At 45.6% G+C, this 71,053-nt stretch overlaps 1 protein-coding gene across 7 annotated transcripts; it reads left to right on the top strand.

The window, feature by feature from the left end:
* The first annotated feature begins 4,979 nt into the window (after positions 1-4,979).
* On the top strand, positions 4,980-34,947 carry P4HA2 (prolyl 4-hydroxylase subunit alpha 2). Of its 7 annotated transcripts, XM_068408457.1 has the most exons (17): positions 4,980-5,024; positions 6,275-6,378; positions 13,748-13,847; positions 15,541-15,637; positions 17,162-17,313; positions 18,840-18,977; positions 20,213-20,452; positions 22,141-22,352; positions 23,130-23,306; positions 27,277-27,347; positions 27,582-27,681; positions 28,853-28,906; positions 31,111-31,170; positions 31,239-31,304; positions 33,421-33,489; positions 33,940-34,036; positions 34,509-34,947. In XM_068408457.1, the coding sequence occupies exons 3-17, from the start codon at positions 13,766-13,768 to the stop codon at positions 34,577-34,579; spliced, it is 1,686 nt and encodes a 561-aa protein (XP_068264558.1). In that variant the 5' UTR covers positions 4,980-5,024; positions 6,275-6,378; positions 13,748-13,765; the 3' UTR covers positions 34,580-34,947. The 7 variants fall into 7 exon arrangements, with proteins under 7 accessions (XP_068264558.1, XP_068264556.1, XP_068264551.1 ...); XM_068408455.1 differs by lacking the exon at positions 31,239-31,304; XM_068408450.1 differs by lacking the exon at positions 31,111-31,170.
* The last annotated feature ends 36,106 nt before the right edge of the window (positions 34,948-71,053 follow it).

Here is a 71,053-nt window from a genome sequence, read left to right on the forward strand (position 1 = left end):
GGACAGAAAGGTTTCATACTGATCTGACTTCAGCCTGGTTCAATATGTGTTTTTTTAAGGTCTGGCTTTTCATCCACAAATTAGTAGCCTAAATAAAACACTGATTGAGATATTTTTTTTTCCCCCATGGTTTTGTAATGCATTTTACCCACATTTCTTAACTACATCTTTCGCTAAACCTAAAAGGAATAACGTGACCGGCTGGCCTTTCCTATTTCTGGATTTGATTTATGCTGCAGTCTGCGAAAGAATGACTCACAGAGCCTGCTCTACGTTGGCTGCTCACTCTTGTACAAAATCTGTGTTAAAATCCAGGGCATGCAGGGCGGAAGGTCTGCAAGCGCAGCGCGGGATGACCCGAGGCCTCTTCCACGCTCCCTCTTGGACTTTCTCTATTCTGTGTCAAAATGTGCTTCTCCTCCACAAACCTCTTATGTTAAACATGTTGCTAAACCTCTTGCAGGTTGCTTTCTGAGCTTCAGCTGGGTGGTCTGGCTGCCTTACTTCAAAGCCTTTGCTTCTTTCAGTTGCTAACAGTGAAAGTCACTGCTATGGGCTGAAGGTAGAGGTCAGACAGGCAACGCTCAGCTGCGTGCCTGCCAGCCACCCAGGTCCGTTCCGCATCGCTTACACCCCAGGGTGTGGTGACACAGGGAGACGGGAATGTGGCTTTCTGCCACAGCTGGGGCTGGGGCTGAACCTTGTTGCAGCTACCAGCATCTTCCCTCGGGCTCCGACGACTTGCAGTATTTCCCCCTTAGTTCAAACAGGGACCGTGGGGTGATTCATCGCTCCTGCTAATAAGAGCTTACTCATTTGCTGAGGAGGGGGACAAACTTTGATTAGAAAGCATAAAACGTGGGTATGATTTCAGAAATGTTTCGTCCTGGGCGGTGCCTCCTATGCATGTAAACGATCAGGGCTGCAGTCGCTCGGTGCTTTCGCAGAGCTGCCCGACTTAAGTGCCCACGGACAGATTTAGGAGCAGAACATCAGAACATCATTTATAAAAGCTGCCTCACTCCCTGCAACCCCTCCAATGCTTAGCGAGGGCTACGATTTGCATCCCTGCACCCCCTGGTTCTTTTTGGCATCGCTGGACAATTTGGAAAATCTAATTAAAATACGGGTAGTGTCGTTTTAAATAAGAAGGGGAGAATGTGTCTTTTCCCTTCCCTATAGTCAGACACCTCTAATTCTGTATGGGTGCACTGAGGCAGTTTGAAATAAGCTGGTCAGGCAGCTACTAGTTATTTCTATGTTTGCAGAAGTTTAAATGACCTTGTGAACGTGCAGCTGGGCACGGTTCAGAGCGCTGCCAGACCCGCCTCGGCTGTACCACAATTATGTTAAAGAGGAACACGAGCCGTCGTATTCCTCCCCGAGTTCATCTTCCCGACGCTCCCGGCGAATCCAGCTTCAGTTTCCCAAACCTGGCACAGAGACAGCTGGAGCTCCCGCTCTGTAGGACAGACCTTTTCCATCTGCATGCTGTGTGTTTATCTCACGTTAACTCTCATCTAGCTTATCTGCAGCAGAATTTAACGCATAAATCCCATCCTTTCGTTTCTCTTGGTTGCACTTTGGTGTCCTCAAGGGGTGCGATCTTGAATAACACTGGCTGCTGCGTGCAGCCTCCCCACTCTGCTCCGCTCGGCTCTGCACCAGCGTCAGGGTGGCTCCAGACCTCGCAGGACTGAGCTCCCAAGCGGGTGTAAGTGCAAAGGGCCTTTTGCCCCTCGCAGGAGGACCCTGGCGCAGGCCTGACTGCTCGGGAAACGTTCAGAGCAGGAGTTTGTTTGCAGCCAAGGTCTCTGAGTTGTGTCAGAGGACAAAACTTGTCATAGTTGACACCGCAGTGTTTCACAGCGGGGTTTGTTTAGCATGTGCAGTGCAGCCCCATATGGAGACACCTGAGCTGGGCCTGAGCTGGCTGCTGGACAAATTTACTCGCAATCCAGGGAGCAGATGCCAAGTGGAGGAGCAGCATGAGTGCGTGGAGCGGTGGGCTGCGTGGGCTGCGGCACTGATCGATGGGTGTGCAGTAACCTGGAGTAGATTTCAGTTGCTGCTGTGCACAGTGTATCATTCGAAGAGGATCTTGTACCCAAGTCTGTTCATAGTGAGGTGATGTGTCCAGCCTCATAGCCTTGTTCCCGTGTTTGGCCAACCTTGCATCTCAGTCACGCCTTTTCCTGGTGATGGACCATGTTTCTCTAAAGCTCAGGGGTTCTGATTCAGGACAAATGCTCAGGAATTTGGTACCAGCAAATGCTCTGTGATTTTGCTGTTAGCTGGGTACCAGACAGTGACTAACACCAGGGCTGAGCCCACTGGTGCAGCCAGCGCAGGAGACTCAGCCGAGTCCTGCACCCACCCTCTCCCTCACTTCAGAAGTCCCCCTAATTCTGCCCCTCATTGACAACGGAGTTTGTATTTCCTTTGGTGCGCCAAATCCTCAGCTTGTAAGATCCATCTGCACACACACTAAAGGAAGGATAATAATTAGATGATACTTCAGCAGACACCACTTCTGTAGCGTAGCACGATCTTCTAGATATGGTGGATGTAAAGACCCTGGTCAGACTTTTGGCTGAATCTTTGACCAGCACAGGGAGGATGTTGGCATGCCTTGGTTTTTGGCTTCCATTCTTGCTCTTCTATGATCTGGTGTGGTTATTTTTTTATTCATAAAAAATGAAGGAAGAGCAACAGACACACAGCTAAATTTAGAATTTATTCATGTACAAGATCTTTTTACACATGTACTTTTTAGCTACGGTTTCAGGGAGAAACCTGAGCTGCACTGAGGTCAGAAAGAGTTCTGTTATCCAGACATATCCCTGCCTCCTTCTTTCTGACTCAGTGCGTTGTTTTATGGGAAATACTATACTGCACTATGTAAGTACTCTCAGATAGTTTTAATATTTCCTCTGCTAAGGTCTCAGACAAAAGCCTTGTAATATGAGAGACGAGGGGGCATCCAAGAATACTTTGTGCATTTGGCAGCCAAGCTCTCTGCAAAGGGATTTTGACTCCACTTTTCAGGAAGGTAAGGGCTTGAAACACTCACAGGATGCTTGATTCTCCTGATTTTAAACCAGATGTCCATGTCATAGCTCTCCAGGTGCCAGCTGGGGTCGTGCTGAAGGGACATCAACCTGGACTGGTAGAATTAGATGTTAAAAAACCACCTCCAGCCATTGCCCTCTGCTCTCCCTGGACCGTGGCTTAGTGAGCAGCATCTCCTTGTTCTTGTCTTCTACCAGAAGTCTCTCACCCTTGTTCCAGGGGCAGAAGCAAAGGGACTGTTTTTAGCCTGAGACATGTTCCTGGTCCCAGCCAGCGCCACTCTGCAAGGCCAGCAGCTTCATATAAAAGAATTTCAAAGCCAATATAGCTAAAGCAAAACTGGTACTTTATAAGGATAACACTTAATAAGTATTTAGAAACATTAAGTAGTCAAGGCTCTTTGTGCTAATACTACATCGTGTGGTCTGTACGTAGAGCCAAAAGGAGTGTACAGCTGGTTATTCACATGAGCAAAGACAGATTCATGTGTTCTTGTATTCCCTCTACAAACACACTTTTAGTCCTTTCCACTAAAATAGAGAAAAAAATTCTCTGTAAGAGCAAAAAATCTATCATAAAAACAGGTTAAAAAAGGAGCGTCAGAACTGAGTAAGAACTGGCTCTGAATCACATCGTCTCTGAAGACTAACACTGTTTTTACAGTGTCTAAAATGTACTAAGATCTTCAGTGCCATCACAGAGTTACAGATTGGTTATTTCATTGACAGTAATGCAATCTTTTCTAAATATACGATGGAAATTGACTTCGCCCAAATAAATGTTAATGCACAAAGGGTCTGCACGTGCAACATTTGGAGCTCTGTTAGGACGTTCTGGTGACAGGACATCTGGACCCTCTTATTATGGTTTATATTAGCAGTTGCCAAAAGCTTCAGTGAAATTGCACTCTTATGTTAGATATTTATTTCCCTATTTTCCACTTTCTTTATGGATTCTGGTATGGTGAGTCATCTCCCCAAACCTTGCTTTTTTCAGTTACATTTCACTAGATCCCTGTTCAGCAAATGGACTTGTGATGGTGGAGTAAAAGCTTCAGTGAGTGAAAGCAAGAGGTTGCTTGGTGTCTTGTGTGGTCTGATTCGATTTCTGATTCTATTTAATATTGAAAAGATGTTATTTTTGGCTAAGGTAACTGTTACAATGATTGGTAATGACGAAGGTCACTCTGAATTGGTGTGAATACTAGTTTGTATGGGGGAAAGAAAGCAAATTTGATGTTCCTGGTGAGCTGGGGAAATCATCTTCTCTGGCTTTGTTTCAGCTCTGTCCATGCCTCAGTCGCTGAGCCCGTCCTCGCCCAAAGGTGTGCCGTGACCCCACGAGCCGCAGCGGGAGCTCGGGCCGCCCATGCCAACATGGAGACCGGCCGTTCCTTCCTCAACCTGCCCCACCCTGCCTGTACGTTCCAGTCACGTTCCAGTACAGTGATCTTCTTCTCTATTTCCCTTTTAAACATAATTTTCCTTCTCCTTATGGGGCTACCAGCTGCCTAAGGCAGAAGGAGATGTCGGGCGCTGGAGATACCCCAGCTCAGGCTGGCCTGGCGGCCGTGCGGGCAGTGCCGGAGCCGCAGGCACAGCGAGCCCGCAGGGCAGGCTTTCAGAGCAGGGCAGGCAGCTCTACAGCCAGCAGCGTTCACGGGTGGTGTTTAATTTCTCTGCGGAATCCGCTTTTAACCGGGGAACACCACGGTTCCACGCCAGGCCTGGCCTGAGGGCCGCGCCTCGGGGGGGCTGAGGTGATCCCGGGCGGGGCCGAGGGGCTGTGAGTGCTGCGCCGCTACTCGCGGCATTACGGCGGGAGGGGCGGGGCCGGGGGCGGGGCTTCAAACGTGGCGGCGGCTCAATAGGAGCGGGGCCGGGGCGGGGCCGGTGGCGGCGCGGCTGGAAGGGCCGGGGCGGTTCTAGAAGCGCGGCGAGCCGGACTGCGGGGTGAGCTGGGTGGGGGGCTGCAGGGTGAGCCGGGTAGGGGCTCGGGCAGAGAGGGCAGGGGGGCGGTGGCGCGGCCGCAGGTGGAGCCGGCCCCCGGGGCTGCGGGGCGGCAGCGGCGGCTCACGGCGGGCGGACCAGCCGCGCCCGGTGCCGCAGCCCCCCGGGACGCGCGGCAGCCCCTCCTGGCAGCCCGCCCGCGGGGCTCCCCGGGGCCGCTGTGAGGAGTGCGGGGAGGGCGGCGAGGAGTGGGGGTCAGGCCCGGTGCGCGGTCGGGCAGCCGGGTCGGGGGTGACTGGGGAGGGGGATCCGGCTCTGAAGTGCCGCCGTTACCGGCTCGGCTGGCCCCGGAGGGCGCGTTCCGTCGCGTCGGAGCAGCACCGGCAGCTCAGCGGCCCGTTACCGGGTCTGGCGGCGGGGTCAGCCCTGCCTGCCTGCTGCTGGCCTCGCCGGGGGCTCGCAGCGGGGCTGGCGGGGAGAAAGCCGAACATGCCGTTTCAAAAGATCGTTGGGTTTTGTAAACATGTTGGGAGTATCGTCATCCCCCAAGACGTGGAAGGGCCGATTCCCCTTTTCCTGCAGTGTGGGTTTAGGTATGACTGATCCTACCCCAGGACTTAGGTTATAGTGTGTCAGCTGCATTAACTGCATGTATGTGCGCCTCCAGCCTGCTATGGCTTTGAGACAGAGCAAACAGTGTCTTAAGCTTCATAAAGGTGTTCAAAACCTGCTTATTCTACTCCTGTCTCATTTTGTTTTAACCTGAGATTTGTTTTCCAAAAAATTCTTGTCCTTATTTTTGTCGAAGCACTTGGATGTGCGGCCGAGCTGTGGATAAGCCAGGAGAGCACAGACAGTGGTGTGTGACGGGTACGATGCAGTAACCGAAGCGTTGGTGGAAAAGGGTTGTGCAGATGCAGCGGAGGGCAGGCTGGTGTGGGAGCTGAAGGCACTACCTACAGGGTTACCACAGCTTGGATGGGGTGCGAGAGCTTGCTGTGTCCTGGTAATGCAAAACATCCTTTTGACCAGACAGGAATAATTTTATTTCGGGCAGCAAAGAATGTCCTTATAACCTGGAAGCAAGAAGGAAAGAGAATATATAAATAAAGACTATGTTTGGAGCTGTCTGACTTTGTGATGTTTGGTGTTCCTAGCCAGTAATCACCCCCGGTCCTCAGCAGTAAGTACTGAAGGTCGGCTTTCCCAGGAGACATTTTTGTAACAAAACCTCTTGGCCCTTAACTTTATAGGTGCTCTGTGAGGGTGACGCTAAGCTGGAAGGCCACCACAGCCATCTTCACCAGGGTAATACTTCAATTTTCTGGCATTAAGAACCTAGGAAATAATCCCGCAGGTATGTTGCAAATATATATAGCAACCAATAACTGCCACTCGTGTTTTACAGGCAGAACGTTATTCTACAGTTATAAATTGGCATTGCTATGACACTAACAGGCAAGAATTTTGCTTCTTGCTTATGCCATAATTTCTTGAGATTAATTTTTTTAATGTAACTAATCATCCTCTGGGAAGCAGTGCAGGAAGTACGAGCCCTGAGTATGATTATGTATTTCAAAGACAGTAACAGCAGAGGGAGCATGATTTACCATTTGGTATAAGAAGTTTTTTCAGTCTAGGTTTAAGTCAGGAATCCAGTCTGTTTGTAATTTCCATGCTGTGCATATTGGCAAGCTTCCAAAGGAGCAAGCTGTAAACATAGATATTTTTCCTATGACTAGTTCTGATTTTTGTGTATGGCTTTCTATATGTCTGAGAGATGAGAATGCCGAGTGTGGTAGGGGGCATGTTCTAGGGTGATCTTAGAATAGAGTCAACCCCAGCACCTCTGAGATAATGTCTGATTTTAATTAAATTGCTGATATTAATTGAAACAAACAGTTCACTGAGAGCAGACCTTTTTATATAAAAACCTCTTCTTTCTGAACAGGAAGATTCTTTTAATGTTCTATGAGCATATGGAAGGTTATGTTAAGTATCATGATATACTAAAATTATGGGCTTTGCACAGCAAAATGCAGTTTACATTTTAATGCTGAAAAAATAAGCTCTAGTGGAAAAAGAGCATGCAATCTTGCTGTCTTCACTAACAGTGTGGGATCTGGTTCTAGTCTGCCTCATATGGTATGAGCTTGCAGACACTGCAGAGTAAGACGCGAGCAGATTTGCTGTGCCTTAGACTAGCATGAATTTTCCTGCCTGCTGGAGTGCAGAAGAAATATTCTTTGCTATGGTTTTAAAAAAACCTGTTGGGAGCTAATCAAGATGTTTATAGTTTCTAAGGTGGTGATTATAACGAAGGATAACACAAGCCGTTCTGCATTAGAAGAAATGCGTGCAGCTTTGCACGAGCATACTGTATCCTTGTTAGTGCGTGCAACTGAACAGCTTTTCCTCCTTTTCTTTTGGCTTGCGTTGAAAAATACAAGGCACTCGTGTTGTATTTGCTAGGCAATTATTGTTTTCAGATGCACATTAAGCCCTTTGGCAAGAAAGGTAGTGGTGTTGGCGTAAGCTGTTTTGAGCGGTAAATCCAATGTGTGCTGGAGGAAGGAGCTGAGAAGCAGTTATCTGATGGTGAAGAGAGAAAACTCGCTTGCAGGGAGGCACCTGATGTTGAAACGGAGAAGAGGAGGCTCAGAGGTGACCTTAGTCCAGTCTACAACTACCTGAAGGGAGGTTGTAGCGCAGTGGGAGTCGGCCTCTTCTCCCAGGCAACCAGCTACAGGACAAGAGGACACAGCCTCAAGCTTCGCCAGGGGAGGTTCAGGTTGGACATGAGGAAGCATTTCTTCTCAGCCAGGGTCATTAGGCATTGGAAGGGGCTGCCCAGGGAGGTGGTGGAGTCACCATCTCTGGAGGGGTTTAAGAAAAGCCTGGACATGGCACTTAGTGCCCTGGTCTAGTTGCCATGGTGGTGTCAGGGCAATAGTTGGACTCGATGATCCCAGAGGGCTCTTCCAACCTCGTTGATTCTGTGGAGCAATGCCTTTCGTGTCCCCCTGGGTATGATGGAGAGCTAACTGCTTGTATAACTGCATGCTGCACTGGCAGTGTTGTGAATACTGACAGGAGGTTTGAGATGCGGCAGTGCGGTCTGGGTGGGGGGCTGGTGGGCATTGAAATTCAGAGTTCTTTGGGTCAGAGAGTGGTTGAATGGAGCATCTGAGTTCATGTGGATAGTGAGTTTTGGCCCTGAATTACTTGTTTGTCTTCAGCCAATGGTAAAGGTTTGCTTTCTTAGGATAAAATTAATGTGTTTCCTTAGTATTTAATGATTTTAAAATAGTTTTATAGCTGCCATCATGTGCCAGGCATCTCCTGGCTAATGTGTCAGGCTGATTTGCAAGACTTGAAATACTGCTGCAAGCTGGATGTTTTTTTATGGCTGCTTTTATTATAGAGGTATTGAGAGAAGCTCTTCCTTGGCAACACCCTGAAAATCTGTTTACAATTCAGCCCATCTTTTGGCTCTAAGTATGTCAGCAATCTCACAGTTTTCTGTTTGTACTATTTTCCACTTAAATATAATTAGCCTTAACTACAGCCATTGATACTGAGAGCAAGTTGTTGCCTATGTTTGAAGCTCCGTTGTTTGTGGAGGGGAAAGGGGATGAAGCCAGCTGCGCAGTCAGTTCAGTACTTGTTGCTGTGTCTGCAAGCAATAAGACAAGTGGGTGGAAGGCACTGGCATTTGGAGAAACCCCAAACAAACCTGTCTCATCCCAGAGTCCAACCTCAAATTGCTGTTTGAGGATGGACCGTTCTTCAGAGCCTGGCGTGTGGGCCTCGACTGTATATGCACCAAGAACCCATCTGTGGCCTGAGGTGGCTTTGAAGTAGTGATTTGCTTGTTAGATTTCACCATGATACTTTAAATTTAGATACAATGTGGAAGTTGCTATTTTAGCAGTGATTTTTCCAGGTGTCTTTAGTAGCATAGGCAAGCAAAGAAGAGGAGATAGGCTGTGACCCTTGTGTCATCACTTGTAAGTTGTGGCATTGTGATGGTTCAGAAAAACGGTATATTAATCAGATTTTGACAGTATCTAGTTACGATACTTTGTCTCACAAACTTTATTCCCCTGTAGCAAAGTGTGGGTATAGTCTGTAAGAACAGAACCAAACCAGGGAATAGTCATCTGTCCTAATTGCTTGGAAGAAACCATTGCTGTATGCTCTGGGGAAAAAACAAACAAAAAAACAAACCAAAAACCTGGAAAAAATAGAAAGCTATATCTGTTAGGAGTAATTAAAATTTGTCATGAAGGAAACATGTTGTAGAGAATGTCTGATGACTTAAGGTACTGACAGGGCAGTGGTTTCTGCTGTGATCTGTGCTCAATATTGCTAATGTTCTGAAGCAGTGAGTTGGCAGTCTGCTGGCCAGTGATGGTACGCAGGTTTTTAACTGTAATTTCGTATGCATCAATGAAGTATTGCACAGTTAGTGCTTTCTCCTCACTTTTGAGCTATTATACCTGTTTTAGCTGTTATCCAACTGCATCACTGTCGTGAATGTGAGCTACCTTGGAGTGGCTGTGAGGAAACGTCATCTGAGGTCTGTGGATTGGAGACTGAAATTTAGACTTAGCAAGAAATGCATTCACAGGGGCTGAAATTAACCCTGTGAAACTTTTTCCCCCCACTCCAGCGTTTGGGAAGAGAGGTGACCTTGCTGGTAGCAGTTTGGAGCAGCTAAATCATGCCCCAGTTGTATACCTTCCCTGGAGAAGCCTGATGGCAAAGGGGGAGCTATCCCATCTGAGTAGTGGAGTCAAAAAATACTGTGTTTTTTTTTCTGGAGTTCATGTGATCAAAGTGAGAGTTCACAATACAGCAGGAGTCGCATTCTGTCCTGATTTGCCATAATAAGCAAGGATAAGGAGTGTGACTTTTATTCCTTCAATTGCATGGACTGGTCTTGTGTTGGTTCCACTTTAATTCTTCTGCGTAAGAAGTCTGTACAAATTTGGAGCCTGGCTGAAGGACTCGCTTTTGTTAGTCCCTGCTTTTAGGCTGTCAGGCAATTGTAGGGTTTCTTCTGACTTGTGTCAGCGTATGTGGGTAGATTTGCCACCTCCTGTCTAAAGGAAGGCTCTGTGAGGATAGTGTTCTGTGGCATACAAAGGAGACTGCAGCCTATCAGTTTGATCGGCAGTGGGAGCCCTAAAGGGACTGGGTGAGTAATAGGTATTTTCCTCTTCTGACCTGAAAAAAGTCCTCCCTTTGGCTTGTGTGGGAGCTAGCTTGAATCCCCCATGACTGGATAGGAAATTCAGAGTGGGTGAGAAACTGGTAACCCTGGTAGATATGCAAGTAACTTTTCTTTTATAAGTCAGGTCCATGTTTTTATATCTTCTTAATTAAGGATTTTTAGAAAGCTTATTTAATGAAGAATTTGCTCTAACTTGTGGAGAAAAATTCCGTCCTGGTCTATTTTGTCTAAAAGAACCCTTTTTTCCTTCTGCCAGTGCTCTCTGGAGTCTGACAGCACTCTTTCCAGTGGGAGCAATGATTCATTGAGGTCTTGGGCTCCTAAAGAAGAGTGTGTACAATATCCATTTGGTTGGCTGGCTGGGCACGTTTAAGGGAAGGAAAGGAGCAAAGCATTACGTGTCTGTTACTGTATGTGGAGAAGTTTAGCTCTGTTGGTGCTGCTGGACCAGCTTCTTGCTCTGGTGAGAACAGTCCCTCAGGTAAGGTGGTTGTGTAAGTGCTCAGCTGTGAGGAATGCATGGCCTTGGGATCTCTGTGCTGGCAGGGCTTGGTGCAGCCTGCCTAGCCAGGGCAGGACGCTTGTCCTGGGCTGTCTCTCAGCCCCAGCTCAGGGCAGCCAGGGCAGGACGCTTGTCCTGGGCTGTCTCTCAGCCCCAGCTCAGGGCAGCCAGGGCAGGACGCTTGTCCTGGGCTGTCTCTCAGCCCCAGCTCAGGGCAGCCAGGGCAGGACGCTTGTCCTGGGCTGTCTCTCATCCTCAGCTCAGGGTAACTGAACTGCCCGCTCGGTTCCTGCATGGCCGGGCTCTTGTAGCCCAAGGCTGGGCTGAGCCCAGTGGCTCTGCTCAAGCCTTCTCAGTCTGTCACAGAGGCATGTTGTTATTCTCACTTAAATAAAAGGAGATCCTAAATTCACCTGTCCAGCATGTCTTCATCATTTGAAGATGCTGTTTAAAAAAAGCTGGGAACGTAGGCAGTATTTGTCCTACACAGACTTCTTATGTGGCTTTTCTGTGCAACTAAGTTCTTCCATTCTCTGTTTGAATGAAACTCATAAACATTTGTCTCAATTTAGTTATTGAGGTAGGAGGTGCTAATGTCCCTTCTGCCTCTCTGACCCTCTTTGTTAGCAGATGGTTTAGCTGTGGTGGGGTGGGCATGTATACGTGTGTGTTTGCACACATGCTCGTGCTGTCCAAGAATGTGGTTATAACATTATGTTCAGCCTCCTGTAATTCATTAGTGGTGCTGGTTTTCTGAGTAACAGCTGTGAAAAGAGTGTGTACAAACAATTTGGAAACCCTGCAGCCAGGTGTCCTGCTTGTTCAAGCAAGAGCTGATTTCTGTGTTTACTGAGGTTTCTGTTTATTGACTCAAGTAAATCTGAGTAGGATGGCAAAGCTGTTAAAGATCTGCTATAAAGACAAGCTGCTAGCTGTAGTAAGTGTGCTTCTTGGCAGATATCCTCAGCCATGAGCGAACATGATTGGGAGGTGCAGGGCGGAGAGCTTAGAGTTGTGTTGTTTTAACTGGAAAATTCCCTTGTAATTGTTTTGCCAGGCTTTGTGCAGGGCGTCCAAAAAGCCACTCCATGAAACGACGACAGACTATGCAGATGGACAGTTATGGCTTAATATATCCAAATTAATGTACTTCCCAAGTGCTCTTGACTTGCTGTGCTTTCTGCTACATCACTTATTGTGGCTTTTAGCGTTGGCAGACCTCTGCGTGGTACTATTCATTCAGCTGTACTCACTTCTCAGATTACCCATGTACTGGTTGTGAACTAACTTAAACAAGCAGTTTGGGAATATGCGGTTTGCAGGGGGGTGAGAAAAAGAAGAGGGGAAAGGAGAAGACTTGTTATGATGCTGTGAGACATTTTCCTGCTTGCTCATGCTTGCAAACTGTTGTGGCAAATGTTTCTGATTCCTCACGTGGTCTTTTAAAGCAATCAGAAGAGTAATTTAAAAACAATCATCTTGCCATGTGATAATGCATAGCAGAGGACAGAGCTATTTCTAATGTCCTTAGTGATGGCAGTTACCATTGATGGTGTGTTTGCTGTTTGTGTCCATGGCACTGATAAGTTCAACTGAGGGTGAGGGCTTTATCTGCTGAGGGCTTGAAAAATCCAGAAGAAAAGGGGTGATACCCACCTTCACCTCCTGGCTCATGTTCTGCAGGCAGATATGTGGAGCCCAAGGCAAGAACGAGCTAGAGTTGTTCCAGAATTATCTTATTTTAATACCTTCCCATTTGCTGCATTGGTTGAAACTTTAGGGTGTTCCATGTATTTTCCCTTCTCTCATCCATCCCTTTCTTATCAGATTTAAGTGATTCCATTTGGCCCCAAATAGCTGCATGTTGTTTAATGTATTTGGAGTAAGAGTGGGTTGCAAGTGGTCACTTCCAGCTACCGGTTTACCCAGTTACAATGGGTAGGAATAAAGAATAATTGCTTCTTGGATTAAGGTGAGCAGTTATCTTCCTTTTGATGCTGAGTGCCTGGGTGTTAGGGGAGCTCAGTGTCTGCTGAGCAGCAGCGAGGGCTGGCTGGGGGGGCTGTTCCTGCTCGGCGAACAGCAGCTCCAGAGTGAGCCGTGGGCTGATCCAAGCACAGTGCAGGCTCCTCATAAATTCCCTGGAAGAGGCAGTCCTGGCCATCAGATCTGCCAGGAGAATTACAGCTCCCAGGAGGCTCGTCTGTACAGACCTTGCATCCCTTATTTCACTTGTCTGCCTGTCTGCTCAGACTGGCTTTCCCTTCCATGCCCTTGGTGGGCTGTGCACTTAAAAATGTAATAGTCTGCTTTCAGCCCCCATCTGGAGGGGCTGCGTTTCTAAGCTGTCACAGCCTTTGAAATACAGAATTCATAAGGGCTGTGCCCAAAGGCCAATACGCTGGGATGATGCATCCTGAATAAGCAGAGCTGGAAATTTCACTTTCAACTTTTCCAACCATCACTGCCACTTCCACGCTACAAAATGCTGGATTTCTCTGTTTGGCTTTCTCACTATTTGTCTTTCTAGACAGTTTTTATATAACTGAGTTTCATAGCATGCTACAAGTCTGACCATTTAATTTAGACTTTTATTATTATTGGAATATAATACAACTTTGCATACTCTCCTATTTACTACTATAATTATGCACGGTGTGGAAGGCACCGAGCTGCTCTTGCAGATCCTGTTCTCGCTGTCTCTGAGGACAAATCTGTTGCTTCCATTACTCATGTCATATGGGCCTTGCATGGACTGCAGTGTCTCCCATGTAAATCCCAAAGAGTTTACCAGATAGCACTTGAGCTCCTGTGGTTAAACATGACTTTTTTTCCAAGCTTTACTGATTAGAGTTCAGCCTTTCAAGGATGTAAATCATTTTCATGAGGGTGAAGTGACTGAAGATGAAGATTAATTAATGCCTTGGGTTTTTTCTCACAAATAAGTTAATCACTCTTACTCATTTTTGTTTTAATTTGTTACAGGTTTGAGCTATCTGGAAGATGAAGCCCTGCCTGCAGTTGGTGTCCTTTACCTGGATCTTCCTGATCTGGCACACAGAAGCAGAGTTCTTCACCTCCATAGGTATGGAAAGGATCAATGCATGATGTTGTGATGTAGTTAATGTGATTGCCAAAACTGTTCAAGTTTACAGCTGAAGCATATGGCTTTCTTCATATGGCCCTATCAAACACTGCCTGCATTAGGCAAAGCTGCTCTTCTGCATCCTTGATTAGTGACTTAGCACATTGTGACCAATGTGATACAAGTTTCTATGGGGACTGTCAGTAAAATAAGACAGTGTCTGTGTTTTACTAAGAATTGTGCACCTGTTGTTGTCTTAAACACAGCACAAACCTTATGCTAAAAAACTTAGTCCTGAATTTATGATTTATGAAAAGAATTTAAGTGATAAATATGTGAAATTTTCTTTCACAGAACCTGAAATCTCCTGTCTTCTCAAAAAGCTGGTTAGATGTCGGAAGGAAAAATTAATATCCCCCTTACCTTATGTGTGTTTTGTAAGACCTGAGTAAATCCTGAAGGATTCACATTGTTATAAATCCTGAAAATGGATTGATTTTTATGACAGTTTAGTTCTTGTGTTCTAATAGCTGTGATACAACCATGTGTGGTTGTCGTGGAGCCTAAAAATAAGCACAAACTGACTTTCCTGCTGTGACTTGGTCTAATGTTTTCCTGTGGAACAGTGTGGGGAATTTACCCAGTAAGGATAACAGAGATTAACTACACCTGGCTGTTCTCCAGAACATGCTTTGAGCTCAGTGGGGCTTTGTTTCTAATGGTACAACTCAAAACTCCTGGTGGTTTAATTTGCACCGCTGTGTGGAACTGCTCAGGCAGGGCAGAGTGGTGTTCACTACCAGCCTCCAGCATGTGCTCCCGTGCTCTGGAGTTGCCTAAACAGTGTTTTAACTACATGTGTATTATTTGGTTGTCTTTTTTTCCCTAAGTTAAGTAGCTTTTTGTAGATCCTCGTGAAGGATCACCTTTTCTTCACACTTCCCTGTTCCTGAACCTTTCCTAACTCTAAAAACAGCACAGCCTGCTGACTTCCATCTGCTTAATCATGCCTCATTAAGGGTTACTTTGGAATGCTGAAACTAAAGCTGTGGCTGCATTTATAAATCTCATCTGATCTTTCAGTGTTTGGTCTTTGCTTTTCAAAGTTTGTTGTAGCAATTAGGATTGACATGCTAGCGATTTCCACTAATGCTAATCAAGAGTGTGTGTGTCAGTCTACAAATATTAGTCTGAAATTCCTCTGTACTTAATGTTAGGTTGTGTTTCCACAGTTACCCATATTGAAAAGCTGTAATTTCAAGTGATGCCAATGGTCAGACTAATAATTTATTAGTGTGACCTAATCTGTATCCATATGTAGAACCAGATGCTTTGGCAACTATTCGGATCTCTCGTTGCTTTGACTCAATAGCTGTATTAATGTCAAACCTTTTGACTGTCTTGCATACAATTGTACTACTAAAAGTAATTCAGTGGCAATGGAAGGGTCACAGCAAAGCTGTGACAAGAGCCATTGAAGTTGGGATTTTAAAAGCCCCTTGAAGCATTTGAATGCCAGACCTGTATGTATACCAGCTTTTGTGGTTTACAGGCATTGAAGGGCAGACCCTGAATTTGTCTGCTCTTTGTGGTGGTTTTAGCAGCCCTAGAGCATGTAAGGTCTGTCTCCTGTCCTGTTGGAAGTTGTTACTTTTTTAGGTCTGATTAACATCTGCTCATACTCTGTTTTTAGGTCAAATGACAGACCTGATTTATGCGGAGAAAGACTTGGTGCAGTCTTTAAAGGAATATATCCGAGCAGAAGAGAACAAGCTTGCTCAGATTAAAAGGTAGGGAGAGAGATTTGTGTAATGAAGGGTGTCAGAATGGCTCATCTGTGTTCACTTACACCACACCTTTCTGTCACCACTATTTGCTGCTGGATCTTGTTAGCATTTCCTCAGTAGATAATCACAGTGAGACCATAGGTACTAACTTGGTTGTAACTTATTCCCATAAACCTGCAGAGAAGGGGCCCTGCTTCAGACATCATTTAGTTCTTGTTCTCTTCAGACACCAACCTGGCTACAGCACATCTCGGACATATCCTGATTGCTTAGATCACTTGGAAGGCTCTTGCTGACAACTAATGTTTTCTGTGTCGCTTAGGAAGACTGTTAATACTTATTTAGCTGAAAGTAATATCATATAGGGCGTGACACTAGAATAGTCTGAATGAGGTCGAGGTTCAGAAGAGCTGAGTGCCTGTAAATGGAGCCATGCTTTCCAAAGAATTTCTAAACTCCAGGCTGGATGTGAGAGTTTGATCTCCCTTTGGGAGTGTAGGGTGGGAACAGGGCCATGGAGTAGTGAAATGATATGAATTCCTTGTCACTTATATACACAAATGTTCATTTCTTGAAAAGCTGCCCTTGTGAGGAAAAGCAATCTCCTCTTCAAGTACTGCTAACCAGAATGTCAGTTCAATCTGTGTATAAACTGATCTCTTTTTGAAAAGTCTTTTCACAGACTGACATAGGCAAGTGCTTTTTTTTTTAATGTGTTACATTTTCAGTTGAGTCATATTTTGGTGTATTTGTAAGCAAGAGTATTCTCCCACTGTGTCAATATTTGAGCCCTCATGCCCTGCTAGTGTGAGGCATGTGCTTTGTAACAGAGGTGCTGAATTATATAATTTGAATAGGGCAACACACCTGAGTATTTTGTCTGTTAGTTCCAGAGATATGTTCATGATTCAAAAGCATGTTGTGATGTGCATAAAGAGGCTAGAACTTGACAGTATTTACTACTTTGCAAAATAAATATTAGAAGTATTGAAAGTGTAAATTAAAAAGGGAATGCAGGTGAGACTGGTTTTAATGTATGTTGTGAATCTGATATCCCTGCACAGAATATCTGGAAAACCCATCTTTTGTTCTGTTGCAACATCGTAGTATAGAGAAGCCAGGTAGTGTGACAATATTTACCTGTGCTTATGTGAAGTTGTTTGTAACCATAGCTCATTCATGGCTTACTGAGTTGGAGGTTGCAGGCTCAGAGAGGATTTCTTATGTTATTAGCTGTTAGCTTATCTCAGCAGAGTGTTTTCTTCCTATTGAATACTGGAGAGAGGAACCTGTAGTAAGGTTTGAAGTAGTAAGCAGGGAAACACATTCCTTTTAAAAGAAAAAGACTATTGTAATTGAAAAAATCAGTTGTACTTCACTTTATCCTTGTGAAGTTGAAAACTTAAAAGCTGGTTATGATGGCGAAAGCAGCAATAAATTCATTCTAGCTGTGTAATTAGGATGACTTAAGAAGGAAGACATGCATTCATAAATTGTTCTGACTGAGGTGTACACTTCTCGTTCCAGCTGGGCTGAAAAGATGGATGTACTGACTAGCAAATCAACCTCTGATCCAGAAGGGTACCTGGCACATCCTGTAAACGCATACAAGCTGGTGAAGCGTTTAAATACTGACTGGCTGGAATTGGAAAACCTAGTTCTGCAGGATACAACAGATGGTAAGGAGGTACAGGGGAGAAGACAGCAGGAGGTAGCTGCTTATCCTCCTCGTATTCTGGAAAGCTGCAAACTCAGCTGTGGTTTAAGGATTATTGCCAAGTTTGTTTGAGACTTAAACTAATAACTGGCTTCATTTTTGCTGGTTACCCCCGTGAGTGACACTTGCCACTGAAATACATCTCTGTCAAGACCCAAAGAAACTGTTGTCTGTCTTTGGCCTGTTACACTTGGTTTGGCTTGTGCTGCTTGGGGCAAAGGGGAGAACAGGATGTCCTAAAGTTGTCAGCTGTGTTGGCAACTATTGGTTTACGTTTAGTCTTCAGCTTTATGGTCCTTCATATGAAAACTTACTCATCAGCTTTCCCAGTCTGCTGCTTCTCTTGGTGGTCATCGTTTTTTGACCATGTTGATCAATAGATAAGATTTAAGAATAAAAATGAGCCCCATTCTGAATTGGTGAAGGAATTCATATCAGCCACAGCATTAACAGTTGGCAGATGTTGTAGTTAGTCTGTTGATAACAGGGTAATATACGATTGCTATCTGTAAACCTATCCTTCTAAATCAAATGTGTCCAGCACTAATCTTTGCTTTTGCATCATGTTGTCAAAGTGTCTGCCTGAATTTTCTCCCACAGCTTGCTTTTTTTTTTTAAATGCAGGTTTATTTTTACTGGAGAAGCAGCTCTGTTTTTCAGGCAGAACGCTTCATGTTTTCTCTTTCTACTCTGCATATGCTAAAGTTTAGGTGCTTGCAAGTTTTTTCCAGCCAAGATTTTTATTGCCTTTTGGAATAGTCATCCTAGATGGAAATAAAATACTCAGTTCTATTGAGTACATATGTCATTAATTATTTTTCTAAAGGCTTCCTTTTCCAGTTCTGCTTGCTGCATGACTGGAAATGGCTGGGTTGTGTTCCTTCAATTGATTGCCCCCACTTCTGCCCAACCAACCTTCTGTACACCCTTGATATATTTATGTAGTGCATTTGATTTTATTTCTAAATGTCATTTGTTTTTACTTGTCAGGCTTAAAAACTTAGAGTAAGATCCTACCCCTGCTTAGGGGATCCTGGATCGGGGTCTCTGTCCCTTGAGCTGAGATTTGAAAAGCTCTTATGGCTTTACACGTTGGAGTACAGAGTCTGGAATCACTGTCCAGTGCTGTGATCTGCAGTTGTCTCTGTGTGTTGCAAGAGAGCTGATGAAAACTATAAAGTTTTCATGCTGGAAGGAGACGTTACAGGAGAATGAAGATCATTAGATGGGCATTGTACTTTAGTGATTGTGTGGCACACAGAAATGGAGGGTTTTAGTTATTTATCTTTCCTCTCTTGCTTCTGAGCTGTATTTCTTCAGATGGGGCAGAAAACAATGTTTTTAACTTGAGAGCCTAATAAGAGGCTTTAAACCTGGATTATTTGAATCTCAATTCCAAATCAAAGCAGATGTTTCCTCTTCTGTGTTAACCTGGTGCTGATATTTATTCAAACTCTGGAAGTAACACCTTTCCCTTTTACTGCAAAGGCTTTATTGCAAATCTTACAATTCAGCGTCAGTTTTTTCCGACTGAAGAAGATGAGACTGGAGCTGCGAAGGCTCTGATGCGCCTGCAGGACACATACAGACTGGATCCTGAAACTCTCTCTCGAGGAAACTTGCCAGGTAAGTGCACAAAGGTCTCCTCTGCTTCAAAAGGAAGGAAGTGGTAACATCCTCAAACTCTCTCCAAAAGTCCTTTTTCAGCAGTGAGGAAGGACCACGGTGCTGAGATGTTTGAGGATGCATCTAACTTCAGAACAACTTGGGTTGTTCCCACCCAAGCCAAGGAGCCATGTTCTGCAGCGACCAGCTCAAGTAGCATTTTTAATTAGTATTACTTTAAAAGGAAATGCTGATTTTTATAATAGCTGTACCAAAACAACACGGGATGGCATACTTTCTTGTGCTGGTTACTGTGTAAGCAACTACCATGGGTACTTCTTGTCCCAAATAACTCATGAACCAAGGGAAGGAGCTGCTCCACAATTCATTGCTCTGATGGCTCTTACAAAGCTTGGCTCTGTTCTTGTTTGCAGTGATCTTCCAGCGAGGCTTTGGTTGAATAACTTTGCTCCTGTTCTTCATCTATGAAATGGGGATTAACAGTTTTTACCACAGAGGGATGTTTTGGAAAGTACATAGATATATTGGGATGCATCAGTGTTTTGGCAGCTGAATCCTGATAAATGTCTGTTGCTGCTGCTTATGAGAGACTTACTGAAACAGGTTACGGTTGCTAGCAACACACTGTTTACAAACTGAATAGGCTTCATTAGAGTGTGGTAGATGAGTTGACAAAACAGTTTCATTTATTATATGTAAGTTATTAACAATGAACTTCATTTTAAGTCTTATCTGTGCATCTGCTGAGCTGGAGCAACCGGAAATCAGTGCACAGTTACAGTCAAATGGATACCCAGTTTGTCTAAATAACCATCAGCTTGCTTGTGCACAAATATACACCTCCAGTAAAGAGCAAACAAGCTAGCTCTGCATATAGTCAGGCTTCTCTGATCATCTAATAGTGATTTGTAGGTTCAGTAAAATCTGTTAAGCTGTTAGTCTGCTCTGCCTTTGTCTGCAACAGAAAACACAGTACCTCAACACTGTAATTTCTGTGTTAAACTTCTCTTGGTTTCCAAAGGAATTAATGCCACAGAATTAGGATAGAATTTAATCTTGAATTCTGAAGGTGATCAGTTTAGTATAGAACCTAAAATATTGTCAAAGCTTTGTCTTTTAGAAGTCTTTTTGGATTATAAAAGTGTGTATTTACAGCTATTCCTCAACATGCCCCATGTATTTGAAAGCAAAGATGCTTCTGTGTGGATTGCTTAAAGCTTTCTGTTTGTTTTTAGGAACAAAATATAGATCTTCTTTGACAGTAAGTGACTGCTTTGGTATGGGGAAGACTGCTTACAACGATGGAGACTACTATCACACGGTACTCTGGATGGAACAAGCCTTAAAACAACACGACGAGGGGGAGGATACAACAGTCAGCAAAGTGGAGATCCTCGATTATCTCAGCTATGCTGTTTTCCAGTTTGGGGATTTACACAGAGCCATGGAGCTTACCAGACGTCTGATATCCCTTGGTAAGAACAAAAGATCTGCTATTCTAGCATGGGGGAGTGTTGCCAGCAACAGAGCCAAGAACAGTCATGGCCCATACATATTGGTGAGCTGACTGGAAGGAGAGCGTGCCAGATGACTTAAAATAAATGTAGGTCCTGGAAAAAAAACTACTTATACATGAAGTATCTTTAACAAGCTCTATTAGGGTCCATGCTGTTATTACCCAAAGACCAAATGTGTGTCTGACTGCAGTACCTGTGTGCTTTGCTTCAGTGTACTGAGATGATGTGTTTGGTGATGGTTAAAGCCTGGGTTATCTCAAGTGGAGATCAAGACAACCATGGACTTAAGTAGTGTGCTCTATCTTCTGTAGAGTCCTACTAACTTCACATATTCCTCTCTATTCCTCAATGTAGGCACTCTTTGATGCCAGAAGAATAATTTGTCCTAGATCTTAAAGTATTTATTTCTGAATATTCAGAACAAATTGAGTTTCTTAAAACCTCCTTGTATCTGTGGTCTGTTCCTAGCTTTCTCTTGAGAAAGCAAATAAGCATTGCTTCTTATCCAACTTTGCCTACTTCCCGCGTTGGAAAGGTTTATCCTGTCCAGTTAGAATTAACATCTACTGTGTTATGTATTTGTATGGTTTTTTAATCAGCTGTTGTTCTTAGTTTAGATGTTAGCTGCATCCTGAGTGTGGGTGAAGCCTTTCTGTTGAAAAACATGTATCAGTCTAATTTCTGCAGACATTGGAATTTGTAGATTAAAATTTACAACAATATGAATAAGTATTGAATCTAGCTCCCTCTGCAGCAGGGTTTAGCACTGATAGCAGAATGCAAATCCTTATCAGCACCAAACAGTGGAACAGACTTGGCAGTCCCTTTTGGGAGCAGCAGCTTCCTCTGCTCTGGGCTCAGCTTCCTTATCTGGCCACTATTAGCCTATGCTCTCAGGACTGGTTACTTTAGTGGCCTTCTGGATTAGTTCCATAAGATAAACACAATAAGCTTGGGAGGGCCAGAAGGGAAAGAAACTGTTCTAGGTGCTAGTATCCAGAAACACAGGTGAACAGGGAGTTATTCCTTAGTGATTTATTGATGATATTGATTCATACCAACATCATTAATAAATCACTGATGATAGATCCAATGATGCTAATGATCCAGGATACCTCCCATATAAACCTGCTACAAACATCTAGAGATGGATGCTGTAGGTGGGCTGTTAAGTGGTAACGCATACCTCTCCTCCAAATCCAGGAAGCTCAGGTCTTTGGGACTGAAGCCTGTGGCTGAGACTCCACTGCAGTCCTTGGTTAAAGCATGCTTGTGCAGTGTGGATGAGAAGCATGGTGGAGAGGAGGGGTGCAACAAGTAGACTAGCTTGATCCGTGCTGATGAGCTCTATGATCTGCTTATCTTGGGTAGAACTGGGCAGAAAAGTTGAGAGAAAAGGAGGGATGTGAAGACCAAAAACTCCTATTCTTTTTTCGTGGAATACAAGTTTTGTGATAGGTCCTTCCAGAAAAGATTCTTCTGCAGACTATGCCTACCTTCCTTCTGCAGTCTGGAGCCAATGCCTTTGCCTGATGGTGCTTTAAGAAGGGGAGAATTGTTGCATTCTCAATACAAAGACTTGTTTGTATTAACAGTTCCTGAGATTGCATAAATCACTGGTTCTGTCTGTTCTTCTCCCAATGAAGACAGTACTCACGAGAGAGCAGGCAGTAATCTGAGGTACTTTGAGAAGTTGCTGGAGAAGGAGAGAGAGGAGAAGGAGAAAGAGAAGTCAATAAACAAGACCATGACGACGACAGAACCAGTGGTGCAAAGTGGTGCCTATGAGAGGCCTCTTGACTACTTGCCGGAGCGTGATATCTATGAGGCCCTTTGCAGAGGTGAAGGGGTAAAAATGGTAAGAGAAAGGCGAGAATTTCCTGACTGTGCTGCCTTTGCATAAGTGATCAGGCTTGGTGGGACATGTTAAGTTTTTCTTTCTGTGAAGCTGTTTTTAAGAAAAAATTTAATGTAGTTCTGTCCAGGCTGAGACTTGTGTCTTATATCTTGGCCTCTTTAGCTGTTAATCCTGAATAGAAAACCAGCTCTCAACTGTACCTCTTAAAAGTTGTAGAAAATCAATCTCCTTGGTCTGTCTACTCCGCCACTTCAAATGCTGGCTGTACAGAGATACTAGGAGATGTTTTCCACCGAGAGCTGGTTATGCCTTGCCACGCTTACACTATTCCTTCCCTTTTGCATCTTAAAGACATGTCCTTCTGGGGTGACTATTTTGACCAACCAGTCTCCAGTACCTCTCAACAAACATGGCTTTAATTCTCAGTACTGGAGAAGGAATCAATTTATTCCATCTGCATAGTTTTAATTAAAAGAACCAGACATTTTTTTTATAGCTTGCTGTTGGTGTATTTATTTGCTTAACCTGTAACCTATTATGATTTAATTCTCATGAAGGTTAGTGTTTCAGATGTTGCTCAGTGGTATCTTGAGTGGCATATGTTGGTTTTTATTTGCAGTAAAGTGCAGAGTCACTCATGCTTACCTCTTAAATTTGCTAGTTAGCTGATGGCTTTTACAGTGTTTGTAGAATGAAGCTAGGTTTTTTTTTTGTCTTGCCTGTTTTAAGTTCATGAAAAGTGGTTGAGCAAACAATGTTTTGTTTGTTTTGTTTCAGACACCTCGAAGACAGAAAAGGCTGTTTTGTAGGTACCATGATGGAAACAGAAACCCTCATCTGCTCATAGCTCCCTTTAAGGAAGAAGATGAATGGGATAGCCCTCATATTGTACGATACTATGATGTCATGTCTGATGAAGAAATTGAGAAAATTAAACAACTAGCTAAGCCAAGGGTAATTTCCCCTCTTCCATCTCACTAATGACTGTTAATTCCGTGCTTTAATCTCTATTAGCAAAGACTAGGCAAAGGATTTGAAAGATGTGGTTTCATACTACAGATGATACTCTGCAGCTGTGAGCCTAAAGGGAACGGTTTCAAAACTGCCTGGTGATGTAGGACCATAAAGCCCAGGCTCCTGAAGGTATTTATGCATTGTTGCACTTAATTATGCAAAGTTCTCAGTAAATGGCTTAGAAACCTCTGAGGAAACTAGGGACTAGACTTGAAAAGGTAGATGGCCGACTTGCTTACAGTGACAGGAGTAGGTGTCCAATATACCTTAAGTCTGCCTCTTGAAATGGAGCTGAGCTTCAAAACAAAACTTAAAAAGCCCAAATCCCAGCACAAGTGGGAAGATACAATGTTTTTCTTAAGTTGTGCTAGAAGATTATCTAGAGGCTTGTATTTTTTTGCTTCAGGTAACCTGGAATCCAGTGCTTCTGTTTTAAACCCTAGTCTAGACCTGCACAGAGGCAGGCACTCAGATGCCATGGTGCATCCATGAGTGGAACTGGTGTTCTGAAGCCACACACAGCGCGTTGGGAATACTGGGATACAGTTAACACAGAGTGGAAAATCGTTTGTGCTCTTAAGTAGTTCCCAATCTGGGACTTGGAGGGACGGAGTACTTGTGAGGACGAATGCACAATGCAGTCATTCTCCCAGAGCACTTTAGATCTGACTTTTCCACCTAGATAGCTGTCTGGTGTGCAGCAGAGAAATGGATACGACAGCTTCAGTATGCCAGGTGCGGATCCAGCTCAAAGGCAGCAGCTTTTCAGTGGGAACCCTGGTTTTGATGCAGTACCTGTTACCCATGGTATGAATTCTAGTGACTCTGCACACAAAAAAGCAGCTACCTAATGCAAAGCTGGTCATTCTCTCATCTGATTTTTCTGGAGGTGGAATTTCATGTCTAACTATTTCCTTTCTGGCAAAAAGTATGGCAGTGTGAGGTCAGTAGTAGATGCTACACATTACTTTTCTGTCAGGTCTGACAAGCATGTAAAAACAAACATTTCTATTTTTATCCATCAATGGTTCATTTTAGCACTTTTCTAGCTACTGCTATGAAATGTGGTACTAAAATTCCAGTCAAGAATTACCCTTCTGTATGTGTTTCTAAATGAAAACATAAATATCTAGTTAGAAACAGGCTGAGGAACTGATGCTTCCTAAGAACATTAATAATTTGGGAATGTTTGTGAAGCTGGACTTCTGTGACTACCAGCCAGCCATGGGAGTGTTGGCAGAGCACTGCTGTCTCGATGAGGACTCTCACCTCCATCAGTGGAGACTTTTTCCTATTACATCATACTAGAAAACTTCAAGAGCTTCAGATAAAATGGAAACATTCAAATAGAGCATATCAATTTATTTTATCAAATTAAGCACATTCTAAATAAGGCAGCTATTAATTTTTTTGTTTGATTTTTCCCTCTATGTTCAAAGTTGAACATAAGGCTCAAAGTTTTATGGAAAGCCTTAAGTCTTGCTCACTGAGGTTTTTCTTCTGTTACTAGTGTCAGAGGAATTATGCGTATAATCTATGTAGTGTAGAACTGGGATCAGTCCCTGAAAGAGCAGGTAAATATTGTAGTCTTAAGATTCAGATGAAAGTTTGCAATTAAAAAAAAAAAGCAACCATTTTCTTATAACTTATTTTTTCTAAATCTGTCTATAGCTCAGCTGCAGAAATAGCTTTAAATTCTGCAGTGCTACTGAAAGAATGGAAAATGCAAATCTTGTGATGAGATGGGCCTTAATAAACATAGCTTAATTTCAGCCAGGAAATTTTAGTTAGTAATCATGGAAGCTTTCAGACAGCACTCTAGTATGTTAGTTTTGGGCTCAGAAAGATGAGCACTTCCTCTGTTCTAAAATACATTTGCAAGAAACTTTTACTTTTTCAGTCCAAGCACTTTAACATTATTTGCAGTTTACATTTGCCAATATTTTTTTGTTTTGTAGAGAAACAACATCTGTACGTGATTGAGAGTAGCTGTGTTCAAGTTGGTTTGCAAAATGCAATCACTTTTACTCCAGTTTCAAAAAGTAGTTCCAACTTTTCAGGCAATAGATCAGAGCTGACTAGGAAGGGTCAAGAAAATGTTTAACTTTATTGGTGTGGGATAGCATTGGGACAGGTCTGCCATGAAAGGATGAGAACCTTAGTCCCAAAGTTCGGGATGCTACGTGCAATACAGGCATGCCTCAGCAGGCAAAAATATGGCATGGAGAGGGACACCTGAGTATCTTTGAGCTCAATGCTGTAGGATTTCAGCAGTGCAGAATCTCAGAAGGAAAAGCTGATGGAGTACATGCTAAACTAAACGCAGACTCTAAGAGGAAGACTGGATGAAGCTTCTGACTAATCCAGTGTGTTATGATGATTCTTCAAAGCTGAGCAAATGCCTGTTATAAGGCTGCTTTGTCCATCTGTCTACATTTATCAGTCAGTTGTACCAAGTGAGGTACAGATTGCATGTCTTAAGTGAAGAAGCCTGCCTATCAGAAAGAGAAGTGTTCTGTTGTCATACAGGGGAGATAGGGAATGAGTGTAGTCAGGCTTATTTTAGTTCTGATTTATTTAGATCAAATGCTAGATGCAGAAATCAAGCAAGCATGTACAAGCTTGAAAACAGCAGTGGAACGAAAAGTTTGGGAAGCTAAATTATATCCTAAAAGCTGTGCTCCATTGTACAAGTGAAGAACAACATTCAGCCAGCCTGGCTCTTCTGTTATGATTTATGCAAGAGAAATCTGGAACAAAATAACAGTGACTCAGAATTACAGGAACTGCTATGCCAAGAACCCTTGTATAGGGACAAGACAGCTGACATGGATTGTAAAGCTGGCTGGAGACTTTTTTGAGGAAAAACGAAGGAAATAATGACTGCATGCTGTGAAGAAAATGCAAATGAAAAGGCTTTCTGTGACCTATAATTAAGTGGAAGGAAGGAGGCATGATTTAAAGTGTTTGTGGTTTGCAGGAGTTAAATTTAAGTGTGGTCTGAGTTGACAGTCAAAGAAAGGAGTGTCCCAGTTCTTGTTCTCAGCTGCAAGTATAAAACCGAAGTGACCTGTTGTGTTATGCTAGCAGGAGTCTGTCACTTTGACACCACAGCAAATCTGATCAGTTTTGCCGAGTTTCAAATTTTTCTTCCAGCCGTGGTGGTGCGGCCTAGCCGTGGTGGTGCGGCCTAGCCGTGGTGGTGCGGCCTAGCCGTGGTGGTGCGGCCTAGCCGTGGTGGTGCATTACTTGGTGTTTAAAATGAATAGGTGAACTGTGCTTTTGCAGAGTTACCTTCATAATGTAGTAACATCATCTCAAACTGTCTCTGTGAATTAGATGTTGCAGGCATCTTCCAACTGGAAAACCTGAGCATGTTAGTGTTGAGAGTTGCCCTTTGTGGATTTGCCTGCCCCATAATTGTAACTCGTTCTGTAAAAGTTTTCACTTGTTCTTTTTCATCTAAGAATGAGGTTGGGTTTTTTCAGTCCACACGAGGAGCAGGCTGATTTAAATTCATGGAGTATCCAATGATTTTTCACTTTGCCAAGAACTTGGGCTTCATCAGTTGTTGTTGTTCCCTTTTGCTAATATTGACTACAGCTGTTTAAAAAAAAGTACTTTCAAAGCCTTTTCAGCAAGCAGTACTTGTGGATTTAATGAATATCATGGCTTGTACAGTCAGTCAAATTCTTTTTCCAGGATCAAATGCAGGTGATAGATTGCACTTGTGTTTCTGAATGTACTGTTCTAGCATGAAATCAGAACAAACTCTAGATTGGAGCTATAACTTTTGTTCAATGATATATTGAAGCTGGACAAATCACGTGTTGATTTTGGTTAAAATGAGGGAAATTATTTTTCTAACCTGTAGTTGATGTTTCTTCCCTTTTGGGATTTTTTGACACAGCTGGCACGAGCCACAGTACGTGATCCCAAAACCGGTGTCCTTACAGTGGCTAGCTACAGGGTATCAAAAAGGTAAGTGTAGAGAAGAGTTTAGCTTTAAGGGTTTTTTGTGCTTAACAGCTGTTATCTGCTATCTGCAGCTGAAAACTTGACGTGCTTTGCATGTAGCAAAAGCTTGCACAAGTGCATGGTGAATGGCTCTTTTAGCTGTCTGACTGAGGGCGGAAGAATCCTTCTGCCTTGGGGAAATGGGTTGTTGTGGTTGGTATTCCAAAATAACATGTTTCAGTCCTTCCCTTATCCTAGCTCGTGGTTGGAGGAAGATGATGATCCAGTTGTGGCCAAAGTGAATCAACGAATGCAGCAGATCACGGGGTTAACGGTGAAAACAGCTGAACTATTGCAGGTTGGTACACATGTCTTGTCAGGCTTCATCCTGGTCAAATTAGCTGCTGGTCAGGGTGGTCTGGTGCCCGTGCAGATACGAACATAGGCTGGATCTTATCCAGCCCCTCTTAGGGGTTCTGTTGTCTAATAAGCACACGGAGTAGGTAAGGTGTTTATGGTGTGTGGGGTGTTCGCAGCTGCTACTAGCTGTAAGGACCTGGCAGGTAGATGTTTTCCCTTTAGTCAGGCAGGGAAGGGTGGAGATAGAAAGAAGTAGAAGGTAACTTTGTGCAGGAATCTGATTTACCAGTTTGATTTGAGAGAAATGCCTGCCACTTATTTTTCAAGTCTGCAGAAGTATAACCTCCTTCCTTGTTGAGCCTTTTGAAGACCCAAATATTTTTCATAGTCCTGTTGTATTCTCATATGAAGTCTGATCTTTGCCTCTCTGTTGGCGAGAGGAAGGAGAGGAGGAGTGGTACAGCACTGCCAGAATAGCTGTACCTTAGCCTGTTTGCTGCTTCTGTTCCTCTGTGCTCCTTGAATTCCTGTTTTAGAGCCTAACTGAAGTGCTGTTGATTACTGGCTATCCATAGAAACCAGGTAATTGTGTAGTGATCTTGGAGACATGTTAAGTGCAGCCTCAGAGTAACTAAATCATAAGTTATGTGATCTTCAGGTAAAGTAAGCACAGTGCTGCTTTTAAGCTACTTTGAACCTTCTGTGTTCCTGGATGGGCATGTGTATGTAACAGATCATACATGTGTGATGCAGATTCTGATTCTAGGCTGTGTATCTCCTAGTTTGGACACACATACTGGAGAAATACATGCACTCAGCTCTCTCCTCTTCAGAGGAGGGAGCAAGAATGTGGAAAAATATTGCTTCTAATTCATGTTAAACAGGCTGTTGTAGTGATAAGTAGAGTGCTGCCATTGAGAAATGTTTGGTGCTGAGAAATAGTCTCAGTGAAACCCTTAAACTGTGAAAGTGAAAGAGCCCTTAAATTGTTTCTCATCACGTACATCATTTCTGGCAATCTAAAGAGAAATTAAGTGTGCTATAGATAAAAATCTTGCCACAAAGTGCTGTTTCTCAAAGCATGTTTTAGATATGAGAGCAAATGCTATCTTCTGCAGCAGTCACTTGCAGTTCAGTGGGTGTTTATGCTTCCTTCTTCCACGCTGTAGGTTGCCAACTATGGAATGGGAGGGCAGTATGAGCCACACTTCGATTTTTCTAGGGTAAGGATGCACTTTCAATTATTTCTTAGTGGGATGGGGAGGGGGGAACAGTTTGTTTTGAGAGAAAACTGCTGAAACTCTTTTCTGTGAAGACACTGACTGTATAGCGCTGTTGCATGGGATGGGTTATGACCTTTGGCAAGCCTTCGCACTGCCTTCTCTGATGCTGAAAGTTCAAGAGAACAGTGAACAAATCTGCCTGCTTATCTTTGTCACCTTGGTTCCTTGCACAGTATAGAGACACTAAAAGATCTGCATTGTTCCCTTAGGCTTCTGAGTTCAGCGAGGTTGTCAGAGTCCTCCTTTGGTGGATATTTTCAAGTACTTTGTAGGAGCTGGCTGAGCAGGAGACATCCCTTTGCCTCCCTCCAAAAAGTAGCCGTTATGGAAATCTTCATGGGTCATACAGCCCTTCTGGCAAAACCCTTAGTGTGGCTGCAGATACAGGGTCCGAAGAGGGTTTGTTGGGTTGGTGTTGAGGAGGGCAGTGCTGCAGCGAGCAGGAGAACTTGCAGGGTGGGTGCTGGATCCACAGTAGGCACTAGAGGGCTTTACCTGGCAAATACCAGCCCTGGTTTGCTGCAAGTGGGGAGGAAAGAGGAACAGATTCTTAATTGTTACCCTGAAACAGGTTATGATCATGCTAACCACACTGAAGAGCTATGGTGTCTGGTAACTTCAAATACAAAGTCCATCTGATGCCTTGGTTTCCAGTAGAGCTGTGGCATTTCAATCGCATCTGGCTCAATTCAGGCTGTCCCAGGGGTTTTACCCAGTAGAAGGGATTGCTGCAGCCAGAGTGCAACCCAATAATTGAGTGCAGAATTGAAGCCACCCAACTTAGCACTGTTTAAATAAAAAAATCCTGAGCTTCAACACAGTGGAAGCTCATATTCGTTAGCTTTGGCCTGTTGAGAGAATTTTCCTGTTAACTTTTAAGGCTGCTTTGTTTCCTAAGTCAAGCAAATGCTCTTAAATTCTCTTCACAGCCTTTGAACTCGAGGACCTCAGCCATAAAATTGGCCAGGGTGGACTTGACTTTTGGATTAGGCAGCTGGGGCAGAGCTGCACTTGGAACATAACCTTGGCTGCGGTCATGGGTTCAGGCGAGGTGATTGCAGAATTTGCCATGGCTTTGGCCTGGTCCTCCAGGCTCTCTGTGCATCACAGAGGGCAGGCAGTGAAATACAGAGGTGCTGCTGGTTTTGGCAGCAGTGGCAGAAACCAGGGAATCCCCTATATCTCAGTGCTCTTACATTGGCTATTTTGGATTGAATTTGCATATGCAGATGCAAGAATCTTGCTTTTTTTATGAACCCATTTCAGGGAAAACCTTTTATTTCTTGAAATATACTTCAAGTAGATTGGACTATAACACCTTAGAGATGGTGGCTGTGGTTTTCCTCACTTTTTGTCTTTTCTAATACTGATTTCTTCTTTTCTTTAAATGTTAAAGATTATTGTTTTTGTGTAGAAGAGTGCACCTTAATGTCTCCTGGCTGAAATTACTTCCTGACCATTAGGCAATTAAAAGTTTATTTACATTGCTTTTTTGAAGGGGGAGAGACACGTTGGTATTCTAGGTGTTCTTTCTGCTTCTAAACTGGCACCAAGGTGATCTCATACTTCAACAAACGAAACTCAGAATGTTTCCTACAGAGTAAAGACAACTTGATCTTTTTGATGTGGTCCTTAGTCCTAAACAGGCAACCACTTGAAAGTTCATTGTTGCTATTCTGCAATTTTGCCTGCTGGCAAAAAAATGCATTTTCTCTTCTCATGCCAGTATTTCTTTGAGTTGCTATTACATGTACGAGGATTCAGTGTGTCATCTAAAGGCCACTGAAGATGAGTGTTTCATATTGACCTCAGTTCTTGTCTTTGGATCAGTGTCCAGTACAGTAATGGCCTGTTGTTGACTTTACTTGGGTATAACATCTGTGCCACAGGCCCTGAAAACATTGCTTCTACTCTGCCCTAGGAGTTGCTTCAGTGCTGCTTCCCCTTACAGCATCTGAGTGCTACGTGCATGCAGTTATGCACCTTGGCTGCAATTTGTAATGGCTTTAATGTTGCCCTCTATCAATTGTCCCCTTTCTATTCCAACTCTAAATTGGGCTGAAGGATCTGCCTGCAGAGCTACACATACGTAACTCTAGTGTGAGCCTGTTTGGAACTTGGGTTAAAGTTGTTGTCTGTTACAGCGACCCTTTGACAGCACACTCAAATCGGAAGGAAATAGGCTAGCGACGTTTCTTAACTATGTAAGTACCTCTGTCTGTCTGCTGTCTGCGAGCTTGAAGTTTGCAGTTATTCTCATTTAATTTTATAGAAAGATGAGCCAGATGCTTTCAAGCGGTTAGGGACTGGAAATCGTGTGGCTACTTTTTTAAACTATGTAAGTATGATGATCCTTTATGCATTGAGTGTAATTTTAGCAGCATCTTGTTTACAGCTTGTGCAGCTGGTTATTTGTAGAGATTCCCTGGCATCTGGAAGGAGGGATTTCATTGTTCTTGCAGCATCAGGTGCTGTCCTGTCTGAGTTGGTAGAATTCTGGTGGTGTTTCACCTCAGAGCAGAAAATTTGAATATAGGGCCCAGCTTCCCCTTTTGGCCACTCTACTATGAAATCTTTTACTTCACTGGATTCCTGTTAGTGGGAGAGAATTTGGCTTATTTCTCAAAGGTGAGTGCTTGGGGTACTCCTCACTGTTTGAGAACTTGACTGTCAGCCACTTACTGTGAGACAGTCACGTTCTTCCACCACTGTTTGACAGCACTTGATGTTGTGGTCTGTCAGCCTCCACTTTAGCTGTTTGTCAAAGCTGGGGTTACTCCAGTATAGCTGTTGCTTCAGCAAATGGAGGAGACACAGCTCATAAACTTGGTGCAACTGGGTTACAAGTGCAGAATTGCAAAGACTCATTAGTTGCATGCCTTACACAGCCTACAGACCATGTACACTGGAGTCGGAAACGTAACTGCCACTGGTACCAGTGGCCTGGTGTTTTCACAGTAATCTGACAATATTTTATCAATCTATACTTACTATATCAGTAATTAGGATCGCCCAATGTATTATGTCTAACTTCTGAGTGATACAACTTCAAATTTAAAATTCTGTGATGAAATATTTATGGCTGAGCTGGTATTTTGAGTGTGAAATGCAGCTCAACACAGAACCAGAAATACTTTCAACTTGATATGGCAGAGGAGGAAATAATCACTGAAACAAGAATCAGAATAAGACAAGTAGCTGAGAAATAGTCTGCTGCTAAGAAGCTTTAATTCTAAATTGTCTCTATGTGTATTTTGTTCGCTTCTCAGACTTTTGGACAAGCCTTGGTTTAGGGTGAATGATGTGCTCCTTATTCTTTACCAGCTGTACATGGTCAGAGGTGATTTACCCTTCTACGTCCCATGTAGAACATATCATACGTGTACCAACACCCTTACTAAAAAGAGTGGTTGTGTTGCTAAGACGTAGGTATTAACTTGCAAAGTTGCATGCACGTGCTTTCTAGTTGGAAGGGGCAAAAACCTGTGCACCTATGGCATCTTATGCCCTTTTATTGTAGGTACCAAGCAGGAGGACACCAGAGTGGTAATAACATCTGCTTTAAACAGAAATCCAAGTTACAATAGAGAATGTGGAGACTTGGGAGTATATTAATAGTTCTGCTGTTTAAATTTGGTGGGAGCTGGATCTGACTCATTTGTTTCTTTTAATTAGAATCTGATCAAAAACTCCCTGAAATCAGTGGAAAGACTTTCTGTGTTTAACGGGAGTGTTTCCAGGAACTTTGGTGGGTTTTGGATCAAGTCTAGAATTTATAGTGAATCCATGATTACTGATGAATTCAAGAGGGTTAAATTCATTCCAGTGTAGAAGGGCAAAGCATAAAGATAGATGCTTTTCTGTCGAGTCACATGTATTAAAGCTTGAGATGCATAAAGCGCTTGAAGTGGCAGAACATCCCTGAACAGCATAGAACCGGTGCAAAAAGTGAGGTTTTCTAATAGCTTGTATAGTTTTTGAAGTGGTTGACCAAGATGCATAAACTAAATTACGAAAATCAGTTCCAAAGACGTGGTTTCAATTTATGAGGAAACATGTGGTTTAACAGACACTTACTTGTTTTCCTAATTGGACCATAAACTGGAAGGAAATTCTTGAAACTGGCTTATTCTGAAGTCCTCTCCCTTGTTTCAGAGTACTAGCTTACTAACACTGCAGGTACACAGCTGCTTGTGGCTGTTTGTGCAATAGATAAGATATAATCTAGATGAAGTGCTGAACAAAAGCCTGCAGCTGAAATAAAAGCCTTCATCAGCAGGACTGTTACTTTTGCAGTTCGTGCTGGTTGAAGTACACCCTTTCCTCATCGGTGCCTCTTGTAGAGGTGCAAGTAGAAACCTCTCCCTGTTAGGGCTTGGGGCACTTTAGCTTGTGGGACTGCATGTGCACAAAGCATTGTAAATGGACAGAGTTTGTGGACTTTGTTTTCTCAGATGAGTGATGTAGAAGCTGGAGGAGCTACAGTTTTCCCAGATTTTGGGGCAGCAATATGGCCCAAGAAGGTAAAGTCTGTTTGTTTTGCTTGATGTCTCCTCTCTCCTGTTCCTGTCTCTTCCTCAGTACAGTCCTGCATCCATTTAAGTCAGCTAATGTGGCAAAGTGCTGTTCATTGCAGCTTGAAGGGCAGGCTGCTGTGTGTCAAGGCAGCTGTAGCTGATCCTGCAGACTGCAGGGCTGCTTCCTTTTACAATGTACAACGTGAACAGTTTCTGTGTAGAGCTGTTATTAACAAAAAAACCTTGTGTTCGGGTAGATCTCCTCTCTACTCTGAATGTGGCTGAATTAAAGTGGGACTAAGGGGGTTTTTTCATGTGCTGTCAGTGGTGGCCTATGTTGAAGTGCTTAGTAACAGCCTGCAGCTGAGTTCATAGGCATTTTGCCCTCCCTTATTGCAACCAAAATAACTGTATTGACTAGGTTCTGACTAACCCAGATCTGATTTCACTTTTCAGGGAACAGCAGTGTTTTGGTACAATCTCTTCCGAAGTGGCGAGGGTGATTACAGAACAAGGCATGCAGCGTGTCCAGTACTAGTAGGGTGTAAATGGGGTAAGTAACACTCCTTTAGGAATAAAACCTGAAGGAAGGCTTGTGTGTATGCAGAGCTGGTGATATACTGAACCCTTATAATGGCATTTAATAACCTGGGTGGTGCCATTTTAATTACTGGAGTTGTTTGGCCATAATGAAAACTCAATATCATGTAGTATTAATCAGCTACCCACCTCCCCCAGCCTCCAAGGTATTCCCCCTGGAGTGCTAGAGCACACTGATCTGTAAATGATCCCAGACCCAGAATACACTGCTCTGTTACCATTGGCTTGAGAATTGTGCAGCTGGAAAGATCCTTTCTTCAACAGCCCTGTGCATCTCCCTATGTCTTTCCCATTGGATGGGTTAGAGAAGTATGAGCAGGGATCCTCAGACTGAGATGAGGTTTTACTTGGAGTAACCATCTGGGTTGTAGTGAAACACGCACTGGGTACATGGTGGTAACTAATTTCACATCCTTGTTCCACAGTTTCAAACAAATGGTTTCACGAAAGAGGAAATGAATTCTTAAGACCTTGTGGGAGAACAGAGGTTGACTGAAACCCAGCCTGCTGCAGGCCTTTGTCTCTGTCTCCTTTTCTACTGTTTGTTCTTCCAGTTCATTTCTAAGAAATGATCCATCTTTTTCTCCAAGAGTCCTGGCACTTTACCCAAAAAAAAAAAGACAACAAAATATGTAACACCTGTGAAAGAAAGTAAATGGCATTGTACACATCCTTGTGTTTTGGTTGCTGGTATTTCCATGTTTGACCTGCCTTCCATCCTCCCAACTTCCTCTGTCGTGGTGCAAACAGTGCTGTGGGCGATTCGGTATGTTTGGGTGCCTGGTCTTGTGCCTTTTGTACCTCAGAAGATTTAGATGTTAAATATTTCTTTGAACCAAAGTTGTTTTTTAAGTTTTGTGTACATGTTGATTTTATTGTATTTCTATGGATTGCAAGTTTTGAAACAAAAATAAATGTTCTTTCCATAAAGTGATTCTCTATTGTGTCCTTAATAGGTGTACCGGTGCCTGGTTTCAGGGAGCAGTGGGCCTTTACTTTTTCCTTTATTGAGGGTCTGTTGATTTGCTGCCCTTTTTCCATAGAAAATACATCATAGTTTTGGACAGGGTTTTATTTAAGGCTCCAGCACACAAAACAGAGCTGTTGCACCTTCCACTGAAGCTGGAAAGGTTTAATTTGTGTATTGAAGCTATAATGTATCCTGGGAGCAGGCGGGCTGCACATTTTGGGCCAATGGCAACTGTGATCTCGGTATTATTACACTTAGGAGAAGCCTTTCCCTGTGATGTTAACTCTTGTCTTGTGGGTTGCTATCTGTTTTTGATGGAAGCAGTTACAAAAATCCGAAGGCTTTCAAGACTTTCAACAGTCTTGACAAGTCTTGATTCTAAAACCAGCCATCTCTGCTGATGAGATACTGCATTTTTACCCCAGGAGCACCTGATCTGGTAGAGCTCAGCACCTGCTGAACTTGAAGTCAGGAGGATGGCTTGCCAGCAGATCTTCATCTGCTTTTGTAGACTGGAGCAGAGTTTTGTCTTGCCCTTCAGCCAGGCTGGGAATAATTATGCCCTTTGGACAGAAGGATTCAGATTCTCCTTTGCCTTTTTGCTTTTGTAATGGTCACAAGCCAACACAGTGTCCACAACAGACAGGAAATTATTTCTGAATTATAATTCAGAAGAAATGACAGTTAACTGCTAAAAAAAAAAATGAGCAAAGTTACAGAGAAATAGGGAAATGTTTCAGAATGTAGAAACTTGCTGTTAGTACCGGACTCTTGTATTGATATGCCACTGTGGAGGGTGGATTGACTTCAGATCTCGCTGGCCATTGCTGGTATGAGCCTGACTTCATGGGCATATGGATGACTGCAGGTGAACTTTAAACCACAAGTGGTAATGGGTTTACAACCATAAATTATTGCTTAAAGACTAGCTCGGGCAAGTGTTAATGCACCAACATACGAAACTGGCTTGAGAAAGTGAAAGATTTCAATTACATGGAAACATCCAGGTGCAGTCATGGTTGTTGCATGACGAACATTGGCTTCCTTTGGGCTCTGCCTTGCCCTGTGTTGTGCAAAGACTGAATGAGCTAAAATAACAATTGTTTTGAACATTGTCAGGCAGGATTAGAAGTGATACAGCTGCTGTCCTCCTGGAACAGAAGGGGTTTACGTGCTAGGTACAGTGGGTGTCATCAATTTATTGTGTAGGTAGTAAAGCAGTGTGACTTAGCAATATATGGTCACATGCCCCTGAATCTTACATGTGAGGAATTCATGAACTTAATGGTTATTGCTTTGTTTTGTTGCTTAGATGCAGCATGTCAGTGTGTGTATTCACTAAAGTTTTAATTTTTTTGTTAAACATTCACAACTGGTTGAAGAGAGAGGTCTTGGATTGTCCAGGCAGAGACTTGTTGAGCTCCAGTTGTTAATGATACTGAAATGAGAGGAGCATTCTAGTCTGGTAAATAAGCTTTGTGTGAAGAGTTACAGCAGGTAGCTATAGGAATCACGAGAGTTTGTCCTAAAAGCTTTAATGACCTGGCATGGCACAGCTCGATAGCTGCTCTCTAATCTCTTGCAGCACTCCTTTGCTTGCCATGAATGTTGTGGTCGTTGGCTGGCTGTTCAGAATATTTCATTGCTGACCTCTAGTTTTCTCAGTAAAATCTCTCAGCACAACATAAACTTAGGAAATAAGGAGTTTTGCTTTAAAACTAAAGCATTCAACATATGACAGCCTCCCAGATGTAAGAAGTGATGATGAGCCAAAGCCACAATCTCTGGTTGGAACCCTTTGGATTTCAGGGGGAGGAAGAAGAATCTACTTAGACTTTCTGTCAACGTGGTATGTTGACAGATAAAGTTCACATCAGGACTCTGGCCAAAAATTTGTACATCCCACTTCTGAAATAGTGTAGTTGGCTGGGAAATACCATTGTTAACTGTGTTATACTGAACTTTTAAAGCTAATTTGACTTGCTTGTTTTCTCTGGGAAAAACTCTCTTATTCTCAGAGTTGTCTTCCACCTTGCTTCAGTCTGTCCCTGAGGAGGATGTGATGAGCGTGGATGCAGAACTGCTCCCGTGCTAAGCTGCTCTTTGTGCTGTGTGCAGGGTTTGCTTCCTGCTGATCTGATCTGAAGAATAACAGCTATTTTAGAGGAAAGAGCATCCATGACTCGTGGGCATTCAGTGACCTCCCAGGCATGTCTGTGTAGTCTGGCAGATTATATTCCCTGTTCTGTCTCCTGTCATTCTAGAAGATGAACAGGATATGGCAATTAGCTTAAAATTAAGCCCAAGGGGTAGTTTTTAGACCTAAAAGAGAGAAGATTCATGTGCTGGAACAAATAACCTTCCTCCATCTAGGCATAAGGAGCTCCTGCCAGTGCATCACCGGTACGGTAAGTCCTGAAGTCTTGTTTAGACTGAAGTGGTTTTTCTCCTGACATACTGCTGACTCTTCTTTGTTTCACAGGGTTTAAGTACTTAGTACAGATATTTATATGCACTACAAAGGTTTATTGTGGACAAGTGGCTGCCAGACTTTTTGAAGTGCTTTGGGACCTCTCAGAGAGGTCTGCAGGTCACATCTGTTAGGGTTAGCTTGCTGATGTGGGCTTTAAGGCACTGCTCTGCATGACAAGTGTGGATGAAAGCAGACACTGAACTCTCACGGAAAGATGGTCTCTTATCGTGGCTTATGTAGTCATAAGAAGAACAACCACCCCCAGCCCATGCCAGTAATCCACATCCAGTTCAAGCATGTGGTTTCTTAACCCCTGGCCTGAATGCTACTGTGTGGACATGCGCTGTGTTGCTGAGCAATGATGCAGCCCTCCAGCTGGGCTGGGAAATCACCTAGAGCTTTCATGTTCAGCTGCGTAGCCTCAGTGAAGTACTTATCTTTTCTGCATTAGAAGTTACTTCTTTTTTCCTGTTACAGTGAAAAAATGTGAAAATCTTCCATCTAATCACCTTGGAGGGTAAAACTGGCATCCAGGCTAAAATACGTAGCATGGTGAGTGGAGAAGGGGGTTGGCTGTGATGGGCAAGCGAAGCTGTGTGAGTGTGTCCCCTGAACTCTGGCTCTGTACGGCTGTCCTGGGTTCAGTGGGATTTGGTTTCAGTCTGGGGCCATCAGCAGCTAAACCCAGGGCAGCTGGCCCAGGCTGGCCCACAGGTGTGTGCTATAGCATTAACACAAAGTTCACTAGAAAAGGAAGAGCTTGCTGGGAAGAAGGGGGCCTGTTTTTGCTCTCCTCATCTCCCTTTTTCTCATTCCCAATGACTGCTGTTCATGGAACAACTTGCTGCAGCTCTGTAGCTAAGTATACTTTTGTGTGTTTTGTGTTAGCATTTATATTGGTTTCTTGATTTTATTAAATCTGTTCAGTTTTAACCCATGTGTCTCTCTCTTTCTCCCAATTTCCTTCCTTGGTTGGGGAAGGGACAGTGGGTGAGAGGAAAAACTGTTATTTTTTAGCCCCAGGTGTGGGCTAAACAGAGACAACGGCAGAGAGCAATTGGGCTGTTCTGCTGCGTGGGGCCATGTTTATATTGTACAAATTTCTTCACTGAAAGGGTCATTAGCCATTGGAAGGGGCTGCCCAGGGAGGTGGTGGAGTCACCATCTCTGGAGGTCTTTAAGAAAAGACTGGACATGGCACTTAGTGCCCTGGTCTAGCTGACATGGTGGCGTCAGGGCAATGGTTGGACTTGATGATCCCAGAGGGCTCTTCCAACCTGATTGATTCTGTGCTGAGGGAAGATTGGATGTATCCAGACTACCAGAGAACAGACCTGATGGGACCTGATGAACTTTCTGAATCTTCTCTGCTTGTCTGGGCTGGGGTGGAGCACCTCACCCAGCTGAGATCTCCTGAGGTTCAGCAATCCCCTACCCCCATCCATTTGTAGACCAGGACAGGGAGTCTCCAAGTGACTCAGCACTTGGAAGAGGAGCTGGAGTAGTGGCTGCTCCTGGCACTTACCCCATCTTCTGGAGAAGATGAGTTGGGCCCATGGGACTGCTTGTTCCTTTGGCTCTGGAGCAGTTGTATGTGGTTTTGTTTGAGTGTGGCAGCCATGCTCAGCTGGTGAGCATCACCCACCCATGGTCCCAGTGCACAACTGCCCATGGGGCATTGCAGACCCTCTGCAGAGCGGGTGGCTGTGGCTGCTGCACCTCAGGCACGCTGGCAGCGAGATCTCTCCTGGCTCCTACCGCAATACGACGTTTTTGCTTTGTTCTGCATTGATTTCCTCTGCTTTAATCTTCTTGAATGAGGGCAAACAAATGAACCATTTCTGACTCAGTGAGGTATGTGACTTTGTAAGCCCTGATACCACGTGTGGCCTTAGGCTGTCACTTCCTAACAAGTGTTAATTTATTCATGCTCTCTGGTCTCGCTTTGCCTCCACACATGTCTTCTGGTGGGAGAAATACTGCAAAATGTGCAACATGCCTGTGTCTGCGGGAGGGAGGGGTGATGCCTGCGGCTGTCCCCTGCCTGTGGCTGCTCTGCAGCACATGCCTGCTGGATGTGACCCTGTCAATAAAGAGCCAAGCCTCTGGCTCTTGCAGGTGTCCTCCTTTACCATGCAAAGGTTCCATCTGCTTCCCACATGGCTTCCCCCGGTTCCCCCAGCATCTGGGAGCACGTGTTCCTTCTCTGGATGAGCCGGTCATGGTTGGATCCCACCTTCTCTGCAGCTCAGCCTCTCTTGTGGGCTGCTCCAGCTCTGGGTAGGAGGGAGGGAGCTGGTTCGAATTAGCAGACAAAGCAGCTGAGGTCATGGAGCTCTTGTTCATGTAGTTTTACCCTTGCCAAAATAAATGAGGGAAGTCTCTTACCGAGCCCATCACAGCCGAGCTGGTTTGAAAAGGCTCCCTAAGGAGGAAGGGTGCCAGAGGCGATGGGCCGTGGGGTCTCCTGCGTGTAGGTGCGTTGCCAGAGTGGTTCTGCCATGTGTGGGGGCTGTGAGGGGAGGAGGGCAAACAGAATGGGTGAAAACCTGCGTTTTCCTCTTGTTTGGGGCAATGTTATGGATGCTGAATAAGCAATAGGGTGCGTCAGTGGGGTATAGGCACCTGTGGGATTTATCTGGAAAAAATGAGTAAGAACTTTAACGAGAATTGCTCCTGTGATAAGGAGAGGATGAGAAAGCATTGACACAAATGCTCAAAGCCTTCTCTTATTTGACCAGGTCTTTTAACAACAGCGAGAAGGAGTTTCTGATTAACAGAGTCTGTTCAACTCCTAATGAAGTATCTGTCTCTGGGGAAAACAGTTTGTGTTTGAAAGGCTGGAACTCCCTACCTCCTTGTGTAACATAGTTTTAGTATTGTTTGAATCCAGTCGAGTTTTACTTACCATCCCTGGGGACTAAGACAGGCTGAGAGAGTTGGGGCTGTTCAGCCTGGAGAAGAGAAGGCTCCAGGGAGACCTTCTAGCACCTTCCAGTACCTGAAGGGGCTACAGGTTAGGGGGAAAGGGACTTTTTACAAGGGCAACTAGTGACAGGACGAGAGGGAACGGTTTTAAACTGAAAGAGGGGAGATTGAGATGAGATATCAGGAAGAAATTCTTTGCTGTGAGGGTGGTGAGACCCTGGCCCAGGTTGCCCAGAGCAGCTATGGCTGCCCCCTCCCTGGCAGTGTTCAAGGCCAGGCTGGATGGGGCTTGGAGCACCCTGGTCTGGTGGAAGGTGTCCCTGCCTGTGGCAGGGGGGTTGGATCTAGATGATCTTTAAGGTCCCTTCCAACCCAAACCAGTCTGTGATTCTATGACTGGGAGGGTACGGGGGAGCCCAGGGACACCACATATGCAGAGAAGAGCCATGCAGGGAGGGCAGCGTGGTCTTGATACGCTTTGGGGCACTGTCACTGGGTGGAAATGTCCTACTGTGTCCCATTCCAGCAAGAAAGAGTTTGTGCATCACACAGATCACTAAAAAGAAACAATTTCTGTATTAGCCTGTTGCATAGAAATTCAGATTGCTCAATGGCTCAGGATAGTACCTGAGTAGGACTGGAGCATCTGAGTTGTTATGTGCTCCCATCTTTGGATATTCCTTCCCAGAAGAGCTCCCTGTGCTGGCGTCGCCCGGGGCAGATACAGCTTTGCACAGGCTGCATCGTTGTGGTTTTTCATCTGTGTGTTTTGCGCTGAGTAAATGGTAACTTGGATTTTCTAGATAACTACCAGGGTTTTACTCACAGGAAAGAGGAAATGGCAAGCTGTTGTGGGGTTTGAAGTGGTACACGAGAAACATTTGTACAACTTTGGGTGCGTTTAAAGGTGGAGGGCTGGGCTTGTCCCACCTGCCTCCTCGCCGAGCAGAGCTGGGTCTTGTAGTGACCAGCAGCACAGGATGCACGCGTGGTCCCCAAGTTGCTGGGGAGCAACGGGGCTGGTGCCAGCGGGTGCTTTTACATGATTTCACAGAAATATTTCCATCCTGATGAGTTGGGAAATCTTGGCCCAAGAGCAGTGTTTCCCTTCTCTGTTGGGATGCAGGAGGGGAGAGCTGCGAGACGCAGCCCTGGCAAGCAGAGGTGGGGTGTGCAGGGGGTTTGCACGCCCAGCTTACCCAGAACACGCAGCCAGGCCCTTCCAGGGGAAGGATGCTGCCCTTGGAGTGCACCAGCACCAGGAATCAAACTCTCACCAGTTCTTACCAGCTGCTCTCTGAACTGCTGGGGCAGGAGCCCACCCCCATGCTTTCAGCAGTGGGATTTCTCTCGTTGGGAATCTCATGTCATCTTTGTCCCGTTTAGTCCTTACCCTGCAAACCCTTGTGAACCTGCCAAAGTGATGAGCAGATCCAAGATTTGAGCGTTGGCATGATCTTTAAGGTCCCTTCCAACCCAAACCATTCTATGATGAAGTTTTGCCTTTGTTAGTCAATAAAAGAACTGGAGAGCAGTTAGGAGGAAATGGTTTAGTGATTAAAAGCCATTTTTAGCTCATACCTGGGAAACCACAAACTCGCAGCTTCACACAGAGGAGCAGTTGCTTACTAACCCTCTTGCAATCAGTGCCTCTTTTTTTACCCTTGGCGTTCAGCTCCTGCCAAGGCACTGCTCGCTCTGTGGTTGCGCTTTCATGGCTTTCAGAAACAGCAGCTCCAAGTTCAGAAAGTCAGAAGTGTGTCTTGTACCCAGGTTGGATTTTACAAACCCCGGCCTGTCGAACCCCGCTGTCTGGGGCAGGGCTGGTGCTCCCTCCTCTCCCCCCAGCTCTCCCGGGGATTTTAGCCTGAGGTATGGCCATCGCTCCCTCCCACATCACAGGATTGTGACCCAGCTACAGCAGCTGGAGCCTCCCAGCAGCTTCCACTCACTCCCAGCTCTTGCTGGAGTCGACCCCACAGAGCATGGGCTGAATTTGATGCTTCCTTGTGATACAGAAGGTGGAGGGAGCAGCCAATAACTTGTAAAATACCCTTGCCTCTGTTAGATCAGAACTGATGCCATCAGGTTGGAGTGAACAAGTGCATAAAGTTCCTGCCTGACCTGTGAATAAATCATTCCCTCCATTTCCATGGCCATTCAGTGGCTGGTTTTTACTGAACCAGCACAAAAATTATCGCAAGAGCTGAAAACAGGTAAAACGGGCAAGAAAACCTTTTGTTTCTAAGAAATACTGCCCCAAGGCAGCTCAATACGGGGTGTTGTTCAGAGCAACCACCAACAGGCACTGAATGTTCTCTAAGAAACTCGCCAGCATGGCTCTTGGGCTTGATGTGCAGATAGAGGCAACCACATCTCCCACCCGCATCAGCTAAAGAGGGGAAAACGCAGCGCTTGGCTGTACCAGAGCCCAGTGTGCCAACGGGGTGGCTCAGGGGTGAGATAACCCCTGCCTGGTTACCCAGCAGGGCTGTGCTCACGCCACTTTTCTTCTAAATAATTGCCAGGTCAAATCCCTTGCGTGTCTCAGACCCCAGGGATGGCCAAGAAGCCTCTTTGCTCAAAATAAGGATTTACCCGACCGTGCTAGTGCCATCAGAAAAGCTTCCTGGGCTGTTAATACGTGATGTGCCCTGTCAGCTGAACACTTGCCCCATCTATTTTCTGTGTGTAAAGTCACAATTTGGATTTAATTCTTTGGGAAATTTTGATTTGGGGAATTCTTTAAATCCAGTGATGTCAAACGCTTCCCCTCGCCCAGGCTTGACCCCAGCTGGCTTTGAAACAACCCTCGCATGTGGGATGTCCTCTGCGAGCCTGAGTGCCACCGCCCCGTGCTCGGGGTGCCACGTAAACACACACGCTGCTCGAAAGCCTTGTGGGGAGGGATGAGGCTGATCACATCCAGCTGGGCGAGCCCAGAGCATGGCTGCAGAGTGCAGCTCAAATCGTGTGAGGAGGAGTGTTGAGTGCTGGGGGGGGAGGAATTAACAGCACAGTTCAGCTGGAAGGGACCTGCAGTGCTCATCCAGGCCAACTGCCTGAGCACTTCAGGGCTGAGTTGTTTCCTGGAAACCAGCTTTTCTTTATTTAAAATACTTTTATTTAAAAAAAAAATATTTAAAATATGCCAAGTGTTATTAAAAACAAACTCTGTGTTTGTTTTTAATAAAATCTTGCCTTCTCACCTGTGACTGATTCTCATCCCTTAAGTGCCTGTGAGGAGTCAGGGCAGCACCCAGGAGCGGTGGGAGCAGTGGATCAATGTACCGTGGTGCTGCTGGGGTGAGAGGACACAGTGACAGTTGTGACTTGCACAACAGAACAAGATATTTTTCCACGTAACAAGCCAAAGCATCAAGTAATTATCCTCTGTCTACCCAGTAAATTGCTGCAATATCCTTTTGGAGAAGTGGGGGGAGATAGAAGTGACCTTGTCTCCTTGGCACGTTACCTGCAGTAAATATAGGACATTTTGCCCACTTTGGGCAGCTTTTATCACTCCCAGCAGAGTTGCCCGGAGCTGAGAGGCTGGGGGGTGTGATCTGAGTCACGCTGCGGTGGAAGCACACCTGAAACCAGCACATCAAAGCAAGACAGAGCCTGGTCTGACATTTAACAACGTTTTCCCCTGAGAGCATCGCTCGCCTTGAGCCCTGCCTGGTTTCGGTGTTCCTGGAATACGGGGTAATGAGGGCTGTGCGGGTGCGTTGCCTTGCTACCAAAAAATGCTGTTTCATGTTTGTGACAAAACTAAATTGTTAAGAGGTGAAGTGGCCCAGTAGAAACTGGTTGGAACCAGCTACAATGCTTGTTAAAGCCGTGTCTGATGGTCGTGATGTTTTAGGGTAGAGCAGCCGTTGCTTCTGCAAGCGTCGGTCATGCGCATCGCTCGTAGACATGTAGCTACCCCGTGTGCCACGTTGTTAAATTGATCAACTATAGCTTAAACTGCCTTGCAAAGAAATGATCCTGGCTGTAATGTTAATAGTTAGTACCTAGCGCTGCATTTTAATGCGTTTTAACTCAAATAAAGAGGTCCTGTTGTAACGGGAAAGCCGCAGAAGATCTGCTGAGGAAGGATGTGTTCTGCAGAACCGAGAAGCTCAGTGAGTAACAACTGGATAAAGGATGTTTCTGATGATTGATTTGAATCCTGGTGCAATCACAGAACTAAAAGTTCATTTGAGCTTCTGGAAATTGCATTACACTTTCTGTTGGATTGCCAGCCTGCAGACCAGAGCTGATGCCAGGGGACCGGCCCGGCGCAGGACGGGGACCAGGTGGGCGCTGCGGCGTGGTTGGGGACCCAGCCCTGGGATGCAGAATTCCTCATCCAGGGTTATTCATCCCCAGCCTTCCAGCAGCACTGCACTCACCTCAGAAGCTGAAGTAAGTTCATTTTAGTTTCATTTTATGACGCTTTTCCGGGATGACCACTGCCTGCGCTCTCAGCCCCTGCTGCTCTCCAACCGCAGCCTTATCTCGCGCTGCCATCGGAGGGAGGGCTCTCGCAGAGCATCACACCTCTTTCTTTTTTTATTTTCTAGCTAATAAACCTTCCTCTATAACTTCTCAAAAGCTAAAATACCTGCTAAGCCTGTCCTAGCACAGGCTGTGTTTTTCAGCAAATGATCACAAGTGATTCTGTTCTGTCTAGCGTCTTGTCAACCAAACCGAAGCGAGAAGGTAAGCTGATTTCCGTGGTGTAATTTGGAGATTGCTGAATACACCCCGGAGCCTTCTGGCCACCGGGAAAACGATTTGTGCCTGTGGCTCTAGCCGATGAATTTTTTCACAATTTATTTGAAATATGCAATTTTTTGAAGGTGCTATTCAAGCTGAGGAAGAGCAAACGTTATCGTGAGATGTTTGAAATTGCAAGCAGGTTCTGGGGGGGCTCTGAATTTTCAAGGATAATGTGTTTGGATTTATGGAGGGTGGATGTGAGGTACCTGTGTCCAAAGGCGTGGGCTAGTACTGACTTGGCAGTGAGTTGGGCAGGGTGGGCCTTGTGCTTATCCGAGAGCGGGACTGCTGGCAGCCCAGGTCAGAGATAACGCGGGCGATGCTTCCACAGATAGCTGAGGGGGTGGGAGGCAGGGACGGGACTTTCCCATTATTTCTGTTTTATTTGTTTGCTCATGGGAGGCGGTTAAAGCTGCACTCAGTCAGGGAGGTCCCTCCTGAGCTCTGTCCTGCACCCAAAGTTTAGACCCCGTCATGAGGATGGAGTAGGAGCATTTAATTGCAAGTAATAAAAATTAAAAAACCTTGCATGTGAAGTGTATCACAGATAAAATACACTGCAAGACATGAGAGGCCAGTACTTATGGAAGTTGTTAGAATGAAGGTTGTGCTGCTGCCAAGAATACCAGATCCAGATTTTTTTTTTCCATTGCCTTTGAGAATCCTCAGAGCATTGTATTTAAAAAGCTTCGAAGTCTGGATGAAAATTCAAATATCTTAGGAAAGTGGATATAGAGAATTGGGGCTGGTTCAGAATTTCCGACCAGAATTAGATCAGGTTTCTGTGGATCTCAAGTGTTTGGGAATTAAACTCTGTTGTACCTTTTACATAAGGTTACTGTCAATGGTAACCATACTTCTAGTCTATGGTTTACTGATGGGCATTTAGCTCAAACAAATATTTTAATACTTGCCATTTCTTCCACTGACTTTTCTAAAAATAAGGTATTTTTAAATTATTTTTCCATTCTGTCCCATTATTAGAGAAGAGTGTGGCTTCTTTTAATGAGAATATATTCTTGGCCCACCACAGCTCACGGCATTCGTGACTCAAGGATGTGGCTAACAGCTCTGTGCATCTTTAAAAAAAAAAAAGCTTAAAATATTTCAGCTATGATAAACAGGTAGTGTAACCTCAGTGCCTGTTGTAGTTCCCCACTCTTTGATAAAGTCATGGGAAGAAATAATTTACATGCTGAAGTGATCTGTTTTCTTTGGGTCAAATCCTGTGGGCTAGACTGGTGTGTGTCTTCTCTCTAATATAACTGAGAGCAGGAGGGCTTTGAGAAGCAATTTCAGATTGAATAGTATCAGTAATCATCCTAAATTACGCCTCTTCCTTTTTCCATAGAAGCATTGACATTATAACTTGTGTCGGAGTCTTTAATTTACAAACCTTCCCCAACTTTGGTTGTTTTATGATGATACACACTCTGATATCTTAAAAGGTGCTGGGGTGGTTTTAATTTTTTGCTTGTTTGCTGAGTTTTGCTTGGTTGTTTCACCCTGTAAAAGTATGAGGAATAGCCAAGTATGGCTTTGATCTTGAGGAGCTTGTGGATGACTTGCGGCTTGTAGGGCACAGCCAACTCAGCCCCACCATCGGGAGGGGTGAGCCTGCTGCAAACCTTTCCATGACCCCACACATGAGCCGTGCAGTTTAACTGGTCCAAACTACGGGCAGGCTCAGCGAAAGTCTTGGTTATCATTTACCTGAGTTTTTGAGGCAACATGAGAAAGCTGAAAGTAAAGGAAGGCCCAATTGTCCTTCTAATTGCCACGTTTCGTGATGTTTGTCCAGCAAGCTTTGGAAGTGCAGGAACTGAAGTCTGATTTATAATTTGCACCCAAATTCTGATTCATCCATCAGAACAGAAACTTGCCGTGTTGCTTGTTTCCAGTTAAAACCTCCCGACGTGTTTTCTGAATATGACGTTCCACTCTTGTTCCAGCTGCTGTTGCTCCTGCTTGTCAGGGTTGGTAACGCAAGGCAGGAGCATGTTTTATCCATAAGCATCGTGAATGAGCTGGACAGGTAATTTTCCTGTCCAGAGGTGTGGAGCTTTTCTGTGTGTTGCTGTCATGGTGGTCCAAGAGCAAACCCAAGGCCCAGTTTTCAGAAAGGAAGAGTATTTTTCATTACACAAATGATTTGAGATCATGGGGGAAGAAGACTGGGTAAACAAACATTGACTGTCATGATCTGGAGTTACTTAGGTCATGCCAGCGCTGGGAGAAGTGGCCTGGTCCTACTTGGTGCTGTGGAAAGGAAACGTGTGTACAGGAACCATGTATGGAAAATGTTGGAAATTCAGAATAAATGCATTCTAAAGCTGGTGAGGGAAATGCCACTACCTACCTAATTTGAATGGTCAAGATTTAATTCTGAGTTGGTTTCCTTTTCTGCATTTGCTTGATGTAAGGGCTGCAAACACATGTGTTGAAAAGTAAATACCCATACAGGGGTAATGACCTAGAGTTAAGAGTGAGTATAGTAGGAGTTGAGAGTAGGTGGTTGGGTTTTTTTTCCCCTCTTTATGAACTTAAAAATCTAAAGATGAATCACACTGGGGGTGCTACAGGACTTTCTGATCAAGTCAATGGGATACCACAGTTTCCAAGGTGAGCCCAAGTGTTGATGTTTTATCACTGTTTTATCGCAGTAGTTTGATGTTTTATCATGTTTTATCACAGAAGTTTCAAATTCCTGTCTCAGCCTTTTGCTGGGCTTTGAAGAACTACAGCTAGGTTCATTATGGTACATGCCAATTGTCTTTTGGCTCGATTTTATGGCAAACTCTATTTCTGTCTGCGTTTAGAGAAGTCTGGCTTCCCCCATCTCCTCTAAGACTTGAGGACAAAACCCTTAAACTGCAGTGCCTGGGAATCCCACTGCTTCACTGCTGCCTGGCATCAGGCAAGCAGCCCTTGGGAGACCCACCAGCCCCAACCCCTTGTATCTGGTGTCTTGGTATTGTTAGTGCAGACTGGGAGTGCTGGCATTGCTGTGACCACAATTGCTCTCAACCACTAGTTTGTGATAGTCTGTATTTTTAAAAAACTTCTTCCCTTTTATGTCTCTGCCTGAGAGTTGACTGTTTTGCAAAAATACAAATATATATCAGAAAAAAACAGCTTCTGGCACCTGGTTTGTGCTGATTTACGCAGAGCTATGTGAGGTCTCGTGCAAGGAATATTATACTCTATCTTTTTTTTAAATTGTGTGATTCAGCACTGGTTTGGATCTAGTGATAAACTGTATAAATGTTACATACTGAAAAAAATCAGAAAAAAATCAGAGCAGAAGCTATTCATTATGTTGGGAGGAGAAACTGAGACTCAAGTGGCAGGTGCATGAAACCTCAAGGTTCCCATTAAAGCTCATTGTAAACCAGTAGAAATTAAATGCAAAGGTTTTAGTGCTGGGGGGTTAAAGCAGACGGTGTAAATAGTGGGTGTCAGGTCTCTTCCCTCCCCGGGGTTGTGCTGGGTCCCATAAATCCCCACCGAACATCCCGACCCTCCAGCCACCCGGCAGCACCTGCCTCTGGAAACGCTTTCCTGGCCGCGGTCCCAGGAGCACTTGAATGGTCTCACGATCTGTGGGTCAGGGTTGGTTTTTCTGTCCCCTCGTGCAAAAACCCCACACACTTCGAAGCCTTTCTACCTATCTCTGGTGACATAATGGCATTTCACGTTCGGTAACTGTGCGTGATATAAATGATGATACTTGGCCGTGCTTGTTACACGAAGTTTTAATCGCTGTGTACAGCTTTAATTCACCTACTTGCATTAACACTTAGCAAAGATTCTGCTTTGTAACAGCCGTTTCTTGCCCCCGTTCCCACCCACCCTTCTCGCTGCCCGGGCGGCTCTTCCCTAGAACAAGCCTTTGTGGTGTTTCCACAGATCAGGGCAGCTGCATTCGCCGTCCAGGTACCAACCCGACTCACTTCTCACGATGTGGCTGCAGTCCTGCTTCTCGTTGACCCACCTCAAGAATTCTTCCAGGCTCTCTTTAAATCGTGAGAAATTTGTTTTTGCCATCTGTAGGCACGCTTTGTCGTTGGAGGAAGATTTCTAAGGGAAAAGAGCAGGTACTGACACACGAGTTATGGAGGAACTGCACCCAAATGCTGCCCGTTCCCCACGGCTTCCTCAGCTCACTGGGATGGAGGATGGAGCCGCCTGGCTACCCTGCATCAGCCCCAAACTGTTTCACACAATTCTTACAAATCATTTGTCAAACAAGACCTCGCTGTTTGTCTTTGACTTTCACGGTACTGCAGATTTTTTTGGGGCAGGGGAGCGATCTGCCAAACTGGAAGAAGGGAAATCAGGTCAAAACGTTTCTCTCATAGCACCCAGATCCCGGGGACAGGGAGGGCAGGTGGGATGTGTGGTGGGATCCCAACCACCTCACACCACGCTCGTTCTTAGCGCCGAGCAGGAGAGGATGCAGTTGCAGCAGTGTGGAGCTCAGCATGCGTTTCATTAGGTGATAGATTTGGGCATGGCTGCTTCTGCAACCTGCAGTAATTAACAAATTGATGCAAATCTGTGTTTCTTCCTAAAGCCTGCTTCTGTGTGCCAGGGAGATGTCTAAGCACAGCCAGTGCTGCAAGTACAGCCACCAGCAGGACATGGGCAAACTCTGGTTTCTACTCCCTTATTTTCTCTGGCTTTCTCTCTTTTCTATTCAAAAAGCAGATTCCTTTCTCTATAATATTCCTGGTCTGGGTCTTTTCTGCTATTAATTGCCCTGTTCCTCCTGAAGGACAAGTTGTACAGGTCATTATTAATTGCACCTCATAAATAAGCATCTGAACAAAATCACCACCTGGATAAATGGATAACTACAAGAAAATATTTGAAACTCAAGTAAAACAAACAGTAAAATCTTACCTTCAAAATGGAACAGTTTTCTTCTAGCCTTTTCATATCTTTTTCGACTTTCTTCATACACTTACACGTGGGTATCTTTTTTAGCTCGTGAATAAATTTTTCGGTGTTGGCATGTGCACAGCTTTGGCGCTAGGAGGAAAAAGGAAACTCAATAGTGTTCTAGTTTACAAGCAGAAAGCTTTTATTTCTTAAAGGAACTGTTGATAAATCATATTGAATATGCCAACTGTTATTTTTCTCTAGAAATCTTAATTTCTTTTATCTTTTTATACCTTTTAAGAAGTCATGTTACAAGTACAGACTTCATAACTGTTATAACTGGAAACTTTGCAATAAAAATGATCCAGTTTCTGTCAATGGTGAATGGGACAACACTGGGAATTTGATTCGATTCCCTCTAAATCGGAGAGTGATTTTTTTGTGTGTGTCTTTGCCTTGGAAGCAGGACACAGAGAGCTGCTTCAACCGTTTTTCCTTGTATTGCCAGTCATTTGGAGACCAGGCTTCACAATCACTAACAGAAATTTCTCCAGAAAAGCATTAAAAAGAACCAATAAAAGTGGAGGTAGGGCGTACTCTTTATCCTAGTTAGCAATTAGAATGGGTTATTAGCCAGAATCACGTAATCTTTTAAAAATATGCCATTGTATGGGTGTTTGGGGACAGCAAGAGGAGCACAATTGCCTCTAAGTGGGCAGGAAGGAGGGGGGCCCTGGAGCTCCCTCCCGGCCCGGCCGGGCTCCCCAGCTGGCCAGCCCACCACGTGTCCCCAGACCTGCCACACCAGAGGTTACGCTTTAAGTTCCCTTTGGAGACTCTGACTGATAATAATAGAATAGGAAACAGCAGCTTCTTACCTTGATGTGAAGCGGCTTGAAGAACGTCTCCTGAAAGCGATAGAGATCTGTTAGTTACAAACTGGAAATCATCTCAGAAAGCAAAGCTGGGGAAGGGGAAAATTATTTACGTTTATGGACTCATTTTCAGCTTCAAGTAAGCAAAGCATCTCATCGATTATTGCGTATTTAGTCTTGTTCTGCCCATGCAGCGTTTCCTTCAGAGGAAGAAAATAACCGGACGCCCCAGAGCTAAATAGTAACAAGAAGAAGTGAAGATGCATCTTAAAGGTGTTATGTTTGGGAGCTTGACCCTTTTTATCTGAAAAGGGCTTTGAATTCAAGCTCACCTCTCTTGGCAGATACTAAGCTGGCTTATATAGAGAAGCTGAGTAAGTGCAGGATGTGATTACTATCTTATCTCATTCATAAATCATCAAAATAGGGCAGAGACAACAACTCGAGCAGTAGAATTAGTATATCTGATGTGAGAAACGTTTATGATGAATGTTCTGGTAAACTTCCTAAAGCCTCTACCTTCAGAGCAACGCTTCGGTGCAAGCGAGAGCGATGTGCAAGGGCACTAATGATGTACAAGATACTGTGAAAGAAGAACTTATTAATATCTGAGGAAATGATTGCGCTTGTAGTAACACAGCCACGAAGCTGATTGTTTCCCGTCAGACGAGGCTACATCCTATATTGCTGTAAATTATTGCAGTTTAAAGATTTCAGCGCCTCTGAAGCTAATATCAGCTGAAGATGGAGCCCGATGGATTTGATTAGGACCTAATCAATCGTCTACATCTCTACAGCACGACTCGGGCAGGCGCGTGGGAGCAGAGGGGTGCACAGACATATATAGCAGCCTTGGGACCCTGCTGTGCCCACGGGAGGGGAGCCAGGTTTTCCCCAGCTCTCGGAGGACTGTGGCTCTCCCCAGCGCAATCAGCTGAGAGCAGAGTAAACACTCGAGGGAGTTCACCTCTAGATAACTCTGTGTTTGAAGAGCGAAATTGCCCGAGCGATCGCAGAGCCAGGGTGTAGATAACTCTAAGATAATGCAGCTCTAAAGAAAGAAAAAGTCTAATTTGTTCCATGATGGGTGGCAGTTAATATTACAGTTAATAAGAGAAGTGCCGTCAAGGGAGCTCTAGGTGAGGAATCATTTCTGGTCACCAAGAGAAGGGAAATCACTAACGGTCAGCGTCGTGGGAGGTTTTGCCACCCGCCCCGGGATCGCCCGAGCAACCCGCACTGCCTCACCTTGCTGTTCACCCCGTAACAGCTCTGACCCCAGCAGAGAGCTCTAAGGAAACCCCTTCCTCGTGCCAGAAGAAATACGCTTGGAGCTGCTGTTTGGAGGGGGTTAGCGCAGAGCCAGACCCTCAGCTGGAGCACACCAGCACGGAGCTTTGCAAATACCCCTGTCAACCCATGCCAGCTGAGGGGCTGGCCCCAATATTCCCCAGAGGGTCCAGTTTCTATTCTGAATCTAGAATTGATTTTTAGATATGGTATTTCACAGAAAATGTCTGACGAAGTGCAGAGGTGGCAGGTGGGTTTTATCAGATTTTATAGGGAAATCTTCGCTGTTGAGTCAGGGACACATTTCACTTTGAAGAGTCTTCTAAAGGTAGTATGAAAATTTGAGACTGGATGATGGTTTAAGTTTTTTGGCGAGATATGTTTTGGGTTGTCCCTATGAGAAAATACAAGTCTGCGTGTTAACCATGGCCATGTTATTCACTGTTCATTTAACTTCTCCAGTTTGCAGAGCTCATATTTTCCTTTTCCAGTGCTATGTGAAAGGTTCTTGTAGCAACAACCACATAGGAAACGATCGTCATGGCCGCACTTCCCAGCCCTGCTTCGATTCACCTTTCTGATGAAAGGCCTGAATCATTCTCAAAGAGCAAAATTTTAGTATTAAACTGCTCTTGGTTATCTTGTCTCCAGGCCCCCTCATTTCCCAGCAGAGCTGTTAGGAGACCAAGTAGCATTTGGCATCTGTGAGCTCTTTTTGACCAACAGCCTGAGGTAGAGTTGATTAAAATGAGTCACTAAAATGAATGTTTAAATGTGCTAATCTGGCACGCTGAAAGGTGTAAAAAACTTAAGATATCTCTGTACTTTCTCCTGTGCAATCTGCAATATGTCTTGGTAACACTGGGGAGCCTGTTCTGTGCCTCACCTCCGGACGTGGGAGAGGAGAGGGCAGGACAGTCCCGCTCCTTCGCCTTCTCCCACTTATCTCTGGATCATTTGCCCCAGGTGAAGATGCCAACAAGAGGGTCAACCACCATCTTATTCTGTACGAGGATTTAATAACTAGATACAAACCACTATGTAGGCTGTATGTTCATCTAAGCCATTCGACCAATACTGAGACCTATTAAATCCATTTATTGAATGATTTTCACTCCAGATGTCATTTGGAACAACGTTGCTCCTTTTCATACACGCTCACTTGGAAAACATACCGTGGCTTAAGGTCAAATAGCTTTAAAACTGCTGGAGGGAAGCAGCAAGATGTTCTCAATGGGCTGAAGCTTGAGGAAAGCAGCTCCTGTGCACAGGGTGCATCTTTCAGCACTGCTGCCGGGTGCAGGTGCTGAGTCCTTGTGCCCGTTCACTGACTCCTGATCATGGCCAGCATCTTCTCAGGTGCTTTAGGCCTGATACGGTTGCAGCCATGATCACAGAATCACAGCATCAATCAGGTTGGAAGAGAGCTCTGGGATCATCGAGTCCAACCATTGCCCTGACACCACCATGTCAACTAGACCATGGCACTATGCTTTTAACTTCTTCTGTCATGAGAGGCAAGAATCTGCTGGACTTTATTAAACCCTTTTGGTCTACAGCCTTTTGGTAACAAAAAAGGTGTTTTATAACGAAGATGATATAAACGGAATTGTTCCCTTTTGTAACCAGCTGACGTTTCCCAGGGTGTTGGCAGAGGGAGTTTTGAGAGGCTGGGATGAGCAAGCAAGCACAGAGAATCCCCCAAAGTAGGGAAAAATAATGAACGTCAAAGTCTGGGAGGTTGTGCAGAGAGAGAATGTGTTTAGGAGTCGGTCTAGCTGGCGTGCTGCAGGTGAACTTGAGGCACGCAAGCCCTTTTCCAGGTTTGTTCAGAAAACAGCTAGCCTGAAACCTGCCTGCACCTTTCTGTGACACTTCTGAGCTCTTTGGAGTAATACTGAGAAAAGCTGATGAAGAGCCTGAGGGAGGAACAAACTGGCAGACGTTCTGTTCTTCACGCCATGAGTCTGGCGGCTCGGAGGGACGTGCAGCGGGCCAGGGCTGCCACCTAGAGAACAGCCCCTGTGAGCTGCACACGCTGCTCCAGCTCCTCCGTTCGGAGCAGAAACACTCACCAAAGCTCAGCGTATCCTGAGCGTGTGTGGTACCGGAGCAAGGGGGGGGAAATGTGGGTCCATTTCTGAATGGAGCGGGGAATCCAGTGACAGTGGACACAGAAGACTCTGGTGCTCAGTGATTTTTCTCTTTCAGCCTTCCCCAACAAAGTCTTCCAAGCCTCTTTACTTAGAAAGTTTGAGAAAGAGAACTGCCAGCAGAAATATAGACATCTAGATTAGACATTAGGAAGAAATTCTTTCCTGTGAGGGTGGTGAGACCCTGGCCCAGGTTGCCCAGAGAAGCTGTGGCTGCCCCCTCCCTGGCAGTGTTCAAGGCCAGGTTGGATGGGGCTTGGAGCAACCTGGTCTGGTGGAAGGTGTCCCTGCCTGTGACAGGGGGTTGGAACTAGATGGGCTTTAAGGTCCCTTCCAACCCAAACCAGTCTGTGATGATTCTACTTTGGGGAGGCGGGGTGATGATGACTGAACCTACCGTTGGGTTTTTTTTTTCCTCCCCGTTCATATGACGACTGCTGTGTCTGCCTTCCCCCACCCTCAAGAAACTCCTCTTCAGGTGTTATTAAAAATCTTAGCTAATTCTCCAAACATGTTAATTGCCCTGTATATCCCGGCACGGATTTCCCTGCCTCTGCAGCCTGCCCCTTCCTGCAGGCAGCGTGGTGTTGGGGGATCCCACAGGCACACCACGGCTTGCACAAGGGAAATTTTTTCAGGTGCTCGTTGATGCCTGCAAAAGTAGATAAAGACAATGGGCTGGGCTGGGATCGCTTCCTGAAGGTGAAATTCCAGTGGGAGAATCCCGTTGGAGGGGAAGGTGTGTGCCCAACAAGCCCGATGGCCCATGGGGACACAGGCACAGCTGTGGGCTACTACTACTCCCCCATCCCAGCCCCAAACAGGACTTTATGACTGTTCACTAAACGTTTGCTGTCTTCTCTGTGGGTGAATCTTCCTGAAATCAGAATATAGAACTGGGTGGAAAAGGAGGGATGCTGCCATGAGATGTTTGCCATGAAGTGAGAGCAAAGAGAGAAACAAAATCCCAGCTCGCTATTTAAGTGCTACTTTTACCCAAGTTTGAAAACACAATTAGTCTTAGGTGGTTCTGGACCTCATAGAATCACAGAATCAATCAGGTTGGAAGAGCCCTCTGAGATCATCGAGTCCAACCATTGCCCTGACACCACCATGTCAACTAGACCATGGCACTAAGTGCTCATGGTGGCCCTCTACACAGACGTATCAATCATCTGTAGGGTATATAATCAACTGATACATTTCTGAATAGAAACCCCCCTGAAATTGTCAAAACCTCACCTGATTCAATCTTTTTCAATCTAACTTTTTTTTAGATAGAATATTCCTTAAAGAACCATGAACCATCACCAAATAAAAAAAAAAATATAATAGTTACGCCTTTGTGCAAGAGATTTATTTTACATAGATTCTGTTAGAGTTTGGTTGCATTTCATAGAGTTCTGCATACAAATTTCCCAAATATTTAACTGTAAAAAAAGTATGTGTGATGTATTGGCAGCACACAGCTGTAAGAACAGGCGTGTTTCCACAATTTGCACTTCACATTTTTAACATTTAAAAATGATTGTCACGCGATTGTCACCCATCCCCATCTCACAGGGTGGCTTTGCCCCAGCTGTGAGACCCCTCGGGTGATGCAGAGCCGAGCCCTGGGGCTGTGGCTTGGGCTAGTGTGCTAGAGAAATAGTGTGACAGCAAACCCCAAACAGGGTCCACAGAGCTCCTCCTCACACAGCATTAAATAGCAGTTTCCTAAAGCAAATAATTATTGCATTTCTTCATTGTAAAAATAAATAACTTGAAGTTTCTACAAATAAATTGAATAAATAAATATGAATAGATATATGAATAAATAACAGCTCTCAACAGCCTTGCTCCTTGGAGCAAGGATACACAAACGAGGACGTGCAAAGCTCAGGTCTCCTGGCAGGTTGGATCAGGGGTGCTTCAAACTTCTTTGAAGACTACACCATTTCCTCCGAAGGGACATTGTGATTCAGAAACCTTAATAAATATTCCAAATTACTGAAAAAATCATCCTCTTCCACTGGCTCCCAGTCCTGTTCCTTGGGGACAGACAGAAAGGAGAAGAGTTAAAAGAAGAGAATCTGGACACATGAGCTGCATTCTGTTCCCTGACCGTAGCTTTTTCCTTAATAATTAATTTTAAGACCACAAAGGCTCTGAAAAAGCCATCCTGCAGCGAGAGCAGCCTCTGCCCCTGGGTCTGGGGCAGCAGCTGTGGCCCCGGTCCCCATCTCCACCACGGGTTGGGCTTTCTCTTGGCGAGGAGACATGGGGAAGAGGTGAGCAGAGCAGAGGAGGTACCAGGGCCATGGCCAAGTGCCAGCTGCTCCTGGAACTGCTCCCATCAGCCACGCTTTAGTCAGGCACTTGTTCTCAGTGCAGTCAGGACAAACCCCACGGTGTCTTTTATAGTCCCCTAAACAACATACAACAGCAAGCAGAAAATCCGACCCCAACGTACCATCCACCCGAGGTGTGACTTTATGGCATCCTGGATTTTCTGCAGCTTCTGGACTATTAGTCTCTCCTTCGACCTCTCTTTGCTGCTTTTCAGGGCTTCAATAAATCCTTCGAGATACGTGGTTACGTTCCCTCCCGGCTCCATCATGTTGTTCTGGAATGACAGTTTGGTCATTTTTGTCTTTTCTATTCTGTATTGATGGCACAGGTGGTATCACATTAATGCAATTAACATGCCTATTACAAGAAATAATGTGCAATAATTTGAGGCCAACATCTTATAGTAGCTTGCACACCTGACAGTAGGGAACCAACTCTGCAACCCAGTGCTTTCCTCCTGCTGAAGGCTGACGTTACCTTCAAAAGCTGCAGAGCGGGACTGTGGAGGTGGAACTGGGCAGGACCCAGCACCTTTTCCTTTTTAATTGTCCCCTCAGCAGCGATGCTGAGGAGCGCCTCCAACCTCCAACCCTGCTACCTGCTCTTTGCCTCTCCTGAGCTCCCCCTGTGAAGCGTGACGCCGATGCCATTGCTGGCATTGGTCTCCAACAACGTGGACACTTCTTTCCAGAAAAGGCAGCAGGGGACAGCGTGTCCTCCTGCTTTCCAGTGGCAGGTAGAGATGGTCAGTTCTGACTATATCTACCCTGTGCAAAGGAAGACAACCAGTGCTGGCTGGAAGCAAGCTTTTATGCACCGCTGTAGCCCCGAGTGCTGGTTTTTCAGGGAGATAACTTTGCATTGATAACTTTGCACGGAGGAGGATTCGTCTCGGGGAAGCTGAACCCTGCGTGTCACCCCTCAGCACACCCTGTATGTCACCCCCCAGCACACCCTGCCCATCACCCCCCAGCACACCCTGCCCATCACCCCTCAGCACACACGAGCACAGCTCCCTCCAGCCCAGCGCTCCTGCAAAGCCCATGAATTACTTGGTTGCCATCTAAGACCTATCTCAAGAGCATCAGGGCTTGCAGACTTCCTGAATGGGCTTTGACAACAGCTGCTTTCCCCTTCTGTCTCAAAAGCACGCTCGCCACACCACGAGCACACAACATCATTGCAACGTGAGCCAGAAAGTGATCTTACCAGAGGCGTGATTTCGCTGCTGCCCTGAAAGAGATTGATAAAAACCACATTAGCAGGTTCTCCACTAGCGCAAAAAGTCAGACATGGGGCACGAAGAAAATGGAACAACCTTAGAGTTTAGTGTCTGAACGTCGCTGAGGGTCTCCCGGATGAGGGAGCTGACGGTGTGGCCGGTTCCCGCGGCGGGTGGCACGGGGGACGCGAGGCACAGCGCCCCGCAGCACAGCAGAACCCCGGCCAGGCGCAGCATCCTGCGCTCGCCTCCTTGCTCTGGGTACGGCTGGCTCCCGGCTGCCTCTTATACGGGCTCTGCTGCAAGGAAGTGATTAATACCTCACCACAAATATGCCTAAAGTGAAGGCGAGCAGTCACCTGTAGAATGGAAGCTGTCATTTCTTATCTGATTGAGGAAACTACATCTTGCTAAAATAAGGGTTCCCCCATAAGCTCAAGAGGAGCTACGTAATTCAGATGGTTGAGCCTACTCTGATTTTAGATACTGAAGCACTTTTATGAACTGATGTTGTCTAAAGGTTGGTGCAAGATAAACCAGGGCTACCTACACATCTCTCAGATCTTTACATTCACATTTACCCTACTTAATATTACTGTTACACTAACTAATACTCTCACCTTTACTAATAAATGCTCCTGCCTTGTTCTGTGTGGTTGCCCAAAGGAACACCTCCCAGGGAGGTGGTGGAGTCACCATCTCTGGAGGGGTTTAAGAAAAGACTGGACATGGCACTTAGTGCCCTGGTCTAGTTGACATGGTGGTGTGAGGGCAATGGTTGGACTCGATGATCCCAGAGGGCTCTTCCAACCTCATTGATTCTGTGATTCTGTGAACTCCATGAATAACCCAGTGGTACCATGCTCAAATATGAATGACAAATTCGAGAGCCCTCCTGAGACCTTGTGGTGCCCTTGTGGCATGCCGGGGAGTGGGACCAGCCAAGGGCTACTGGGGCAGCTCAGCATCTCGGCAGGGGCAGAACAGCTGCTCCTTCGCTGCTGTTTAGGGAGCATTTGCCCCATTTCCACACTCTCCTGAGGAGGTTGAAGCCATGTGGCCGGTATCTCTGTATCCTTCATCTGCAGGAAGTTTGGGTGATGGGGGCGCATCCCGCTGATGGTGATTCTGGCAGAATTGCTCCTCAAGCTCAGGGTGGGCGCTGGGGTGGCCATGGTGGGTCCTGGGCATGCAGAGCCCTCTCCTGCCCCACCCCAGCCCCACAGAGCCTGCTGGGGAGGAGAACAGGGCTGTCCTTGGCCTCTGCCCCTGCTGCACAGCCCCTCTGTGCTCGCACCTTCCACAAAGAGGAATGAACCCTGTGCCAGGATTGCATCTGCAGGACGTTGCTTCTTCACCACCCAAAACCTCAGAATTTTTTGTTTACATGTTTTTGGTGTAATTTAAATCTTTCTGTTTCAATACTGCAGGAGTTTTACTATCTAATTAATATTCTTGCATGTGCATTAGGTTTTCCTACCCTTAAAAAAAAATCAAGTGGTGCACAGCTGTAGTGACTGGTCTGTTTGAGGTACCCCTCCTGCCCCAAGGTGAAGGTGGGTGAGCCACACGCACGTGCCATCCAAGGTGATGAAAGGCCAGATGCTGCTTTTCCTACGCTCATGTTGCATTTTCCTCCTTGTCCCTGAGCTGATGTTTCACAGAACACGTGTTGTAACTCCAGCATTTTCCCTGCGTGATATTAACTGCATCAGAAGCCACCATCGTGTTAGCTACAAACCAGGTCTTGGAGATGCTGCCGGGCACCTCCTTGCCCTGAGGAGCCGTCTTGTTCAGTTCTTTGCCTACAATCATTCTGGTAGCTGTTTGGTGAGGAAGGCACCTTCCCTGCCATTCCCCACCGCTCGGCGTTCAGCAGCCTTTGCCTGTGAGCTGGATGAACCGCCCGGGAAGCAGAAGCCGGGTGCCGAGCAGACCATGCTCCCTCGCCTGTGTGCCCCGACTCTGCTGGTGCAGACACCAGGGTAGTTCTCCTGCCTTGCTGGAGTCACCCTGATGTTCCCGATGCTTCCCTGCAAGCAGCAGGTCAGTTTTACTCCAGAGTTGAGGTTAAACCACCGTGTGTTACCTTGGTGGGGCAGCATCCGGAGGAATGCCATCACAGCCTTGTGCCATCAAGGAATTGGCATCCTGAGAGGAGACCTTATTGCTCTCTACAGCTACCTGAAGGGAGGTTGTAGTGGGGTGGGGGTTGGCCTCTTCTCTCAGGCAACCAGCGACAGGACAAGAGGACACAGCCTCAAGCTTCGCCAGGGGAGGTTCAGGTTGGACATTAGGAAGCATTTCTTCTCAGCAAGGGTCATTAGGCATTGGAAGGGGCTGCCCAGGGAGGTGGTGGAGTCCCCATCTCTGGAGGGGTTTAAGAAAAGACTGGATGTGGCACTTCTAGTGCCATGGTCTAGTTGACACAGTGGTGATAGGTCAAAGGTTGGACTCGATGATCCCAGAGGGCTCTTCCAACCTGATTGATTCTGTGATTCTGTGATCAATTCAGCCAGATGGCAGGTGAACAGGCATGAACACCCGTCACCATGGTGCACAGCTGCCCTCTTTTGAGAAGACCCTGTTGTTCTTCTGATTTTAATGAGGTCAGGAATAGTGTGGACCCTTCCAGTGACACCGCGCATTGCACACCCCGGGAAGCAGAATTGCACCCCCATCTCTGCTGCCTTTACAGTGAACAGGAGGTTCAGGGCTTTGCACATCCCTGTGGGTGCTGGAGGAAAACCAGACTATGGTATGGTTTAAAGGGAAGCAAGGCATGGGATTTATCACATGGGTGAGCATACGTTCTGGTACCAGGTATTGTAGCCAGGTTCAAACCCCAGGGAAGAATTTCTTCCCTTGGAAGAGGCAGTAGGAATTAGGGCTGCAGCTAAACTTACCGGTGAGCATCAGGGATTTTGCTTTTATCTCAAAAATGGTGAAAGAAACGGGAGTCCCCGCAGAGAGGGCGGAAAGGAAAGGTGTGGGCAGGACGGACTTCGACTGCTGGAAAAAACAGAACTCTGCAGCTGGGACTCCACCTTGTTCTCTTTATTCTTTTTATAGCCACTAATGACATGCAAATACATTCTTAGATTGCAGCCAGGGTGGAAAAACAGAGCTGATAAAATCAGAAAGGAAGATGGAACTTGCGGTATATACGTACACCGATCAGTTAGTCTCACACACTGACTCATCCGTAAATATTCACTCAGAAATGAAACCGCTGTGACCACTCTGCTCCTCTCGTGGTGGGATCAGTGTTGACCTTTCTTTCCTGTTCTGCACTTAGGGGATGGCTTCTGCGGGATGCTGAGAGGGCAGGAGGGAGTTTCCAGCGAGGGCTCATGCAGCAGCACCTCCGTCCAACTCCACCTCCGCCAAAAAATCCCAGGAGGATTTGCGCTAATGAGATGTTAATACCTGATATGATTTCACTCCTAGGCAGAGCCACCTGAAATACCCATATCCCAGTCAGACACAGAATTAAATTAATGAGCAGAAAATGGCCTAGACCATTAGGAATTAACCGAAAGCTTAACAGAAAATTAACTGAGAAACTGAAAAAATAACAGAAAATGAACTGAAAGCTAACAGAAATTTTCATTTTTTCTAAGCCTGGAGAGTTGATGGGCTTCATTTTTATGGGCTGTGCTCTGTATAACCAGAGTAATCCTGGTGAGAAATCTCAGTATAGTGATGGTACAGAGACCGCTCCTTCTGAGCAAAATTCACTCCCTGTGAGGAATTTGCTGGAGAACTTCTGGATCACCACCACGTATGTGATCAGGATATGATCACCACCACGTATGTGATCAGGATATGATCATCATCACCACACATAAACCACTTGAATGGAAGTTCAGCCAGCTGGAGCATCTCTTGTGAGGCTTCCTGTCGTATTAGGGGAAAGGCAAACGTTTTTGGAAGTAGTTTTACTGATTAAAATTATCTTCTTGCTCTCATTCCTCTACAAAGAGATTGATCATCACCCCTTTCACTCCTCTGAACACCCTCTTCATACCTGTGTCAAGTTCATATCTATGCATTCTTGTGCAACCCTGAAATGGTTTTATTTCTCCCTAAATATCTGCCCCTGCCTCATTCACACCAGCAGTCGCACTCGTACACCTCCGAGCACACCAAGCCTCAGACACGATGGGCTCCCTCTTCTCCTCCTTGGCCCTTCTCTCTGTCTCTTCCAGTTTGAATTAACCTTGAACGTGGGAGGTTGAAATGCTTTACAACATTCTTTGCACATCGGCATCGATTCCTTCTTGTCTCGGTGCTGGAGGGAGTTAAACGTTGCTGTACCTCTGTGGTCTGCCTCTGCAGAAGGAAGGAAACCCTGCGCCTCGATGGGTGCAGGGTGATTTTAAACAATGTTCAGAAACAGTGGAAACTGAAATCGTCCTCGCTGGTGACTGTGCTGGGTCGGGGCATCTGCAGCAGTTGTGCAGCTCCACTCCCCAGCCCAGGGACATTCCTTTCGCGTTTCGTGCTCTGGCTGTGGTCGCTGGGCCACGGCCAGCCGTCTGGACAGTGGGCTGTCATCCTTGGAAAGTGGCCCTTGGAGCAGGGGTCCAAGTCAGGCTAATTGAAAAGCAGAGGCTGCATTTCATGAAATAAGTTCTGGGCACAGAAAGACTTTTTCTTTAATCAAAAGGTATTCCCCATGGTTTGTATGACTTCCTCTGTAACTACTCAAAACAAAAAAGCCTGTGAGTCACAGAGGCATGCTCTTCCTTTGCAGGACCAGGGGAGAGTTGTACAGACTAATGAAATCAGAAATGAGTCCAAAGCCAGCTCATTCTGCACATCTCAGCCTCCTGACCCCCCACCCTCCGTTGCAATCCCTTTGTCCCTTGAGGCTCTGCCAGGGTCTCTCTATCTGGTGGGGTTTAGCAGGGTCTGGATGCTTCAAGACTCATAGCTTGTTTGTAGCTACCCAGCGTTGGGAAAGCAAGGAAAATCTCCCTGCTTGCTCAGAGAGGTGTTGTCCTGGAGATCCACAATGAGTTCCTTACCTTTCAGGTATCTCATCAGAGATAAGTTCTGGATTTCGGTGTTAAATTCTAAGAAATGAGATGCCTGTCTTGTCAGAAGAGATTTCGCAGGCAGCCTCCGTGCCTCTCCAGCCCCAGTGATGTCAGGTTGGTGCACATGGGCCAACATACATTATCTCATGCACGCTTCACCCTCCAGCCGTGGCAGCAGAGAAAGTAAAATAGTCTTCCCTATTTTTTGGAATAAATTATATCTACAATTTCTTATATCTTCCCACTCATGGAGAGTGATTGCCAGACATCTCTGGGCTTGAGTTTATGGTGTAGATCCCCTTCAAGCTCCCCAAGGACCTTGTGTGCACCCCGGGAGCAGCCATGGCCCCACACCTCACATCTTTAAGCGGGTGCCTATCACATGTGTGTGGTGGCTTTGGCAGTTGTTGGTAAGCATCCAAAGGTGGCTGGCAAAATTTTAACGGTGATTCATTGCCTTCTCAGTCACCCGTCTGAAACCAAGAGAGTCTGAGACAAACACAGATGATCAATCCAAACAATCTGTGCTGGGAGTTTTCAAGCCTCACCCACTGACCAGCTGAAATTCGGCTCCAGAGAGGGGGTGGCCAGAAAGAAACGCTCCATTTTCCAGTTGCAAAGACACCAGATATGAATGAGGGAGGAAAAATAAAGCCTGTAAAAGTGGGATCGTGTTCTGCAGAAAATAGAAACAGTTTTTGAATCCTGACAAGTGACTAATGAGAACTGGAGGTGAAAAAGGAAGTAAAATAACAACAGAAAATGAGTAATCAGATATATCAAAAAAGAAAACAGGGGAATTACCCTTGCAGGGTATTAACCCAGATTTAGCTGCTGATTGCAGCTTGATGGAGGTGAGGCTGCTTTCATCTGGCCATGAGGGCATCACCGTCCCCTGTACGTGGCTGGGGGTGATGCCATGGCTGATCTCTGTCCTCTCATCCTTAGGGCTAAGAAATGATGGCTACAGAAGCTGTGCTCAAACAGGAGAGGGAGGATGGAGCACGGGAGCAGCGTTTCTGTGTCCAAGCTGCTTTCTGTTGGCTCTGCCCTGGCATAAATGAGGGGGAACCTCTGGCAGGGACCCCGCCTGCGGGCTGGGGCAGCCCTGCTCCAGGCGATGCTGGCTAGTCTGGGTCCCTCAGGGCTGCCCCACCATGTGCTCCCATGCAGGAGGAGCCCTTCCATGGCCATCCACAGCTGGGAAAGTGGGGCTCTAGGAGAGGCAGCCCTGGACCGAGCTGCCAAACGTGGTCTCAAGGTGCTGGTGGCTGTGCAAGAATGGGGGGTGTTGCGTGTCCCATGTGCTGCCAGAGCCTGATGCCTGTCAGCAAACCTTCTCCCAGCCCTGCACGGGATGGTGGCACAGGACAACCGCCACCACTAAGAGTCTGGCGGGCAGTCAGAAGACTATGGCTGATCCTACACGGGGTGGCTGGGCTTCTCCCACCCTCAGAGGGCTCATCATGGAGCCCATGGGCATGGGCAGGTCGAGGCATGGGGTATGCACCTCGAAGAGGTTGGGCAGGCTGGGGGGGGGTCTGCTCTCCTGCCACCACAGTGCAGGGATGGGTTTTACTGAGAATAATTTCTTGCTTATCAAATGGGCAGTGCTAGACATAGCTCACACCTACAACTTCTAAAAGTAGGACCTGCCTCTGTAACACAGACCTTCCCCCGCTGTGTCTCGCTGTCTCATCCCCTCCTGGGGCTCGCAGAGCTGCGTGGGGCTCTTTGCTTTTCCTGATGTCAGAAACACAACAATCATTTTTCAATAAAATATTTACTTCCTATACGAACAAGTCTGAAGCAGCCCTCGAGAGTCAGCGTCGCGTCTTAACGGAGCTTCAAAGGCGTGTGTGATTTACTGTGTTATGATGATGCGAGATCCCTATCAGCGCTATCAAAGCGGTGATGAAGCAGCCGTGGTTACCCCGCTCAGCACACCAGGGCAGTCGTGCCACTGGTAAGACTGTGCCGCCTGCTTGAAACTGGGTATTCTCTCCCCTCCTGTTTGCACTGCAGTTTTCTGGTCGGTGTAGCGGGACTCAGGTTATTTAGGAGCCCGCGTGGGATCAGAGATGACTTTTCCCCTCGCCCAGACAGGGCGGCGAGAAGGATGGGCTGTGCTCTGCCAGGGAGCATTGTGGGGTGCTGCTGGCACCAGGGCTGGGAGGCTCTGTCTGGGCTGGGAGGCACCAGGGCTGGGAGCTCTGTCTGGGACCCTGCTGCCTGCACCCCACTGCCTGCACCCTCTGCCCGCACACCACTGCCCGCACCCCACTGCCTACACCCACTGCCTGCACCCTCTGCCTGCACCCACTGCCCGCACCCCACTGCCCGCACCCCACTGCCTACACCCACTGCCTGCACTCCACTGCCCGCACCCGCTGCCTGCAACCCCTGCCTGCACCCACTGCCTGCACCCACTGCCCGCACCCCGCTGCCTGCACCCCACTGCCTGCACCCACGGCCTGCACTCAACTCCCTGCACCCCACTGCCTGCACCCACTGCCTGCACCCCACTGCCTGCACCCACTGCCTTCACCCCACTGCCTGCACCCCGCTGCCCACACTCCACTGCCTGCACCCCCTGCCCACCCCCCGCATGGCACCAGCGCTGCCATCCCCCTGTTTTGCCTCCCCCCACAGTCTGCTGCCCCGGGCAACAGCTCTGTCTGCGTTCGCCTCCAGCCAGCCCAGCGCTGGCTTAGAGTTATTAACGCTTCACTTTTCCCCCGTGTCTGCCTGTCAGAGTTTCCTGGACTGCTGTGCCGGGCACGCCGAGCCTGATTAATGTGTGCTGCTTAAACCCTGACATCCGCTGCTTCTTCATATACCTGCGATTCCATGACTGCCCGTTCATCTGAAGGGTGAATTGAAAATTTAATGTAAGATATTCAAATGTAATTTAAAATAATGTGAAAAATTAAACGCCTCATCGCTAATAAAAACTTTGAAATTCAATGGCAGTGAGAGTCTCTCCAGGGTGGTTCCATGAACTACTGCAGCGCCGAGCGAGGCTGTGCTCGGGGCAGAGCTTTTGTTGACTCTGCCCAATCTGAGGGAGCCCATCTGGGTGTTCACTCTCCGTTTCTCTGATTTTAGTAAACAGATTCACGGATTGGTTTTATTTAGAGGTTTCGTGATGTCCTGGTTTTCCTGGATAAAATTATCGAATCCCTTTTCTGTTCCCTGTTGTCTCAGTGTGTGCCCAGCTGTGGGCTGGTGATCGAGGCCATCAGCAGTTAAACCCAGGGCAGCTGCCCCAGGCTGGCCCAGGTGTGTGCTGTGACATTAATGTCAGGGTCACTATAAATGGGAGAGCTGCTGGGGAGGGGGGCTCTTTGCTCTGCTATCTTCCTCCGTCCATATTTCTCCTTCTCCTCAACAGTTGTGATCCCTGGAGCGACTTCCCACCACTCTATGAGCTAAGTACAATTTTGTGTCTTTTGTATTAGCATTGATATTGGTTTCCTTATTTTATTAAATCTGTTTAAGTTTTAATCATGAGTCTCCCTCCTTTTCCCAACTCCCTTTCTCTGGGGTGACAGAACAACTGGTTATTGCTTGGCCCCGGGTGTGGGCTAAACAGAGACACTTGATTGTTGGGAGACTCCAGTGTGACCTGATGCAGCGGTGGCCCTGCCTGCTGAGACTGGGGGGTTTGTGGCACCCAGCGATGGTCGGGGCATTTGCTCCTTCCTGGGCTGTGGGGGCTTTCAGGGCTGCTTCTCCTGTGGCAGGGGGTGAAGTCCATCTGTCTAACCTGTCAGGCTCTGCTGCTTGCACCATTTACACAGGGAGATGCTGAGTGAACGCAAAGTGTGGCCGCTTTGGGTTTGACCATTGGAAGTGGGTGTCTGAAAAATGGGGAGCGCTCCATTGGTGCTTGCCATGGTGGCTGCATGTCTCTGGCTCTTTGGGCACCCATTCCTGCCCAGCTGGGCTGTCCCCTCTGTCCCAGCCTCTGGAAGAACAGGGATGCTTCTTGGGGAAGGCGAGGGGACGCTTCTCAACTGCAGCAAGTGAAAGCTCTTCTGCTCTTGCCGTGCTGCAAACACAGCAGGGACACGGTGCAGCCAGGAACAAGTCACCCCAGCAGGCAAGAGGGCAGCTCCTCTTAAAAGCTTGAGTGCAGCATGACTTGGTAAAGCTGAGCTCAGGGCCAGACTGGAGCGCAAGGGCTGTGGGTGCTCGGGAAGGTGCCTGGATGGGTGAGGGGTGCTCACCCTGAGGAGGGTCCATCTCCCCCCTCCACGTGTCTATCCCACCTGGAAACTGCACTCAGCTCCCCTTCACATCTCTGAAACGCTCACCCTTCACAAATGAAGGTCACTTAATTCTGGAAGAAAATCTGTTTATTTTTGTAAAGGTCCGTTTGCATTTGTGGAAGGTTACAAACATTTAGTAGTGGATATGTCAACAGGGGTGACAATGGCAAGCACCCTTACAAACCAGCCCGAGCGGTAACATTCCTCTTGAATATTATTTTATCAAATATTAACTTTCACAATCTAAACTGATGGTTTGATAAGGGTACAAACTTTTTGAGTACCTCCCATAGCTCTGGATATTTAATTTGAAAAACGAGTATTGCCTGATTCAGCTCAGTAAAACTCAGCTCACAGGAGATGTGGGAAACACCTCCTATCAGCTGAATAAATGTGGAGGAAAAGCAAACAAGATTGTCAGCGCCTTGTTTGCATCTGTATTATCCAGAATTTGGTTGGATGTGGGTGACATGGCTCTGCTCAGTCAATAATAAAACATGTAGTGGTTGAAGTTACCCAGGGAGCGAGCAGAGATGGGAGCTCACAACTGAGGTGAGTCTTCTCCAGCCCCGGGGCTGGTCCTGGGGGCTGAGAGGGAGACAAAGGTGCTGGGTGGCACCAATGGTCCCCATCCCTGTCCCGTGGGGTGGCTTTACCCTGGCTGTGAGAGCCCTTGGGCAATGCAGAGCCGAGCCCTGGGGCTGTGCCTTGGGCTAGTGTGCTAGAGAAATAGTGCAACAGCAAACCCCAAACAGGATCCACAGAGCTCCTCCTCACACAGCATCCAACAGCAGTTTCCTAAAGTAAATACTTAAATACAGCATCATCATAATAAATATCACAATGTATCCATAAACAAATTAAATAAATAGAATAAATAAATAAATAAAATTACTCTTTCTTTACGAATCAGTATGACATAAGTTAAAATATTAAAACTATATAAAATATTCAAATATTATTTTAAATACTTGTCTTTTAACAGAGCAGCATGTTTCAATCGTTATAGAGAACCCGGCTGCTGTCATAACATCACTTTTTCCACATATATATATATTTTAAAAACATATATACACACATATCTCTCTATATATAAATATTACATGGCTATTTCCCTGAGAATAAGTTAGTAATTGAATCACATTTTGGTTGGAGTAGAGCTGAGGTTCTTCTTCTTGGGTTTGGTGTAGTTCTGTTTAGGCCTTTTGAATTTTCTCAGAGAGCAGCCTCAAGAAACTGTCCAGTGTCTCCAGGAACACATCGCTTGTTACTTGTACAGTCTTACATTCCTGATCAAGATCCTTAAAATAACCAAGAGAACATAATCAGCCATGTAATTTGAATATTGTATTTAAGTCTACGTTATTGGATACACCCATTTTCTAAAGAACATGAACAACGTGGGATTGGACTAGATGATCTTTCGAGGTCCCTTCCAATCCCTAACGTTCTGTGATCACATCCCACGGTGTGTTTTGGTGAGCTGGGGGGGCTGGTCCCTGGTCCCCCTGAGGCAGCGGGACACAGGGGATGTCCTGAGACCCATCACTGCCACAGCTCCTTCTCAGAGCTCATGGTTTGTGATATTCTCTTTCCTACAACTGAGATTACCATAGGGAATGGCTCCTTAAGGGAGAGTGCTTCAAGGAAGAGAGTGGACATATTTATACCCATCTTAATTACATTATTAATTAATTTTCAGATGAGATTTCTAGTGCCCACCCCAGCTGCCGTGTCCTGCTATTGAACAGCCTTTGAGTATTGTGCTAGCAGATACTACAAAGTCAAACTTACTTTGGGGAGGATGTTTTTGTAGGTGCTCACTAAGTTCAGTTTCCCAGCAATGAATTTGCTTGGCTTGTCGAGACCTGCCAAGGTCGCAGCAAAGGTTTTCAGGTGACTGTGCATACATCTTTCTACCTGCAAGGACAGCGAATAGTTACTTCAACAGTTGTGTGATACGTTAGTACCACATAAATACACATACGATACACATCGTAACCCAGGAATTGAGATACCCATGAAAAATAATAACCTACAGGAACTAAGAGCTGTATTTTCAGACGTGACCCCTGATTTTTTATTCAGCAATTTAATGGACACCAAATTTAGGAAACCGTGGTGCAATCTATAATTTTCATTTAAAAACATGCTAGGGTCAAAAAAACCTCCCACTGCCTTTGGTGGAAGTTGTAGGTGCCACTAGGAGCTGGACATGTAAAATTTAGAGGTGTCCAACACTGGAGGTATTTGTTCCTCGAGGGAAAGGAAGGTCAGCCCTGTGTTAGGGCTTCATTTCTTTCTACCATGTCTCTGTGGAAACTAGATCAGAATTGTCTTAATGAAATAGAAGTAATTACTGCTGCCAGTGTGAATTTTCAGCTTTTCTCCCTGAAAGTGAGAGGGGCTGGTGCTGTTTGTCTCCTGTTCACTTTGAATAGGAGATGGGCTCCTGCTTTCACTTGCACTGCTCACCTTCTCCATAAAAACTCATTTTTTTTTCACTGGATTGCAGGAAAATAGAGCTCAGTGAAATTAATGGGTCTGTATGGGTTATAGACCAAGCAGTAATTTTTGACTGTTTTAAAACTAAGGATTCAGGGTGAAGTTTTGAGGCTATCAAGAAGATGCCAGCGCACATCTGTATCTACTGAGAGAGCCATCAGAAGGATATTAGCAGTGGCAGCAGCTTTCTGTAGGTCCTTGCAATAACTTTGCATTTCCCTGGGTTTCTAGAGCTACCTCGGTGCTATCAAAGTTGCGAAGTGGAAAAGAAATTTAAGGATTTGTGACAATAACTTTAAATAGAAGAAAAGTATGAAGTTTCTTACCGTGGCATTCACAGTTACAACGCTGGGAACCTGCCCAAGAGAAAAAGAAGTTAGTGACTTCAACCCAAAACTGGGGACAGAAAGGCAGCCAGGTGAAAGCCATTCAAAAGAAAGGAACTTACTGCATTTAGATTTAGTTTCTGAGTGTCTTGGAGAACCTCTCGAATGATCAGTCGTACCAAAGCCCTGGCGCGCTCCTCCTGCAGCGGGGGTCTCCCGGCGCGGGTGGGCTCGGCTGTTGCGGAGCTGCAGAGCATCCCGAGGCTCAGCAAAGCCACCACCTGGACCAGCATCGTGCAGCGAGCTCCGTGCCTCAGCTGGGTGAACTGTGTGTGCCTCTGCCTTGGGTTCCTCTTATATACACAGGGCTGGAGGAAATGATTAATATCTCACCACAAACATGCTGTTGCTAAAGGGGAGGCGGGGAAGATTTACCTGAGGAATGGAATCTGCTGGTTATGCAAATGGGGAAGAGTTTACGTATTTTCTACACTGAGAGTGATTTTATGGGCTCTATACCTGAAGCCCTTTGCACTATGTGCTTCCAAGGTGAGCTATACAACCCTTCAGCGTGGATAAAGTGTAGTTCTGTGGCCATGTGTGAAGATACTACGAGTATGTATTGATAGAAAATACACATATATATATATATATAGACAAACATACACACACATGTAGGTGCTGGAGAAATAAATAAATGGTTATATATAACTAAACTGGTTATAATAATGGTTATATATATAAAATAACCGGTTTATATTAATTCTTCAGCACTTTCAAAAATTTGGAGGTCATGTAAACATACAGAAAACTAGGGTCATAGTGCTCAACACCAGAATATTTAAACTTTTTAAGTTTTATATTAAAACTTAAAAATATAAACGATTCTGTACAGTTTCTACAGGGAATTCTGTGGCTAAATTC

The sequence above is a fragment of the Nyctibius grandis genome, chromosome 10 (assembly GCF_013368605.1).
Source record: "Nyctibius grandis isolate bNycGra1 chromosome 10, bNycGra1.pri, whole genome shotgun sequence".
NCBI classification, from domain to species: Eukaryota; Metazoa; Chordata; class Aves; order Nyctibiiformes; family Nyctibiidae; genus Nyctibius; species Nyctibius grandis.

What these genes read in the sequence shown, in the direction of transcription:
- P4HA2 (XM_068408457.1), top strand. Translation starts at nt 13,766, where the DNA reads ATGAAGCCCTGCCTGCAGTTGGTGTCCTTTACCTGGATCTTCCTGATC. An exon ending in CAGACGTCTGATATCCCTTG is followed by an intron (nt 20,453 to 22,140) that starts GTAAGAACAAAA and finishes CTCCCAATGAAG; the next exon opens with ACAGTACTCACGAGAGAGCA. An exon ending in GAGGTGAAGGGGTAAAAATG is followed by an intron (nt 22,353 to 23,129) that starts GTAAGAGAAAGG and finishes GTTTTGTTTCAG; the next exon opens with ACACCTCGAAGACAGAAAAG.